Below are 71,641 nucleotides of genomic sequence, written 5' to 3' on the forward strand. Positions count from 1 at the left end.
TTTTCTCTCATATTCATTATATAGTTTATTTATTTATTTATTTATTATTTTAATTAGTTGATAACCATACACCACCAAATTCTTCTCCACACTTCTGAATTGCAAAAGATAAAAAAAATTGAAATTGGTGTTGTTATCAGTCCTTCCCTGCGAATGATACTCTTGAAAATACTCGACAACACACTTCTACTTGCAAATCCAACCAAATCTAGCACTTCAGTTCATCACACTTTTACCCTTGCCTGAATATCCTTCTTCAGAATTCTTCCCTGTAAAGTTAGTACATAACAAGGGATGAGCTTATAAAGCTCAGTAAGCATATACGTACGGTTCAACTGAGTTTTATTCACAAAACTTGGTGAACCAAATCAATATTTCATCAGAGTCATCAAAACAGTTTCACACACCAAGATGAGTATGAGTATTCAGACACGTTCAAAAGTTCACACGTTCTACTGTTGGGGATCCCAGCCCGATAAATAATTGGTTTAGCTTTCCTTTCCGAAGGAAGTATCACACTTAACTTCCCAAAGGAAGCATAACACACAGAACAAATGTAAGAATACTCATTTCTCATCAGAAAATCATCAACAAAACGTTCACTAAAACATTATAAAATATCAACAGTGAAGGGTATAGTATACACTTACAGTGCACAATGTTCTCGAGCCTCACAACCTCGTTCCCTAAAATGTTCACACATTTATTTATTATTATAAGTCACACCTATATCAATTCTCTAACTAACACTAACCTAATTAAGATAACTAAACTAACAAAACTAGAAAAATAAATCACAATTAGGAATAAATAAGTTGACGTACCAAATTTAGCAGCTACGCTTCCTAATTTTAGTAAGCCAGCATGTGTTGTGTATATATAAGGAGAGGAGTGACTTTCCTTTTTATTCTTCTCGATGTGGTACAATGAGTATGGTTTTAAAAAAAATACCATTTGGGTGGCGACAGGGGTGACGCCAAGAGGTTGGCGACAGGGCGGCGCCTACGGCTGGCGACAGGGCAACGCCTGCCTCGACTGACGTATTTTTAACTTAATAGCTAAGCTCTTCCTTATATTCCTAAGAATGTATTATCATGTTCTCGATGTGGTACAAAGGTGGTTGTAAGGAAAGAAGTTTTGAATTGGCGACAGGGGTGGTGCTCGCATCCACGCGAGAGGGGCTGCGCCTGCGCCTAAGCGACCGAGGCGGCGCTTGGCTTACATAATTGTTGACTCAATAACTAGACCACTGGTTATATTCATGAGAATATATCATTATATTCTCGATGTGGTATAAAGGTGGTCTAGAGAAAATAAGATTTGAACTGGCGACCGGGGCGGCGCCAGACTCAGCGACGGGGGCGGCGCCAACCTCAAATTACTGACTTATAAACCAAGTCATTACTTATATTCATAACAATATAACGTTATGTAATCGATGTGGTACAAAAATAGGGCAGGGCGCTCTAAGGGCGTTGGCAAGGCGCTCCAAGGCGCTGCTGTCTTATGGGCGCTAGCAAGGCGCTACAAGGGCGCTCCAAGGCGCTGGTGGCTTACGGGCGCTAGCAAGGCGCTACAAGGGCGCTCCAAGGCGCTGGTGGCTTACGGGCGCTAGCAAGGCGCTCCAAGGAGAAGAAATTCCAGGGAGCTAGCAAGGCGCCAGCTGGGCGCTACCAAGGCGTCTGGGGATTCACAAGAGATGCATGGCAAAAATCAACAAATTTTTGTTAGACATTGTCTCGACTCTTGATATATATTCTTATCCTTGCTCTTTTCTTTTATCGATGTGGGTTGGGAGTTATTCTATTCAATATAGATGTTGTGCTACACCACATTAAAATACACATTATGTATTATTCAACTAAAATGGATTCAGGATATTACAAATTGTTGAAGTCTTGGAACTAACATATCTCTATAGAATATATCTCTTCAAACAAAATCAATCATTTCTTGAAATCGGCTTTACAAACTCTTACGACAATTTTTGATGAAATTAATCTCTGTCAAACGCTGATCCCTGATAAAATTTGAGCTTCCTTTTGTGAGATTAAACTACGATAGCATCAAATATATCTAACATCGTCACCTAAAATTATATATGTTATCGGGCAAAAAATTAAAAATAAAATTATAAAAATAATCTTCAAATAATCTATCCGCCTTTGACATCTACTTCATCTACATCAACTTCTAGTATTTTCATTCTTTTCAGAGGAACAAATTCTTCAAAGAACTATCCGTCATCAATATAAAAATAAATTGAAGCTATACAAATAATGTAGTGAAATCTGACCAAAATTATGAACACAATATGCGAGTTTGCTTTGTAAATCACTCTTGCACTTCTTTTTTTTTTCATCACTACTCCTTTTTTTTGCTTTGGATCAACTAAAAATATCTCCCTCCAAACTTTTACTTATTCATCGACACTTAGGGGTAGATAAGTCATTGGGCCATCATATCTTTCCTCGTTTAATTAGTATGAAATGCCTTACATTTTGCGGGAGAAAAACGCGGATAAGCTTATCTTTCGTAGAAAACTTTCTATGACTCCATCCAACGGTTGGGAAGCCTGTTGCGTAAAATACTAATGTGCAAGTGTACACAATCGCAAACAAGTAATATAGTAATAAATACCAGATATCGTTCCTCAAGGACTATTTAAACGTATCAATCACAAATAATATCTAACAGTCTAGTTATCGAACACAATAAATTGTTGATGGTTTTTTTTATATTAAACTAAATTAACCAACTAAAATTATACTAAAGAGCTTAACGAGTTTCAAATATGAGAAAATAAGTCAGGATAATTACTTCCCCCTAACACAAGAATATCGGTAAAAGAGTCGCGAAATATTGCAGCAAATCAAAATTTACTAGCTAGAATTCAATGATCATAGGCTTCTCTCGAAATCACTATGGTATAATTCCTATAAATAAACTAACATATGTCTATGCCAATTTAATATTCGGAATCCAATTAAGCATCAATTCACAAAGCTATGCATGGTCACAATATATGTCTATACCGTAACTAATTATAATCAAAAGATATAATCATGCACCATTCAAGTCTTGTGTCAATTAATCATAACCCTCTCAGTATTATGATTAACTCGATAACCCACTAAAGCTGATCAGACAATAGCAAGTATTAACATGAAAAACACTTGAATAAGTAAACCACAAAATCGCATACAATACTCTTTAACAAAACACCAAAATCCTCATGCTAGGGTTCCATAAAAATCCCAACTTTATACAATTAGTTCATACTCAAAATATCAAAATCAACCAAGAATAAGAAAAACATGTTCATGATAACAAGAGTTAAGGAGAGAATTCTAAACAAAGAGATGAAGAAACAAATCCACTGAATGTCTTCAATGGCTGAAATCTCTTCCGCCTTGCTTCTACTTTTTCTCTTTGCTCGAGCCTCCACTCTCTATCTCGGCCGATGTCTCTCTCTAATTCCTTCTGAATACTCTACCCTAATAGCTATATTAAAAGTATTTTTAATGAATTAATGAAAATACAAGGAGATTTCCTAATCAGAATAGAATTCCAAAAGTGGAAATTCGCAGTTGACTTTTTGACTCTGATTCTGGGCTGATTAGACTGGGATAAAAATGCAAGTCCACCTCTGAATTAAAGGCCTTGTTCTAAGCTTCGCGTGGGCTCTTGAATCGCCTGATTTGGACATCTAGAACTCCAGATATGGCCCAAACAGTGAATGCTGCGCAGCTAGCTTCAAAATCCGAATTTTATTCGAATTAAACTCCAATTCTTGCTATTTAAACTCCAATCCATATTTGATTAGAATTCCTTGCATCCTACAATAAAACATTAATATTTATTAAATAAAAATCCAATTAAATACAAAATAACTAAAATACAGGGACAATATTAGGATAAAATGCACGCTTATCACATCCCCACACTTAGTATTTTGCACGTCCTCGGGCAAAGAAAAAACAAAAAACTATGTCTAAACTAACTAGTACCACTTCCGTAGGTGATCACGGTTGCATTTGGCATATGCAACAAGCCCTTTAAACCCCTAGACAGCTCTAGTGGACGAGTAAGGTCTCGTGAGGGTTTATAGTGAATATACCCACAAAATCCATTTTTTTGTGTGGCAAGTCTCAAATATGCACATACATGGATGCAAACTAAATGAATATATCACAACTCTAATCATGCAAGTATCAACCTTGTTAACATATAATCCTCAAAAAATACAACAGTCAAGGTATTCATCTATCTCACATATTAGTCATGCTACTCTTTCATTGCAAATGCGGAGTGCATCGTGTGTGTTCAAAATGCTCTCTAGTGAAACAAAATAGAGACCAACAAACTTCAACAGAGTCTTAACCATGAGTCATTAATCAGAATAATGCTTAAACACTCCGTTACATTAGAGTCAACTCTCGCTTAGGGTCACCAAGGAACTTCCATGCCTCTCCTATTTTTTTTTTTCACTACCTATTATTTGGTGTGTAAATGCTCAGTCTAAGGTCGGGACGCTTCTCAGGGTAAGTGAGTTACGACCACCATAAGACTTCACCAACCAAATTGTTCACACATGCAATTTAGGTGGCTTATTTGACCGTGCAATGGTTGAGATCCCTAAAGATTTATGCACTAATACCCATTTAGCGAGTGTTGGGTCAGCAATCCCAAACCATAAAAGGCTTTAGGTTACTAGGCACAAAGTCCCCTCAGACTTAATTACTCGAGTATTAATGAGCCCAACCTAGTCAATTATACCACCGTTTTTTTTTGTGAACTTTATTGCTACTATTTTCTTTTTTTTCAATTTTTTTTCTTTCTTTTTTTTCTATTTTTTTTCTAGAAAGGCATGTATATCCTAAAGTGCCCCCTTACTTAAGAATCATAGACTCTAAGCTCAAAAGGGAATAGTCAAAATTCTACGCCCGGCTCATAGCTAAAACTCAAGAAATAAGCTAGTCTAAAATCTTGTCTCTAGAGCATTATATAGTGTAATTAAAATTTCCGCACAAACAACTTCTAAGCATGCACAACATCACATATAATCAAGATTACTAACCGAGACATTATGCAAAATTAAATCATCATAGGATGTCAACATGGCATAACAAACATTCATGGAATTATGAAAATGCACCTAAAAATAAAATAAAATAAATGCTCTATAAAAAAAAATATGCATCTATATGCTTTGCAATTAATGCAACTAATATGAATTTTCTAAAAATGAGACAAGGCAATATATAATTAATTAATAATTTTTTTTTAAAAAAAATCTAACTAAAAAAATATTTTTTTTTTATGTTAAAAACCCCTCCCCACACTTAAGTGGCTCATTGTCCTCAATGAATTAACAATAATATAAATATATATAACATAACGTAATATAATATAATTATAATATTAATAGTAAATAATAATATTATAAAAGAAATTAAGAAGAAAACTCCCCCGAAAGATGCTTGAATAAAGTTGTGGCAGACTCAGTTTTGTCACATTGGATGAGTTGACACAGTGGTGGTGATGTTGATGAATAACCCATGGCGCATTTCTGGCAGTGGAGAGATGCAAATGCAGCGCTAAGTTTCATCCAAAAAAATTACATGCTAATGGGCTGGATTAAAGACTTGGGCTCGGGCCCAGAATATGGGCTAGTGAAATGGATGGGCTGGACATATGAATGAGCCCAACAAACTTAACATGCGAAAAGGAGCTGATGTGAGGCAGTTGATTTCGCACGCGCGGCATTAAATAGCACGCCCAGCAGCAGGGAATTCAACAGACCTCCTGACTCCAGTAGATATTGCACGGCCAACAGATGATGGTGCCGACCGTGCCAAACCCACTGTTCCACTTTTTTAAAATTCTGTCTTTTCTGAATGAAAGCCCCACACCCTGCTTATGAATTTCCAGCACTTCTTTCATAAATTAATAAAACACTAAGTGTCTTAAATAATTACTCACGTATCTTTAAAAATTACCTGAAACACTTCACAAAAATTCATCAAAGCATCTTATGGGAGAAAAAAATTATATATATATATATATATATATAATATCGAACTTCCTAAAATAATAATAATAATAATAATATTAATAATATTAATAATATTACCAAAAAATAATATATATTATCTAATATATTAACTTACAAAAACATTGGGTTGTCTCCCAAGAAGCGCTTTTCTTTAACGTCTTTGGCTAGACGTACCTTCTTCTCAAGACTCTACCAAATCAACAGAGGTCTTGTCACGAGCAACTCGACCTCCCTAGTAATGTTTCAACCTTTGTCCGTTCACTTTAAATTCACCCCCTTGATTATCACGCAATTCCACAGCTCCATAAGGATACACCTTGATGATAGTGAAGGGTCCAAACCACCTAGATTTCAACTTACCAGGAAATAATTTTAGCCTTGAATTGAATAATAAGACTTGTTGCCCCACCTCAAACACTCGAGATTGAATGTTTTCATCATGCCATTTCTTTGTCTTTTCCTTGTAGAGCTTAGCATTCTCGTAAGAAAAAAATCTGAGTTCCTCTAACTCATCAAGCTGTAACATTCTCTTTTCACCGGCCAGTTGCATGTCAAAATTTAAATTTTTCAGAGCCCAATAAGCTTTATGTTCAAGCTCAACTGGTAAATGACACGCCTTCCCAAAAACTAAGCGGTACGGGGACATAACCAACGGAGTTTTATAAGCAGTGCGATAAGCCCAAAGAGCCTCATCCAATCTTGTAGACCAGTCCTTACGGTTCGGATTCACAACCTTTTGAAGAATACCCTTGATTTCTCTATTGGACAACTCAGCTTGCCCATTAGTTTGAGGATGATAGGCTGTGGCCACTTTGTGTCTCACATTATACTTAGCCAATGTATTGGACAACAATTTATTCACAAAGTGCGTACCTTCATCACTGATGATTGCTCGTGGAGTTCCAAAGCGAGTGAAGATATGTTTGTCCAAGAACTTGACGACAACCTTGGCATCATTAGTAGGATAGGCAGCAGCTTCCACCCATTTAGAGACATAATCAACTGCCACTAAGATGTATTCATTTTTATAAGAAGGAGGAAACGGGCCCATGAAATCAATTCCCCACACATCAAACAACTCTACCTCAAGAATATTTGTCAACGGCATCTCATTCCTTCTTGATATATTTCCAACCCTTGACAACGATCACATCTAACAACATAGGCATGAGCATCCTTAAATAAAGAAGGCCAAAAGAAACCAGATTGTAGTACCTTCGCAGCTGTGCGTTGTCCACCAAAATGTCCACCAGAAGGAGATGAATGGCAGTGGAAAATAATATCTTCTACCTCATAGTCGGGAACACATCTTCTTATCATCTGATCAGCACCTTGTTTGAACAAATAAGGCTCATCCCAAAAATAAGATTTCATGTCGTGTAAGAATTTCTTCCTTTGTTGGCTAGATAGATCTGGTGGCATCAATCCAGTAGCTAAATAATTAGCAAAATCAGCATACCATGGTGTAAAATCAGAGAGTTGTACCTTAAACATTTGCTTATCCGGAAATGTCTCTTTGATAGGAATCATTGAGGAAGATTCATCAATGTACTCCATTCTCGATAAATGGTCAGCCACTTGATTTTCTACACCTTTTCTATCTTGTATCTCGATATCAAACTCTTGAAGTAGAAGCACCCACCGAATCAATCGAGGCTTTGCGTCTTTCTTTGCAATTAAATACTTAATTGCCGAATGGTCAGTGAAGACAATCACTTTCGTGCCAACCAGATAAGAGCGAAACTTGTCAAAGGCAAATACTACGGCAAGAAGCTCCTTTTCAGTCACCGTGTAATTCAATTGATCTCCAGTCAAAGTACGACTTGCATAATAGATAGGATGAAATACCTTGTTCTTTCTTTGACCCATGACTGCTCAGCATCACACATTAATTCAAATGGCAAGCTCCAATCTGGTGCAATGATAATAGGTGCAGAAATCAACCTTCGCTTTAGCTCCTCGAAAGCCTTTAAACATGCTTCGTCAAAAAGAAAAGGAGTATCATTCTCCAATAACTTGCAAAGAGGCTTAGAAATTTTGGAGAAGTCTTTAATGAACCGTCTGTAGAAACCTGCATGCCCAAGAAAACTTCGAATGCTCTTAACAGAGGAAGGAGGAGGTAACTTCTCGATGACTTCAATCTTCGCCTTATCAACTTCAATTCCCTTCCTTGAAACTTTATGCCCCAAAACGATTCCTTCCTTCACCATAAAGTCACATTTTTCCCAATTGAGTACAAGATTGGTGTATTCACATCGCTCCAAAACCTTCCCCAAGTTATAAAGACAATCATCAAAAGAATCCCCAAATACTGAGAAATCATCCATGAATACCTCTAGAAAGTCACCAACCATGTCTGAGAAGATAGCCATCATACATCTTTGAAAAGTTGGAGGGGCATTACATAGCCCGAATGACACCCTTCTGAAGGCAAAAGTACCATAAGGACAAGTGAAAGTAGTCTTGTGTTGATCTTCGGGAGCAATTGTTATCTGATTATAGCCAGAGTACCCATCAAGAAAACAATAATACTCTCGTCCAGCCAGTCTATCCAACATCTGATCAACAAAGGGCAATGGAAAGTGATCTTTTCTAGTGGCTTTGTTCAGCTTCCGATAATCAATGCAAATTCTCCAACCGGTGACTGTTCTCGTAGGGATCAACTCGTTATTTTCATTTTTTTATCACCGTGATTCCACCTTTCTTTGGCACACACTGAACTGGGCTCACCCATGCACTATCCGAGATCGGATAAATAATTCCAGCATCTAGCCACTTAATTACCTCTTTCTTCACCACTTCCTTCATAATAGGATTTAGTCTGCGCTGGCCTTCAATTGAACTTTTGGCACCATCTTCCAACAAGATTTTATGCATGCAAATAGAAGGGCTAATACCTTTGATATCTGCAATACTCCACCCGATAGCTTTCTTGTGATTCTTTAGAAGCTCAACTAATTTCTCTTCTTGAGAAAGAGACAATTCAGCAGAAATAATAACAGGCAAAGTGGAAGAAGGTCCCAGATAAGCATATTTCAAATGAGAAGGAAGAGCTTTCAATTCTAACTCTGGTGGTTCATCAATTGATGGCTTAGGAGTCTTGAACACCCTTGACGACAGATCCAAGGACTCAAAGCGCCCCCTATTTCTTGTAACATGTGAATTAGCTTCTGGCCAAGCCAAGAGTTCAACACTATCATCTTCCTCTTGGGAAACATTCAATATTAATTGTTCCAAAGGATCATGAGAAGAATTAGAGTCTAATTTATCAGAAATTAGCTTATCAAATATGGTGATAGCTGAGCAATCTTCTACATCATCAGAATATTTCATTGCTTTAAAGACATTGAAAGTCACCTTTTCATCTTGAACCCTCATAGTTAGCTCTCCGTTTTGCACATCGATTAGAGTTCTTCCTGTAGCAAGAAATGGTCTTCCCAAGATAATGGGAACCTCTCGATCAGCCTCATAGTCCAACACGATGAAATCAGCAGGAAATATGAACTTGTCTACCTTAACCAGAACATCTTCAATCTTTCCCTCTGGATGAGCAAGAGATCTATCAGCTAGTTGAAGAATGACAGTAGTAGGCCGAACTTCTCCAATCCCCAATTTTCTGAACACCGACATAGGCATCAAGTTTATGCTAGCCCCCAAATCACATAATGCCATCCCACAATAAGAGTCACCAATAGTGCAAGGAATAGTGAAACTCCCTGGATCTTTCATCTTCATAGGCAATTTATGTTGCAAGAATGAGCTACACTCCTTTGTTAAAGCTACAGTTTCAAACTCCCCCAACCTTCTCTTCTTCGTAAGAATGTCCTTCATGAATTTCACGTAATTAGGCATCTGCTCAAGAGCCTCTACAAGTGGAATATTAATGTGAAGCTGCTTCAAAACATCAAGAAATTTCTTGAACTGAACATCCTGTTTTTGCTTTTGAAAACGTTGAGGAAATGGAGGTTGTAGCTGAATATTTGATTTCTCAGAAGAAGACTTTGGTGGAGATACCTTGTCATTCTCGATTTCCTTACCTGCAGAATTTTCCTCATCGCCACTCGGTTCAACAGAATCATCTTGTTTCGTATCAGTAGCAGTGTTCCCCAAAACCTTTCCGCTTTTCAATGCCATGGCTTTACAATGCTCATTTCCAACACACTTAGGCTTTTCGGTATCACTAGGGAGAGTGCCATGTGGTCGATTCCTTAGCTCATTAGCTAGTTGCCCAACTTGATTCTCCAAGTTTCTTAAGGATGCCGCTTGACTTTGGACCAGAGCTTCAGTTTGAGATCTACTAGCTTCATTCTTGATGATGTACTCCTTCAACATATTTTCAAGTGAATTAGACTGAGGTGCTTGTTGAGAAAATCCGGGTGGATAATTGGACTTTACGTTGCCATTTGAAGTTCCAGAATTTGCCCCTTGATTGCTCCAAGAAAAATTAGGATGTTGCCTCCATGACTGATTGTAAGTATTTGAATAAGGGCCACCCTTATTTTGATTTCCCATGTAAAAGACAGATTCTGGATTTGAAGGACAACTATCATAAGTATGAGCCTCACCGCAATATACACAAGAAACATTCTTGGTTTGATTAATCTGTGAACTGAGGGATTGCTCCTTCGATTGATTATTGCCCATGCTCAGATTCTTGAGCATATGCTCCATAGATGCTAGTTGAGCCTTCATCGAAGTTATAGAGTCCACGTCATAGATTCCAGCTACCTTTTTACCTGTTTGAGCTCTAGAAGATGACCACTGATAGTTGTTGGTAGCAATTGTCTCAAGAATTTCATAAGCCTGATTATAGAACTTAGAGAGAAGAGCCCCATTTGCTGATGCATCCACCACCATCTTTGTTTGAGCATTGAGACCATTATAAAAAGTCTCCATCTGAATGCAATGAAGAATACCATGATGAGGACATTTTCTGAGTAATTCTTTAAATCTCTCCCATGCATCATACAAAGATTCATCATCCTGCTGTTGAAAAGAATTGATCTCATTCCGAAGCTTTGCATTCATAGTGGGAGGAAAATACTTGCTCAAGAACTTTTCTGTCAAATCATTCCATGTTGTGACTGATCCTGCCGGTAAAGAATTTAGCCAGGTTCTAGCTCTGTCTCGCACAGAATAAGGGAATAATTTCAAGCGCAAAGCATCTTCAGGTACTCCTTGAAATTTGAAAGAATCACTGATCTCCATGAATAGACGAAGATGAAGGTGAGGATCCTCGGTAGGCATCCCACTGAATTGACCAATAGTCTGAAGCATTTGGAACATGACCGGCTTCAACTCAAACTGTGTTGCTTGAATATTGGGTCTTATGATCCCCGAATTTAAATCTTCGAAACGGGGTGCCGCATATTGCCGAATAGCACGATCTTTATCATCCACAATAAATGCACCCGCTGGAATGTCTCCATTATTAACGTTGTCATCCATAGCTACTAGTGTTTGCTTGATCTTGCGTTGTGCTTTTCTTCTTTTATTGAATGTTCACTCAATTTCAGGATCAAAATCAAATACCACTGGGTGTCTTTCGCTCATGCACAAAGAGACCTGATGAACACAAAAAAATTTACCCCCGTTAGAACAGAAGTAACAAAAACCAAACTGTGAGAATATCAAATTCGCAATTAATAACTAAAATAGTCCCCGGCAGCGGCGCCAAAAACTTGTTGCGTAAAATACTAATGTGCAAGTGTACACAATCGCAAACAAATAATATAGTAATAAATACCAGATATCGTTCCTCAAGGACTATTTAAACGTATCAATCACAAATAATATCTAACAGTCTAGTTATCGAACACAATAAATTGTTGATGGTTTTTTTATATTAAACTAAATTAACCAACTAAAATTATACTAAAGAGCTTAACGAGTTTCAAATATGAGAAAATAAGTCAGGATAATTACTTCCCCCTAACACAAGAATATCGGTAAAAGAGTCGCGAAATATTGCAGCAAATCACAATTTACTAGCTAGAATTCAATGGTCATAGGCTTCTCTCGAAATCACTATGGTATAATTCCTATAAATAAACTAACATATGTCTATGCCAATTTAATATTCGGAATCCAATTAAGCATCAATTCACAAAGCTATGCATGGTCACAATATATGTCTATACCGTAACTAATTATAATCAAAAGATATAATCATGCACCATTCAAGTCTTGTGTCAATTAATCATAACCCTCTCAGTATTATGATTAACTCGATAACCCACTAAAGCTGATCAGACAATAGCAAGTATTAACATGAAAAACACTTGAATAAGTAAACCACAAAATCGCATACAATACTCTTTAACAAAACACCAAAATCCTCATGCTAGGGTTCCATAAAAATCCCAACTTTATACAATTAGTTCATACTCAAAATATCAAAATCAACCAAGAATAAGAAAAACATGTTCATGATAACAAGAGTTAAGGAGAGAATTCTAAACAAAGAGATGAAGAAACAAATCCACTGAATGTCTTCAATGGCTGAAATCTCTTCCGTCTTTGCTTCTACTTTTTCTCTTTGCTCGAGCCTCCACTCTCTATCTCGGCCGATGTCTCTCTCTAATTCCTTCTGAATACTCTACCCTAATAGCTATATTAAAAGTATTTTTAATGAATTAATGAAAATACAAGGAGATTTCCGAATCAGAATAGAATTCCAAAAGTGGAAATTCGCAGTTGACTTTTCGACTCTGATTCTGGGCTGATTAGACTGGGATAAAAATGCAAGTCCACCTCTGAATTAAAGGCCTTGTTCTAAGCTTCGCGTGGGCTCTTGAATCGCCTGATTTGGACGTCTAGAACTCCAGATATGGCCCAAACATTGAATGCTGCGCAGCTAGCTTCAAAATCCGAATTTTATTCGAATTAAACTCCAATTCTTGCTATTTAAACTCCAATCCATATTTGATTAGAATTCCTTGCATCCTACAATAAAACATTAATATTTATTAAATAAAAATCCAATTAAATACAAAATAACTAAAATACAGGGACAATATTAGGATAAAATGCACGCTTATCAAAGCCATTTGTCAGATAAACAATCTCTGAAAAGTGATTATCATGGACCAGAACCCTAAGTACTTTCAAATTTCCTCGATAAAATTCTGAGTACAGCTAACTAATTGAATAGTAATAATATTAAATACATTTCTATTATTTAACTGTAACGTACAATATAAATTGTTTTTTTGAAACAAAATTTCAGTTATACATTTTTATCAAAAATTGTAAATTTTCAGTTATAATCAACCAACTCGATCAAATGCTTCCTCTGTCATAGGGCACGCCTTGAGCACAGGCTTTACACAAACTTCGACTCGACCCTACCTTCTCGGATACCTCATTCTATAAGCGGTTTAGAGCATCTCTAAGAGATTCCGAAATGAATTCTTAAATCAGTAAATAAAGAGTATGATCATAAATAGTACTCCAAAAGACTCTTAGTGACACAAGGAGTATAAGAGCATCTCCAATAGCCTCTCTATAGGGGCTCTTAAATTGATATTTGAAGAAGATGGTAGTTTTTGTTGCTCCAATAGGCTCTCTTTTTTTTCTTTTTTTTTTGTAAGGTCTACATACTCGTAGATGAATTGTATCGAAATACAATAAACCGCATCCTAGATTTTTTTCTTTCAAGAAAGTTTACCATCTAACCGAAAGTCATGTAAACATAACTCCGGACGCTAAGACGATAAAGCTTAAATGAATAAGAAAAGAAAATCCAAAAGGATTGTCACGAACTGCTTGCTTCCAAAATAACCTGAAAAAAGAGACACATCAAACAAGACATGATTAATATACAAGAAAATTAAAAATATATGTATATATATTGTATTTTATATATATAGAAAAATAATAAAAAATGTAAATAAGATATTAAATCCTAAAAGAGCAGAAATAGTGAATATATCAAAATACAAAGAAGATAAGAATTAGAAATAATTATTAGATCTAAAAAAGAAAACTAACCAAAGGTTTCCCTTTGGTTAGACATCTAAAAATTTAATGAATCAAACTTAATAATAATATAATAGACTTTTAACTTAATAATATTATTATATCTAAAAATCCTTTGGTTAGACACATAAAAGTTTAAAAATTTAACTGAGGAAAAAATAGAGTTTACAAAAACAATTAAATATATTACCATCAAAATGGTATCACAAGCCATAAAAATGGCACTGAAAGCCATTAACGACACAATAAAGTCATCAATAATGACCCCCCATAAATGGTACTAAATATTCATAAAGAATATTTATTTAATTACAATCACAATTTAAAACGTCACTATTATAATTAAAACTAATAAAGAAAGTAATTGATTAAAAGCATATATTACTCAAAAATAATTGACCAACTTTCAACACATTTAAAGAGCATATTAACGAAAAATTAAAGACATATAAATTAAAAAATTCTTGCCTGAAATATAATTATTAGCACACAAAAATTAATCTTGTAATGAACACACAAACATTCTAATTAAAACATTTAGTGAAAATTCAAATTTCAAAGTTAAACAAATTAAGAGAGTCAACTCGCCATTCATAAAACTAAAAGTATGATCAACAAATACTACTATTAAAAACAAACAATATCCAAAATTACAAAGTTAAGACTAAAATCATGCAAAAATGTCAATCCGAAATAAGTTAAATTCAACAACGCGCACTAATTACGTCACCACCACCACCATCCATCCAAGAACGGCAAACAATCATTTGACACACTAGCGAAAAAATTGAGACTCGAAAAAATATGATACATAACACGTAAAATGAAACTAATCATATAATATAAGATTGAATACACATATCCAATCTCCTCAATTTTGGACAAAAAAGACTAAAAAATAAAATATATCGAAATAAGATACGTTGTTATTCGAACAAAAAAGATTCAAGAGCACAATTTTACCTAATCATGAAAAAATGAAATATGAACCACACCACAATAATATATATATATATATATATATATATATATATATATATATATATATATATATATATATTGTAAATTGTAAATCACTCAATGATCACTTAATCATTTTGTGTTTTGAAAAGATCACACTTTTTTTTCCGATCCGAGTCATGAACGAATCTGAAAAGAAGGAGACCCCACGATGATTAACAAATCGATCAGAACGGTGTTAAACATACATCTTAAAGAGTGAAAATACACGTCAGGAGCGATTTCTTGAGACATAGATCGGAAGAAGATTTATTCCTTGTCGGAGATGACTTGATGATGACCAGCTTTCCTCATCGCTCTTAAATTTACCGGCATGATCGTGGAGAAATTCATCTTCACGTGTTGAGAATCGATCGAAACACAGATCTCCAAACTATTTTCCGGTTCTGTTGCGATCGGCTCCTTTCTAAGCATGAGTCATAATTGCTCCAATAGGCTCTTAGTCACTCTTAAATTTCCTAAATTTCTCTTCTCTCTCCTCACTTGTAAGAGCTACTAGTCACTCTTAACTAATATTTTATAATAAATGTGTAAGGAAGCATTCTCTCTCCATCCACTTTCTTTTGTACTTTTATGCACATGACTTGCTTTTAATAATAAAAAACAATTTGAGGAGTGAATATAAGAAGTGTTGTTGGAGTTGAACCCACATTAAATCACTAAGAGCTAATATTTTATATTATATTTAGGAGTGAGTTAAGAGACTATTGGAGATGCTCTAAGTTATCAAATATAACTTATACTCTCTGTATAAAATAGAAAAGGGATAAAGAAAATATAAAATGAGGACTAGAATATCGGAACACAAGGAGTATAAGTTATCAAATACTCCCTCTGTCCCATTTAATTCTATACGTTTCTTTTTAACTGCTCGACACGCATTTCAATGCTCTTATAAAATATAGTTCCGTAACTTCTTTTTGAGATTTTCTTTTTCTGTATAAAAATATAACATCCAAACTTTAATACAGAAAAGAAAAATTTTAAAAACAAATTGCATAACTACACTTTGCAGGAGCATTAAAGTCCGTGCCGCGTCCCCGTCCCCCAATGTATACAACTCAGGGGGACGGAGGGAGTATAAAATAATATAAATAAATTTGATGAAATATTTATTTAATCGAAATTAACACGAAAATAAAAAATTCGTTCAAAAAATAATTTATGCTGAATTTGTATTTTTTTTAAAATTTTATATTAAGTTTTGGTTCGTTATACACTTCTTTTTATAACTTCTGATTACAGACTTCATATCCGGCCAAACTATGTATAATTTCAAATTTCCATAGCTCAGCATGTTGGCATGTAGTATTTGAAAATGGGAGTAGGCCAGGTGGAGCGTAGCCCATTGACAACAACGCGGACATAAAAGTGAATTGTGATACTGTATCTTTAAATTTTAAATCTTGATGTTATATTTTCCGAAAGAACGTATGTTTATGTGACAAATTAGAAAATGATTTGAATTTTGAAGTAGAAAACCTATTAAAGTAAGAAATTTTGATGAAGTATTATAAATTATTGTTTCAAAGATAATTTTTTATTATATAAAGTTTTTTTTAAGTAAACTATAATTCTTAATGAGTTAAAATATTAGAGGTGTATTCAATTGAGATTTTAAATGAGTTTTTTTATTTATGAACTCCGAGAATATTCAACTCGAATTTTAGAAGACGTATCAGAGTCTTAGAATATTTAATTAGAATTTTAAATTATATTATAAAATCTAATGGTATTCAGGATTTTAAATTATGTTTTACAGTTTGATGTTATTCATTTGAGATTATTTTTATTTAAAATTTGATGGTATTCAATTATTAATGAGTTTTTTTGGATTTCATAGAATGATAAATTTCGAGGGATTGCTGAATGTATGTTAAAATATTTCAAACTTCATCAGAATTCATGAAAATTTGAAATATTAAATTTAAGAACTTTCGCACCCACATTTCATCGCATAAAAATAAAATCAAATACAACAATTAAAACCCATCGATTATATAAAATTCACTAAAATCAATTTTAAATTAGAAGGGGTCTGCAGATAAAACTAAAACAGAAACATGTCCTCCCTCTGTTAGTTCCGTCCCCATTTTTGTTCTTGTGTTGTTGTCAACGTGATACAGCGATTACTTGTAGCATCACCCACCCTGCTCCCTCCACATAAATCAAGATTTCATCTTCAATCCTTAGCAAAACCCAATTCAGGTACTCTCTCTCCCTCTCTCTCTCTCTCTCTCTTGTTTCTTATCTTCATCATCTATTATTAATATATCTGTTTTAGTTTACAGATTTCAAATTAATATGATTATACCCTGATGTGAAAGTGTTGAACTAATTCGTGGGGTGTTCTTTCTAGTCATGTCAAGAATAGAGGCTAGGAAGAGAATGGGGGAGGATGGTGGCAAGGGGAAATTGTTAAATGATATTCAATCTTTAAGTAAAGCTTTAAACATTGATAAAACCCAACCAAACACTTCTTTGAAGAACCCCTCTAAATCAAATTTCAAGGACACTAGTAGTAATCAGGAGCCTTCTTCCAAGGACAAGAAGTCCATGTGGAGTTGGAAGGGATTTAAGGCTTTGACCGGGGCTCTCAACAAACGATTCAATTGTTCTTTCTCCCTTCATGTTCATTTGGTTCAAGGCTTGCCGCCTGAGTGTGATGGTCTTAGTCTTCGTGTTCATTGGAAAAGACGGGATACGGAATTCACTACTCGTCCAGCCAGGGTTTTGGATGGAGTTTCTGAGTTTGAACAACAATTGACACATGTGTGTTCGGTTTATGGTAGTAGAAACGGGTCTCGCAGTTCGGCAAAGTATGAGGCCAGACATTTCTTGTTATATGTATCTGTGGTGGGGCGTCCTGAACTCGATTTGGGAAAGCATCGGCTTGACCTTACTAGGCTGCTACCTCTTAATTTGGAAGAATTGGAAGAGGAGGATAGCTCTGGGAAGTGGACTACCAGTTTTAAATTGTCGGGTATTGCTAAAGGTGCAACCTTGAATGTCAGTTTTGGGTATACGGTCGTTGAAAATAATGCTGTTAGGCCTGCTACCCACAGTGATCTCCCTAGGGGATTGAGTTTGAGGGAGAATAGGGATGATGATAGTGCACTAAGGCGAGGTAAAACCCTTCCTAGTAGGTCTCATGTGTTGTCTCATTCGGTAAGAGAAGTAAAGGATCTGCATGAGGTTTTGCCAGCAGCAAGGTCAACACTCTCTGATTCAGTGAATATATTGTATCAAAAATTTGATGAAGAGAAACTAAGTATATCAGTTGAAAAACCTAAGCTTCAGTATATGAAACCAAAATCATACACAGATGACACCGAGGAAGACAATGTTAAAACCCAGTGTGAAGTTAGCGCCCAAAGTGAAATACCTGACCTCGAGTATATGAATACAAAATCATACACAGATGACGCTGATGAAGACAATGTTAAAACCCAGTGTGAAGTTAGCGCCCAAAGTGAAACACCTGACCTCGAGTATATGGAACCAAAATCACACACAGATGACGCTGATGAAGACAAAGTTCAAACCCACTGTGAAGTAACTGCTCAAAGTTTGGAGGAGCATAATACAGTATTGTTGACTGAGGAAAAGGTAAAGCTGGGGTTGGATATTGTGAAGTCTACTGTTGGTTCCCTGCAACATAATCTTGATATTAATGTTGGCAGCCCTGATAGAGTAGCTTCCGAGGAGGACACCAAGATACAAGAATCTCAGGGTCACATTGACGACTTTGTGGAGACTGACTTTAATTTTAAGGAAGATGACTTCTGCAACACAGATTCTCTCATGAAAGAACTTGAATCGGCGTTGAGCAGTGTCTCAAATTTACTGAAAGAAAGCTCTGATTCTCAAGAAGACGAATGTCAAATTTTAAGCGAAGAGAAATATTTAGGGGCTGAATCAATTGACAAAGTGAGTGGCGTGGAGAAGTCTATCAGCATGGATGATGTCACAGATTCTGCTGCTTGTGAATTCTTAGACATGCTGGGAATAGAACATAGTCCTTTTGGCCTGAGTTCTGAGAGTGAGCCCGAGTCCCCTAGAGAGCGTCTGCTGAGACAATTTGAGAAGGATTCTCTGGCCAACGGCTGTTCGCTATTTAACTTTGATGATGAATTGGATATGACAGAATTTGGTGATGATATTCTCTCTGGATCTGGTTTGGGGTCCATCTCTGAAGACGTCCATCATTCATCAAAAGGGGAACTGTATGAAAATGCCAATGTAGATACTCAAGCATTAGGGAGAAAAACAAGGGCCTCTGTGTTGGAAAATATGGAGACGGAAGCATTAATGCGGGAGTGGGGTTTGAATGAGAAGGCTTTTCAGTGTCCTCCACCTGATAGCTCTGGGGGATTTGGAAGCCCTATTGATCTCCCTCTGGAACAGCCCATTCCACTGCCATCCCTTGGAGAAGGCTTAGGTTCAATTGTTCAGACTAAGGATGGAGGTTTTTTACGCTCAATGAGCCCCGAGCTTTTTAGGAATGCAAAAGTTGGTGGAAGTTTGGTCATGCAGGTTTCTAGTCCTGTCGTGGTACCTGCTGAAATGGGTTCTGGAATAACGGAGATACTACAGGGTCTGGCTTCAGTTGGAATCGAAAAGCTTTCGATGCAGGCGACTAAATTGATGCCTTTGGAAGATATAAGCGGGAAGATGATGCAACACATCACATGGGAGGCTAACCCCAGTTTAGAGGCCCCCGAAAGGTTTTTTTCTTCTTTTTTTGTAATAGTGTTTTCTGGATTTACTTCTGATTCATATTATGTGTATGTAGTTACTTTTACTTATTTGAAAATGGTATTATATACTTACTCTCTTCTTTTTCAGACAAGTTCCGCTGCAGCAGGATTCTGAGGTTGACCGAAACCTATACTCTGGAGAAGAAAATGCGAAAAGAAGTTCATCTCGTCTCAGGTCAAGTAAGCGTTCATCCAATTCGTTTAATCATCATGTGGACTCTGAATGTGTATCCCTAGAAGATCTTGCTCCTTTGGCGATGGACAAGATTGAAGCCCTCTCAGTGGAAGGATTGAGAATACAATCTGGCTTGTCAAATGACGATGCACCTTCAAGCGTTACCTCACATTTTACTGGTCAATCTTCTGCTCTCAAGGGAGAGATGGTCAATATTGGTGGCTCATTAGGTTTGGAGGGTGCTGGTGGCCTGCAACTGATGGACGTCAAAGACAACAGTGATGATGATGGGGGTTTAATGGGTTTATCTTTAACTCTTGATGAATGGATGAGATTGGATTCGGGTGTAATTGATGATGAAGATCAAATCAGTGAGAGAACCTCGAAGATTCTTGCGGCTCATCATGCTACTCCCGGTGACAGGTTTCATGGGAAGTCTAATGGGGATAAAAAACGAGGTAAAGGCTCCAGAAAGTGTGGTTTGTTAGGGAACAACTTCACAGTGGCATTAATGGTGCAATTACGTGATCCGTTACGGAACTATGAACCTGTTGGTACCCCAATGCTTGCACTCATTCAAGTTGAAAGATTGTTTGTCCCCCCTAAGCCAAAGATATACTGCAATGTTTCAGAGATTAGGCCTTACATTGATGATGAAGATGAGTCTGAGCCTACAGCGAAGGAAGTAATGGGAGAGAAGATGCAAGAGGAGGAAGTGATTCCAGTGTTCAAAATCAATGAAGTTCATGTCGCTGGGTTGATAAGTGAGCCTGGTAAGAAGAAGGCTTGGGGTTCTAAAACTCAACAACAGTCTGGATCTCGTTGGTTGATTGCTAATGGAATGGGAAAGAGCAATAAATTTCCAGTAACGAAATCAAAGGCACCTGCTAAAACTTCTCCAGAAATGACTAGAATACAACCTGTGGAGACTTTATGGAGCATCTCGTCTCGGGTAGGGGCTAAACTGAAGGAATTAGCTTCCCTGAATTCTCCTATTCGCAATCCAGATGTTATCATCCCACAGAATGATACTCTCAAGTTACACTGAGTGAAGCTGCCGTATAAGTGTCCATGTTTCATCTTTTTTTAGTTTTGTGGTCAATGGCTGTTGTGAAACATTGTGAAATATTGCAGAACTGGTTTCAAGAATTAGTTGCAAGTTATATAGAAACACACCAAGCTTGCATAGAACATACTTACTCAGATGTCAATGGGGGATCTGTAGCTTCGGGTATGCAGACAAACCTTTGGACCCCTTTGTTTTATTAAAATGGAAGGCCCTGCTTTCATATTAGTTATTACTCCTTCCGTCCCCCTCAATTGTTTACATTGGAGGGGGACACGGAGACCAAGACAATATATAAAAAATGGGTAAAGTTAGATGAAAAGTGGGTGAAGTGGTGGGACCTATCAATATTTAATAATAGATTTGAGATAGTGGATAAAAGTAGTGGGTGTAATAGTAGTTTTTATTGTTAAATATGAGATAGTAGGGGAAGATAGTGGGTGTAATGATGGGAAAAACTTGCTATTTATGGTAACGTAAAGAAATGAGAGGGATATCCCAAAATAGTAACTGTAAAGAAATGAGAGGGACAGAGGGAGTAAAAACCAAGGTGAGGTTGCATATGATTGTGTAGTACCTTGTACATATCGAAGTGCCAGGCCCTTGTTCTTCAGTGAACATGCTTCAGTTTGTGGAGTTTAGTTTTGGGCCTTTAGGCTATGCAGCCTATGCTTATCCAAGGAAGTTAAGTTTCTTAAAATTCTCTCTCACAAAGGAATGCACTTGGTTTGACTAATGACTATACCCTTGTACAGTAATAGAAAGAAATGTGCTACAAATTTTCAGACTATTATTTTCAAATTAGGAATTTAAATAAAATATATCCTTATACTAATAATATAAAATTTCATAGAAGTCAAAAGCAAAGGTTAACTTAATAATCTTAAATTACAAAATTGGAGTGGCAGCTAACAAAATTTCAACAAACGAGGTCTAATATATATTTTTAAAGTTATTCTAATAATTTGATAAAGTTGTACGCAAAAATCAACTGGCACAGAGTTCAAACAATCACGTTTGTATTCAAAATCTTGAAAAGTTAGTCCCGCTCACTCAATTCAAAATCTGATCATAAACTCTCGTCTGGAAGAAGAAAATTCTTTTATTTATTAAAATTGCTAATTCAATGCATCTTCAAATTTTAGAGAATGATTAGTTCATCTGAAGATAATTCAGAGAATGGTGTCTGCATTCCCAAAAATCTATTTCCAAGAAACCGGCTGAAGACACCAACTTTGAAGAAGAATATGTCGCATTCGACACCGGACTGAAGCTTATAATAATCAAGCCCATTAAGGTAATGGACAAACAATATATTCATCATCTATGTAACATGTATATCCAATAAGAATAAGTAAATTGATGAAGAAAACAATATTGAACTCAAATTAGAACATGCCCTGGTTGCAAAGCTAGTTGGACTAGACTACGGGCAAATGATAAATGAGCATAGAAAGATATCGAAGAACACAGTTTCTTAGTGAAAGAAACCGCGAGAATTTTGTCTAGAGACAAGTTTAGAATTTGTGAACTACTAACAAATTCAGGAAAACAGGTTTAACAATCCAGATAAACCAGGCAGTTGAGAGACCCAACATTTACAACCCACCTCTGTGATACATCATGGCCTAAGTTTCTTGCTACTGCTACAAGATGGGCACTTATATTGCTTGATATGCTCAGCCCTGGCTGGGGTGATCTTCACACACTTCCCATGGAACCACTTCTCACACACATCACAACAAATCCAAAACTCATCTGCAGCATAGTCCCCCCCACATGCTCCACACAAAGTGTCTCCGTGCTCCTCTTCTTCTTCCTGTCCCTCTTCATCAGAGTCTTTTCCTTGCATCTTTGAATATTTTCCTTGTGATTCAGAACCTCGCTGCATTTACATCCAGTCAGAACACTTGGGTGGCGAGTCAGGTTTATTTCAGAATTTATTAAATCTAACTAAAAACAATATCTAGAAGATATAAACAGTAGAAATTGTAGTAAAAAACCCTGATAACTTAAATACTGTAAGGAATAACCTCAAAGCTATCAGTTCTGGTCCCTAATTATAAGTAAAACATTATGATAAGAAAACATTTGACCAGGTAAACATCACTAAGTAATAGGGATAAACCCTTGCAAATGGGTAGACTTGAATTGACCGATTAAAGAAGTTAATAACTTATATGTATTACCCCTCTTGTGTTTGACTTGGCCTTGGTGCTACTTTGATTTGAAACTGCTGACTTCTCCCTCGGATTTTTCTTGCCAATTCCAGCAACAACTTCATAAACTGTTGCCATATCGTTTATCATACCAAAAAGACGATTCCTGCATTTTAGGTACAGCCAGAATTGATGTGTGATTTTATAGAATATATTTATTTAACCTGTGGACTAAGACTAGTGAACTAGCTGTGTACTAGTGAGATTACTATATAACATAACAGATTTACCTAAAAACACATTGCGAGGTAGGCGCGATGCAAGTAAATTCTGTGATTACTATGCATATTACAAGACGCTTTAATATTAGTTACATGCACTCCTTGAGACAATGTACAACATGTTAGGATTTTATAAAATCAAACATATCTGTTGTTCTTACCCATTAATAGTGTCCATTTATGTAGATTCAAACAAATTTGTCTCCAGCTAATTTGTCAAGGTACTGGATTTCATGCTTTTGACATTAGAACTTAACATTAAATAAAATACAACATCATTTAATTTCATAAATTAAGCTTCTGGGGAGTAAGGATGGCAACCGGTCAGGTTTGGATCAGGTTACGTGAAATGGAAATCCAAATATTAATAATTTTAATCCATCGGTTTACGCTTGTGGGGAAGATACGTATGGCAACCGGGCAAGTTTGGATCGAATTACTTGAAATCCAAATATTTCAGATTTTAAAATGAAATCCAGATCCAAAACATTATATTCGAACCCTAACCATTCAGTTTCGGATAAGATCGGTTTTCTGGGTATCCAGAAACTGAAAACAATGTAATTAATTTCAATATTATCGGAATGTGACATATATTCAATATAGGAATTTATAAATGATTAAGTTGAATAAGTACTCTTGTATGATATATTACAAAAGTTGGGATGTTAAGATTTTAAAATATATGATTAAGAACTTAGCGATTATTGACAACTGAATAACAATAAAATAAACGAATATATAATACCTATTTCACATTTAAAATATAATATATGGATACTTATAACTTTAAATATTGTTTTGTTATAATATATGTGGTTTTCCGGTTTTATTTTAAGGACTGGTTCTCTCTTGAGCGCGACCCTACCCTACACACACACACACAAGCACAGATACCGGGTTTCAGGTCTGGATCGAATTAAATCTAATTTCAGCTTTTGGATTGGGTTTCGGACCGGTACACATGAAACCCAAATTCAAACTCCTTTAGGTTTAAAAAGTAAATCCAAATTTACGGTAAAATCCAATCGGACTGAGTATCCGTCAAATCAGATTATTTTGTCATCCCTAACGGAACGGTCATGATTCTTATTAAATGTACATTACTTGGTTCTATTATTATGATGAATTAAGCTTAGTAAACAAGATTGATGATTCTAATACAATACATTACGTGGGCTCTCTTACTATATGAGATTTCAAATACTAACAGGTTGGGTATGATATCATGTTCCAACTGTAGAGAGATTCTCGAAGTTCTTTGTCAACATATTGGATTTCATGCCTTGGCAATGGAACTTAACTTTAAATCAAATACAACATTTAAAAAAAAATTGTTATGAAATACATTACTTGTAAACAATTTTGACGATTCTAATATAATACATTACTTAGGTTCTATAACCAAATTAGATTCCATAAACCAATATGGAGGGTATGATCATGTTCTCACCGCGGGAAGAGGGGAAAGAGTGAGAGTGAGGGAGGGAGATCACTCCCCCCTTCCATCCATCTCTCTCTCTCTCTCTCTCTCCGGCCCCTCTCCCCTCTCTCCTCATGCATCTCTCACTCCTCCCCCCCCCCCCCCAACTGTCTCTCTCCAGAGAGAGATTCTCTCTCCCTCCCTCAGGGGATGGATGGAGAGTGCGCCAGAGGGGGGGAGACAGCCAAAAATGTGTATTTGAGAAGGGAATAAACCTGTCAGCTCTGTCAAAACCAAATCTGCTTCCAAAATAGAAGGCTACGGAAAGTAGCCATGTATCACTGTGGACCGCAACAAGTGCTAACCAGTCCTTTTCTTTCATCCCATCTCTTGCAAAGTTAATACCTAAAGCAGGCTCGGGAAGCTCTGGTGGTACCTCTTCGGCAGGCAAATTGACTTCCCATTGTTTATTAGGATATCCATACAGACAAAGATTCTCTTTCTCTGAAAATTCAAACAAGGGATCTAATATAAATCCATAAAAGGTGCAAAACTATCATTCTCTGGTTAAAGTTGAATAATTATAATATTTAGGTAAATGTTAACACACACACGAAAGACTGATTCTGTTGCATTTAAACCAGTACGAGATTTTGAATTCAATTTATTCTGAAGTGCTCAGAATAATCACGATGTGTTCTGGATGGAATGAAAAGCAAAACAATCCTCATAGTAGTAGTCATATACCTGCAAGATATTCTACATATATAACAAAATTGTTTATCTTAAAATGTCAATCAACAAAAAAATTCCTGTGTAGCAAAAACCATCAAATCACAAAAAATTTGCCGATACCAACTTCATGAACATCGAACACAGAAAGAAGTTTTTAAAAGACAAGTGATTAGTGAAAAGTTCAAATAACCTAAGTGAAGATTCAACGAAGGTTATGTGCTGCAAAAGATTTTTTAAAAAAAAAGAGGAAGGAGAAGAAGAGAGTATATGTTACCTACTAGCACCAAAATAATGTAATATATGTATAGATGTAGATGTATTTTTGTGTGTAAATGACATTAAGTTTATCTTATAAAATAACAATATTGTAAAATAGACAGTGTTCAGTAATATCACAACCAATGAGTATGATAGCCAGAGAAAAAGAGAACTTAGTACAAATAAAAAGCAACAAAATGAGACAATTATAAGTTAATAAGGTAGTAAAGCCTATGTCATTAGATTTCTAGTTCAAATAGTTGGAATGAAATGATTCAAGATGAAAATTATATACATTTTCTCCAATCACCCCCAATTTAGAATACAAAGTTCATGCCATTTCATCAAGTATACGCAGCCTTAGGTGAGATATTTCTGGGTGTTTTGTTTAGAGTAAATATGGTTACTCAAGTGAATTTGTTTTATGTACAGCATATATAGAGCCCACAGATGCAATCTATTTAATGGATCATAAAAATATAATTTGATGTTACCTTTGTTTTACATTTATTTATCATTTGTTTTCTTATAAAACGTCAACACCATCAAAAGAAAAAACTATGCCACAAAAAGCAAAACAACCACCGAGTAAAAAACAGATTATACTATATTAGAGGTAACATTGTATTTAAGAGACATATGTATAATGTTACATCTAAACATGTGGTAGAGCGTCGTCGAGCACGGAAGTCCAATTTAAACATCATATAATTACCGAAATAGCGCGAACAGACACAAAAACTTGACATGAAGACCAAATAATTACCGAAAACGTAATTAACCTTTTGCATAAATCGCTAGCAGAATTAGACTAGCATTTGTAGACTACGAGTAAAATCCAAACAGAAGAGATAGTACAAGCTAGAGATAGAGCAAGAGAGAGACGAATTGCAACAAACCAGGATCGCAAAGCTGGTAGAACTCAGCAACGTCTGCAATTGAAAACAACAAACGCTCAACAATAATTACAACATCGATAGAAACAAGCACAAAATCAAGATGCTGTACAGTATAATAAGTAACAAAACTCTAGGCTGTTGGTAATTTGTGGGAAAGAGTAACAAATAAGTAAATAGAATGATGAGAGAAATGAGAGTGAGAGAAAGGTGTGGTTGTAAGTATATGTGTGTACCGGTGGTGAGGGCTTTGATTAAGGCGGTGCGGCGAGCTTTGAAGTCTGTGAACACCTCTTCCACGGTTCGAGGAACGTTGCTTTCCATTGCTTCCTCCCTCTCTCTCTGGAACTTCTAGCCTTCTTTTACAAACCCCCACTCTGCTTGTTATTTTATGCGGAGACACTTTTTTGTTTTATTCCCAAAATATGAGGAGAATGTTTTTTAATTAGTTGCTTTTTTTGAAACTGCTTTTATAGGAATAATACTTTTTTTTCTAATAGATATTAAAATAATTATTATTATTATTACGGTTCTTGTTGTGTGTGGATACACTAAAAAAAAAGTTTTAATTAAGTAGAATACTCTTATTTAAATTTAATTTTATTATTAATAATAATATCCTGTTATATATAAAAATCTGATATGTAAATAAAAAGGGGGGTAATTACTAATTATCATTGTTCTGAGAAGGAAACACACTACACTGGGGTCAAGATTAAGATTTTAATCTTTGCTCTCAGTAATAATTGTATATATCGGGTACCGTGGTCTTAAGTGATTGGTTGACCAGCTTGACCGGCTTGGTCGTATGCAGAAATAGGACTGTACCATCAGCTGCCACACTCACGAATAGCATAGATGGGTGCTCGGTTTAGGAAAAAACCCTGCATTTAGTTTCGTTTCATTTATAAACGTGTTGATCTTCAAGTTAATATATCTTAATTAATTAATAGGTGATCTTCAAGTTAATATATTTTAATTTTAATTAAGTAATAGTTGATCTTCATCTTTTATGTTGTTGTATTTCTTTCCGAATAACTATGATCTGTATGCCAGTATGTTGTTTTGTTTGTATCACTTCAATGCCGGTGCGAATGCGATTTTTTTAAGTTCTGTTTGTCACCTGTGAATGCAGTCTCGATTCGATGTGTATATTTCCTTTATCACCATATTTAATTGAAGAATCATGTGTTCAATTTTGAGTTTATTTCTTCACCAGCGGCAGCAGGACATCGAAAGGGTGATATTTGTCTTACTAGTCTACAAAAGGTAAGGAGTTTTGTCCTGGCAAACTCTACGAGACCTTGGAAGGAGAACTATAAGGTATATCAAGAGGAAAACAAAATCGTAAAAAAAAAAAGAAAGAATATGTGGGATCAAATGAGTTCTTTGATTCAGTAAATTGAAGTCAGATTACAAAGCTGAAAGTTGTGAACAAACCTTTTAGAAAATGGAGATAAAATTAATTTTTTTTTCAAAACGGAGATACAAATACCAAGCACAAGAGCTAGCCATAAAAATTGATCCCTAGATGCTATGTACATTTTCCATTATGTTCGGAATATTTGTAGCAGTACGCCAGTACATATTTAAAAGTAAAACTTATTATGTTTTGTAGCCCATATAGTAGAGAGGTGTTCAACAAAAGCCTCAAACAAAAATAGGCACCATCAATTGTGGTTACTAACTTTTCACAATGCTGATGCGGATTCAATTCAACCCAATCTGTAGGATTTAATTGGTTAGTTAACTACCAATAAAATGATACCAATCCAGTAAAAAAATCTACTACACTGTCTTAAAACTTAAAAGAACAAATTCATATGTAATTTGATACAAATTATATATCACAGTAAGCATTCAACTATTGGCATCCTCCGAATTTTGAATGCAAAAATGGCTTTCTGCCCCCATCGACATGGATAAACACAGCAGCAATGTTCGGCAATAAGATACACTCTTAGACACTGCAAGACCAAAAACTAAAGATGAATTAATACTTCAAATTACTTTAAGAAATTAAAACCTTCATGTTTACCTGAAATATACTAGGCTCTGTGTAAAATGAGGTAAAAGTTTCATAATTTTAGCTAAAAGTTTCATAAATGACGATGATGCTTTCTAACAAATTTCTATGTAACGCAAGACAGGAGAAGAAAAAAGAGCATATAATACTTAGGCAAGCAAACTTGAGCATGTAAAAGGAACTGCTATAATATCTTATATACAATATACAATTAGCAGAAGAGAGATGTGATAAGGAATATGGTATGGTCGTGGTCATAGTGGATCCCACAAAACTTATGAAGATATATTAAAGAGGAGTATAAAGAAAGATTACGCATACAGCACTAGTATTTAATATAAGTTGAAACAAAATTAAAAGTAACCAAGCATGTACTTTGAAACAGAAACATGAGTAACAATTAATCTGATTAACAATTATACTATTTATATATATAATATTAAATCAAACATAAAATTATTATTTGTTAGGATGAAACAAATATAAGTTAAAAACAAAACAAAAAATTTAAATACAATTAATAAATATTGTAGGAAACTCATCCAGTGCACGGTATGCAAGCTAGTAAATTGTATATTATTAATCCTTACTTCCACAAATATTCAATGTCGCTTCAGAATGAAATTGTTGTATATAAATTATAGAACAAAATTGTAAATTGTAATATACTAAATACAAAGTAGAATCGGCAAAACAACCCGATCTGACTGGTAAACCACCCGATCCAATTGAATTATACCGAACATAGAATTTTGGATTTGGACCTCGGGGTCCGTCCTCGAGGCCCACAAACCTCGGGGTCCGTCCTCGAGGCCCACAAACCTCCTCTTCATACTTTTAAAAGCATTGGTTTGTATTTAGTAGTTTGTACAAGAGGAAGACTCTCTCTATATATATTACAATAACATAATACTTCAAATTGTAAGTATTACATATCATATTTTATATGAAATATATAATACATATTCATATATTTCATTATTGCTTGGTAGATCACTATGTTTTTAATCATATATTAATATAAACTTAACATCCCCACGTCGGACTTATCCAATTATATTCTATGACCAAATGAACTATATTATTTATAAATTCATATATTGAATATATATATATATATATATATATAACTACGAATTTTCTATGGTGTGCCCATAGGCACACAATAGTCACTAACTCTCATGAGAATACTAGCTTTTGATTGGTGGATGGATAATAAATGTTGATGGCCCCCCTGCATTTGCACCAATTCCACCAATCAAAAGAAATCATTTTCATGAGAGTTGGTGCTTATTGTGTGCCCTTGGGCACACATTAGAAAAACCGATATAACTAATATTATTTGTTCATACCAATAATATTGAACTTAACTACATTGTTTACAATTTTTGGATACTCGGAAAAAAACCCGATCCAATTCGAAATCCGGTGGATTTGGATTTGGATGTTAAAAAGAATTTATTCAATTGAGAATTCTAAGAATGCTTTTCATTCTTGAAATCCAGGTGTATTTAGTTCGGATTTTGAAAATGTATTAGTACCTCGAAGTATTCAATTAAGAATTCAGATTTGTCAAACAAATCTGATGGTAATCAACCAGGATTTTAAATTATATTTGAAAATTTGGTGATATTCAATTGGGATTATTTGAAATTCATTAAAATATGATGGTACTCAAAAGCTGATAGATTTTCTTTAACTTCATAAAATGATGGATTTGTGGTATCGTTAAGTGTATTTTATGTTTATTATAATCCCACCATAATCCATGAGATTTTCAAAGATTGTGCTTAAATCCTAAGGATTCTGCATCAACTCTACAACATTTTAGCTTAAATCCGCTACAGACCACATAGAATCAAAATAACGTATAATCCATTAAAATCAATAGATTATTATCAATGCATTAAAATCCAGATTGAATACACCCCTCTAAGTTTCGGATTTAAATTTAGATTTGATTTATAACCCTAAAGTATTTGGATTTGAATTCGGCGACACCTAATCCAAACCCGACCCCATTTCTAATACAAAGTAAACAATGATATAATTATTCAAACTACAGCCTGGTGAATAATAAAATTAGATCAGCACTTCCACATAGTCAAGAGTCTATATCTAGTGCAGGAAGATTATGAGTAGAAGCAACTTTGTTGTAGAATGTACTAGGGAAGTGCAAAGTTTCCATGAATTTGCAGGACATATAATGTTGTGTTTGGTTGGGGTGAATGATTCCGGAAGGAATGGAATGAAAAATGAACTATCTTATGGACAATTTTTAAGAAATTTCATTCTTTACTCCATTCCATTCCTCACATCATATGCTAGATATCACACCTACAATTTAAGATGGAATGCTCCATTCTCTCCTATCCTCAATTTCTTCTCAAATCTCATCATAGCAATTTTGCACTTCCTCAAATTTTTTTCAAAACTTTCTTCCTATCTCTATTAGTTTCAAGTATTTTTACTCATTTCATTCCATTCCATTCCATTCTCCCCAACCAAACACAACATAAGTGTCTAAAACTTCCACTAATTTGGTGCAACTGCTATATAAACTTTATATTTGAGAAAAAGGAGTAATAGTATGCAAGCATAAATTGTAGAACCTTAGATTAGAGACTACTTACAAGTGCCCTTGAAGGCATTAGGCATCTCATCATTCATCTTTCTCTGGCACATTTTCTTCCAAAAACGATTGAATAGTTCTCCAATAGTGATCACCTCCAGAGATCCATGTGTCCATATGCATGCCATTAGGAAAATCCACAAATTGGCAACTTCTGTTATGTGCAGCTGCTTTAGCATATAGCATCTGCATGTGTGTTGGAGGAACCATTTCATCTCTTAACCCGGAAAGAAAAAGAATCGGCTGCTTGATCTGTAACCAACACTTAACAATAAGATAATACACTGAATTGACAAGCACATGAGAGGACAATAAGCAAATAAATCTAAGCAAACATGTTGTTCATTATTGAGAACGCTTATGATGTGAATACAAGGGTACTACGTCCTTGGCAGCACAACATACAATGAACACATATTTTTTGGTTCTCACTACAAGAAGCATTTAAATCTTGCAAGAGTTAACAGTTCAATCATATATTGCAAATTATAGATCCATCCAGATTTTATTGTAGGTTTTATAATTTACAGAAACGTAGCTAAATATTATTTTTACTTGCATAAATGTGTTAGAATTTCTAGAAAGCTTTCAAAAAGTATATTCCCAGCAAAACTAACCTGCCCAACAACATCAATTGTACTCCAAGGAGAACGAACAAAACGATTTAGAACTTTAGGACCCTTCGAACTACTTCCACCAATAAAATATCTCAGAAAAGGCAACAGAACTCCAGCCATGTCTAGGATGGAAGTGAAAGTGTTCTCCAGTATCAGTGCACCAATCTGTCAAACAATGCCAACTTGAGAGGTTGGTTAAAGATGACATGTAATGAGAACCCACAGGGCATGATTCAAGATATGTGGACACACCAAAGATATGAAATCATAGAACAAACAATCGATCTTCATTAACAAAATTACGAGGTAAAGAACCGGAAATTTCAAATCATTTAAACAGAAAGGAAAAAACTTATAAATGTAAAATAGCATAACATCAAGATAGAATCACTTGAAAACATGACTACATTCATTAAGATACATAAAACTGTATTTTAAAGACCCTGCTGATGCAGGAGAATTGTGCACTGGGCACGTCATTTTTGTGAAAATATCATGTGCCGTGTCTTTCAGCATTTTTGGTACTTGTAACCGTAATAATCTGCCTGGAGAGGCTAACAGACCCCAGTTGACAAGTTTAGTTGTCTAGAGTCTTCACAGAAAAATAAGAGTTGCAAAGAAAAGATATGAGTACTCTGGAGTTCGAAGGTATGGAAGAATATTGATATACAAATCAGAATATAATGTACATATGAGTAACTCTGGAGTGCGCAGGTATAAAAGAATATTGATAGACAAATCAGAATATAAGCAAATTTATGCTATAAGAACTGTAACTATTTAATTCACGCTATAATGAACTTCTCCAAAACTGGCAGAAGTTTATTCTTCAGGAGAAGGAATGCAAGAAGGCCAAAAGCTAAACATCACCGCACCGACGCGACTATTTAGTATTGACGTGTGAGCTGGACAAAGATTAACAGCTCTAGCAAACCGGGTGATGAAAAAATGGCTCCAACAGTATAAATTATGTTATCGAAATAACAGACCCTGTAGAAGAATGCAAGTTTTTGCAAGATTTGCCTCAGTTGAATCACTTAGTCACCAAGAATAAGAATAACATAAGGAAAGGATAAGAAAACACAGTTGTCCGTTAACAAATCAAAATGCACAACTTTTATGATAACCTGTGCATCACTAAAATTCCAAGTATAAAAAATCAAAATTTGAATTGTAATGACAGCGACAAAAGAGTATTGGGCAGTATAAAATTTGCTTAAATATCAACACTGAAAAGCAATAAGCCTTGACTTGCACTTTTAATTTTAAAAAAAACCCAGTCACACCCTTTCAAGTATTATAACTTGCTCACTATTTGCTGAAATGATATACAAGATTACCAATCATGGACCAGGTTCTAAATCATCACATCTTCAAGAAGTTATCCTATAATCAAAATAAAATGCTCCAGACAAATGCTTTTTCTTTAATAACATATATGAGAAGGAATTAGTACAGAGCTCTACCTTGTCAGGATTGTTTTTACACAGTACAGCTCCTACTGCACCTCCTAGTGACCTTCCGAATACTACTAATCTAGATTTGTCAATGTCTGTCCTCTGAATCAGATGATCCAGTGCAGCCTAGCCAACAGGAAAACGACGACCTTGAATATTCAACAGCATATTATAAGCTACATTAATTAAAATTGAACTTATAAGAATTTACATAGTGACCTGGGAATCATTGATAATGCCTTCTTGAGATGGGAAGCCATCACTAGCACCATACCTATCCATTTTGAAGAACCAATACTTTCTAAGTAAATCATATTGCACAATATTACCAATTTAGAAGCTAGTAATCTGGTAAGGCTCCCAAGCTAGATGGATAACCTTTATCTAAGCCCAAGATAGACATACCCTCTATAAGAAAGCATAAAAACATTGCACTGTAGTCTCTGTAACATTATGCGAACCATTTCAAGCCGGTGGGCGATATCTGTAGTTATCTAGTAAAGGACTCCCAACAAAAAGTGAACACTGTACATAAAAAGAACAGAGCAGAATAAGAGTAATACTCTTCCATTCATGTCAGGGGAATTTCAATTTTGATTAAATGCCACTTTATGCCATTAAATTTTAGTAAAAATTAGGACATTATGAAAAAATTAAATAACATTGTTATTATCAGTTATAATGTTCATAGTTAACTTTGTAAACATCTTTTAAATGCTAAAGACAATCAAATAAATACTAGCTAGCAGAAGATAGAGTAAAGCCACTCTTCCAAGACAAGGATACTTCCAGCATTTTCTTGAAAAAACACAATAGTCGGCCCTGCAAAACCAAGAGCACCAAAACTTCATCTTTAAGAAATCAAAGTAAACTCCAAATTAATAATCTAAGCAAATTAAGGAAGAACAGATTGTACTACATATAGCTAAAAAAACCAACTAATTGAATCATTGCCTTCATATTACAACCTCTCACGTTTTATAGTTGCAACAATCTTATGGTAAGAGATAGAGAAGCCTTACTATGACCAGGAAAGTTAATATAACACCTTTGATTATGGGTAATGGCAATTATTAAGTACGAAAAAACTGTAAATTAGCATGTCCATTTCTTCCAACCAAAATTTAGAGGGCAATTTCATAATCGATATTGCAGTCCTATAGAGGCACTAAAATATGTACGGCCCTGAGTAGTCTGTCAATTTAGGTAAATAGAGATTAATGCTGCATAAAATCCAACAAATGATCACTAGGTTTACAAACTATGGCAAATAATTACTAACAGAATTACGACACACATTATAACAGACTCAAATAATCATTTAATCATTCCTCTTACTTGGATAATAACCTCAACACAGATCAAAACTCAGTACTCTCCAAAAACAACCAAAAAGGCAAACACATATCCAATCCAATAATATCAAAGCAGTACCAAATTATCGAACTAACAATTCCAGGTCTTCCTACACTTTGACATAATTCTCCAGCAAAAACAAAATTACATTTCAAACCCTAATTGAACAAAGAAGCCCTAATTCAACAATAAAAAAATTAACAAAAAATAGGAAAAAAGCAGATCCTGAGGAGAAAGGTGAGTAAGATATGCAAACCACGGGAATCAGGAGCGAGCTTAATGAACCAGGCGTGAAGCTTAACACCGTCAGAAGATCTGAGCCAGACATCTTCGTAAAGAAGACGAAGACGAGCGGGAGTAATTGGATAAGACTTGGTTAGACCTGGAACCACCGGCACGTATATCAGTTTCTCCTGAAACGCTACTAATAATCCCACACTTGTCGCCAATATTCCTCCGATTCCATACAGTATTAGACTCCAGTAACCCTCCATCATCCTCTCTCTCGCTCGCTCTCTCCGGAGTAAAACTGTGTGTCGAGAGAGGGAAAGGTCGATGATTTTGACCGTGGCCAGTCAGTGAAGTTTTAAGTCGCAGCGTTTGCACTAAATTTTATATTCCAGGTAATTAATACAAGTAGTTAAGATTAAAGTTTTAAGAAAAAAAAGTGAACACAAATTAAAGTTTAAAATTTCGATTTTCCGGATGTGTGTATCACTGACTTATGACTCGTTAATGACTTGTGAGTTAAAAAAAATATAATAATAAAAATAATTTATAGGTAATTTTTACCAAAACAAATTTAAAGAAATTAAGTCACAGAAAAGAGTACCTCAAACTAATTTCAAATTATAAGTTAGTTTCTGACTTATTCGGATTTTAAATTGATTTCTAACTTATTACACAAATATGACATTTTTCGGCTCAAGTCAGAAATGACTTAAAATCCGGACTTTAAATCCAGGTAAACAGACTTTTAATTTTAATAATTTTCTTATGCCTCCGCTTATATTTAAATGTTATATATGTGGGGTCGCGTTCAAAATAGAACCAATGCTTAATATAGAACCACATAACCACAATTGTTTTGCTAGAAAACCCTATTTTTTGCATAGATTTTCAGGATCTGAATCTAAATACATGTTTTTTTCATCATTGTGTGTGTTCAAAATTAATTTCAAAATATAACGCATAAATAAGACATTTTTTTATGTGCAGTTTTGGTGTAGAACACTAACTAATACTAGAAGTAAGCTAATGGTTCTAAGGTATCTATGGCTAATGGTTCCATAAAGGCCTCTATAAAGGCCTCGTTTGGTACGCTTCAACCCAACACAGTAACCTACACTTCCATGGAACTCATCTAGATGACAGTGTTTGGTTATACAACTTTAAATTTAAACTATGTAATCCACACTTCCTAGGTACTTCAAGTTCGGTCTTTCTATTGTGTGTCCGAGTGCACACAATAATCACTAAATTCTATAAAATTCGCCTATTCTGATTGGTGGAGTTGATGTGAATGCAGAGGGACCGTTATCATTTATTATTCATCCACCAATCAAAAGAAGCTATATTTATTAGAGTTAGGCACTATTGTGTGCCCTTGGGCACACCATAAAAATCCCTTTCAAGTTGCAACAAAACGACGTAACCTAATTACATTGTTCAAACGTGGTTTTTCTGAGTTACCGCGTGAATGTACAATATTTGTAATATATTTTTCAAACTTTCCCTATTTATAATATAATTATTATATATAAATTATTGTTTTGATATAATATTACATGTTTATATACATTGATCTCTTCTTTTTTTTTTTTTGAAATTTTATATACATTGATCTTAGTTTACTTTTAATTTAATATTTTATATATGTTGCAATTACTTCCAATACTAATTGTTGTAATAATTTTATTTCACAATATTTTTGTATGTCAATATTTAATAAAATCAGTTTATATAATTTTAATTCGTACTTCTTTTCATATAATTATAACTAATTATATTTAATAAGTTGTTTATAATGATATACATAAATACAATTTTAATTTTATAATATTACTAATATAATTATATTTATTTATATTTTTATATAATTAATTTATCTAATCATAAAATTTAAAATTTTATTTATATATTTAATATATTAGCTTATTTGAATAATTTTTTATTTATTTATAGATATCAATACATACTTTTTTCTTTTAATGTTATATTAAAATTTATATAACTTTATTTAATATTATATATCAAATAATTTTTATTTTATATGTTTGTGCAAATTTATTAATTTAATATTACATAAATAATCATAATTTACATAGTTACGTACATATATAAATCAAACATACCAAACACAGTTTTTAAAGTTACACGTTAACTGCACGTTGTAACCTAGTTCCAGGTAAGTTGTGATTACTGTGTAACTCTGAGTCCTGCTTACAAAACGAGGCCAAAGTGCTGAAGATAAACACAAAATCATATATATCTTGTTCTAAAATAATCCGTTCCGACGAATATCCTATCTGAAATCCGAATATTTAAATTTGGATATGGATTTAAATTGTAAATCCAAAAAATTTTGGATTTGAATATTAAGCATACCGATCTGAAACCAAAACCCAAAAAAAAAACACTAATATATATATATACATATATATGTAACATTATATGTATAATTATATATAAATTTATATTACACTTTATAATAAATTATATATAATATACTTATTATATATATTACACATTTTATTAAATTATATTAAATTCATATTTTTTCTTGAATTATAATTTTGTCCTAAGTTGATAACCCAATTAAAAAATTAACATATAGTTTAGCAATAAGTTAAGATAAGGATATTAATTTCTCATATCAAGGAACATCGTTCTTGAATCCTTTCTTTTTCAACAGTCAAACAAGCGAATTTTTAAAGAGATGGGTATATTTTGTAATGCTGTTTTGAGTTATGGACTATAAATACATCAACTTTTATCACTAAATCAACATCATTAAAATTTCACAAATCTGTAATCACATACATGATAAACAACAAAAATCAAACTCTCACTAGAAAAGACCAAATATAACTCAAATAAATTGAGAATTTATTGAAGAATGACAATATATTAACTAAGAATAATAAAAAAAAGACAAGATTAAGATTTTTTATCGGTAAAACTCGATGAAACCTACTCAAATAATAAATGCGGCAACTTCAAGGAAGTCAATATTAGGATTTTTAATTTGACTCTGTCATAGTTGTAGATTTGTACTTTTGCAGCGAGTTCTCAGCATTCCTATGTGAAATTAATCCGAGATTATGTGAAATTAGTGGGAAGATGCATTAGTTTGGGAGTAGCAGGGGCAGAAAAGTATGATGGTTTATGGTTATATTCAGCAATCCCGATGGCCCAATCACAGGGAGTCCAAACAGAATGTCCTGGGCTGTATGAACCGTGAAATGTAAAAGGATAAAGATGAAAACAAAAAGAAACAGCAGAAAGCAAAGTTGATCGCCCAACTTCACTTTATTTATCTATCCAACTTTTTCCCTTTTTATCCCTCTATATTTAAGATCTAGAAACGCTTAACAGCACATTCTCAATTTTAAAATTTTAAAATTTAAATTTAATTAAAATTTTAAAATTTAAATTTAATCATATGATTCATAACGATGTAAAAAACATGTATTTAAATTTAGATCATTAAAATTTATTTAAAGTTTTGGGTCTTGTACTAACTTTAGCGGTTTTGCGGTTTCTAAGGTTCTATTTTAAGGATGAGTTCTCCATTAAACGCAACCATATATATATTTATATATATAATATATGAAATATATGTTAATATGATATAAATGATTAAAATTTTATCGTATGGGATTTGATAAATATAACTAAAATGTTTTAGCCAAGATTTCTTTACTATATTATCCTTATTTATGATAAATTTAAACTAGTTCTGGTGAGGATTTTGTATTACATAATTTAAAGGTCAAATAAGCGAGAACTAAAGTTAGAAGGTACTAGGGACTGGTTAGTATAAATATTAGGTTAATGATTTTTTTGGGCAAAAAGAAATAGGGTTTTACTAAATTAATGAGAAAGCAAAGAAAAAGAATCTCCCGAGTGGGGCGTAAAATCTGCTAAACCATTAAAGGCAACATCCCCTCTCCTCGTTTTCTTCTCCTCCTCCCCTGTTTCAAATTTCATATGCTGTACAAACAAGTTGCTAATAAAGCTCAGCTGAACTGCAGCAGTGATCAAATAAAATGTTGCCGTGCATGCCTCGTTCAAAGCAACCCACCACCACTCCTCATGATGAAGGTGAACACTCTCCCGATGATCACCACATTAAATTCTCCGACAGAATTCCGCCTCTTCACCCTAACACTAAACTACAACAATCTACCAGAACCATCACTTCTCAGGTACTGCGTCTGTGTATTATTCACTACTCTACTTCGTCGCTCTTATATATATGCAGTGACGGAACCAGAAAGGGGCTATGTCTGTTAAATTGGTCTTATATATATGCAGTGACGGAACCAGAAAAGGGCTATGTTTGTTAAATTATCTTTTAATCTTAACTAGTATTGGAGACTATCATATTTATTTTTTCGAATTATAGCTGAATATATACATGAAATGACACTAGTGAAATATTTATTATGTTAAAATTATGCAAGTACATATGTCTGTTCCTCTGTTTGTGAATTACTGCTAATTGAAAATTGTTACATGTTTATAAATGTGATTTGAAATATTGTTAGATCAAGGACATGGCGTTGAAAGCATCAGGTGCTTATCGGAACTGCGCTCCATGTACGGGTCCAATGACTCAGCCTCAACGTCAGAAAAGTTTTAGTGAGTCGGATTCAGGATCAGACAAGTTCCGATGGTCTTATCGTCGCACAGGCAGCTCAAATTCAGGAAAGGTTTGGGGGAAGGAAATGGAGGCGAGATTGAAGGGGATTTCGAGTGGCGAGGCAACTCCAGCATCGACTCTGTTCTCCGCCAGTGGACGCCGAGTTGAACCCGTGGTGTTGGTAGAGGAAAATGAGCCTAAAGAGTGGGTTGCTCAAGTGGAGCCTGGTGTTCTCATTACTTTTGTCTCCCTGCCACCTGCCGGTAATCACCTTAAACGTATTCGCTTCAGGTATACTCCCTAATTAAGCACTCTAATCTTTTCATTTTAATTTTGATCCCAAGTTAATTATGTTTCGTTTATCTATATTATTTAGTACGCATTATCAACTGCTGAGAATCATGAAATGTCGAATGATACAGTACTCTTTAAGTTCTAATAAAGGTCATGAAAAGGGTTGGAGATTTGTCATTGTATAATACTAATTGCCACTTGGATACAAAGATAATTGTTTCATCTTTTAATCAACTAATTTGTAGGCCTGCTTCTTCTACTTTGTGTTTACATTGTCTTGGATTCCTTCTTTGCTCTTCGGATCAATAACTTTTTTGACCTTTGTAATGTTCTTGTTGCCAGCCCATACAGTAGTAGTTATTTACTAGAATTGGTGTCACAATTTGTACATTGGTGGCTTCTCTTTTGTAAATTGATTCTAAATACAAACGGGTAGTTTTCTCATTAGTTAGAACTGAAGGAATAAACCACATTGAGGAAATACGTTGAAAAAGAGATTCATCCACAACTTCAAGAGTCAACATCCTCTTGATCTCAAATGCAACTTCGTGAGGTTCCCCGTGCCTATGTAAAATCCGAGAAATTTGACACTAGTTATATAGAGTGAAATATGTCCAATGTCATCCAAAATTGCTATTAAAAGTTACACGGTGCCAAGAATGCAGAGATTGTTGTGTTATATACGATATTTGTGGAACAGGCAAGGCCTCGGAAAACAATTGGAATTGAATACTCACTTTAAGATGTCGGAATCAATTTACCCTACAAATTGATGCTACGTATCTGCGTTTCACACATTAACATATGTGATGAGATATTGCATATTGCTATTTTAACAGTTGTGTAGGGGTTTCTCTGGATGAGTGGCAGTAATGTATAAGATAAAGGCATTGCTATTAGTTGGTAGGGTACTTGATTGTCCAACATAATGGAACATCATTGGTTTCTCTAGTGCTTAACATAAGAGTGAAGACTTTCACATCTGTGTGGTAATTTTTGACCTTGCACAGGAAATCATCCCAAAATATTGAGTAGCCCATGCAAAAAGTCTAATACAATTATTACATAAAGCAAGCAAAAGTAAAATTAGCTCCAGATAGTCCTCTAATTGATTTGAAAAATGTAACAGGCCTGACAGTAATTATACAGCATATCATGGACTAACCACCAACAATAACAACGATCTATTAAACTTGTGGTGGGCCTGGTTTGATTGTGTTGGGGTTGGCTTTTACAGAGTGTTGTTGTCTTGTCGGACTGCCTCTTGCTTTCTCTTTCAATCTATTCCACGCTTTGTCTTAGGTTTGTCATTTGTGACTATTCTCAGTCATTTCATATTGCAGAGACTACTAAGTACTTTTGTTCTCTGGTTAGAGGTTTAAGTTTGAGAAAGTCTTTAACATGTTGCTTATTTTAGTTATCGCATTAACCGCTGATCATTAACTTATATTACTCGCTAAGAATGTTATTAATTCAATACCTGGTTCGTGTTATAATTTATGGATGGACAGTGACCTGAATGCCTCTTCCATGAAATGATTTGAATAATGTTATGAGAGGCTTGAGTATGATGTTTTCACCAACCTCCCTTCCCCACATAATTAAACAAAAGAACAGGATTCCTTCTACGCAATGTCAGTCTACATTTTCGTATGCCCTGAGGGCATTTTTGGCTCTCTCGAACTCTACCATGGTGGAGAGTGTGGCCCTCTGGTTATTTAGTTGGTTCTATATTTGCACAACAAACTATTCTTCTAATGTTTCATTTGTATGATCTTAAATGATGGAATTTAACAACGCATGATAGAGTTATATGGGTGTCACTTTCTGATTCAGACCGTATACTTTTTTTACTGTATCCTGTTCCCATGATAATATGTAGTATATGTTATTCCAGACTTCGTAAACTAGTCCAAGTCCAGACTTCTGGATTGCCACTTCTAAACCCCTTCTGTGTAATATCAGCTCTTATGGCTGATTTACCGCATCCATATGTGTAATTTGTTTGGGCTAAACCAGAAAAGGATTTTCCTTCTATCTATTGCTTTATAAAATTTTATAATCTATCATTTTTTACTTCGTGTAGTTCTCACTTCCTTTACAAGTTGTAACATTCTTCCTACAAATATTATGATTTCAATCGGGATGTGCAATAATTTATTATCGCTTTTACCAGTCGAGAGATCTTTAACAAATGGCAAGCTCAGAAGTGGTGGGTTGAGAATTATGATAAAGTAATGGAGCTTTACAATGTCCAGAGGTTAAACAAGCAAGCATTCCCCCTTCCATCCCCTCCAAGATCTGAAGATGATCAGGTGAGCTTTAAATTCATCTAATACAAAGATTAGGCCTCAATCGTAATTACTTGATGTCTTTAAATATTGTTCTGCTTCCAGGCTTTTATGGTTGTTTGCACAATACTCTAGGCCATATTTGTTTGAGGGGATTATAATCCCTGAACAACAATATTATCCTCTCTGAGTTTAAGGGATAATAATCCTATGGGATTGTATTGCAATCACTTTTAGATTCATTTCTATGGATTATAATACCTTCTCTCACAAGGTTTTATAATCCCATGAAAATGAACTAAAACAATGATTAATATATAAATTTATGGGGTTATAATCTTTTACATTTGAGATAAATAAGATAATAATCTTACTTTAGGTTCCTATGTATGTGCATTTAGTACAAGTACAAATCCAGCATTATAGTTTATTTTCAGTAATGCCATCTTCTTTATTATAACAGAGCTTGAAAATTGAATCTCTTCAAGGCAGCCCCGTTACACCACCATTGAATAAAGAACGGCTACCTCGTACCTTATATCGGCCAATGGGAATGGGGTACTCATCCTCGGACTCCTTTGAACAACATCCTATGCACTCACGCCATAACAATGATTCGTGTGGGCTTACTGCAACTCCCAAACTCTCTAGCATTAGTGGCACAAAAACAGATACATCATCAATGGATGCATCTATAAGGACTAGCTCATCAAGAGATGCAGATTGCTCAGGAGATTTATCAATCAGCAACGCCAGTGATCTCGAGACTGAATGGGTTGAGCAGGATGAGCCAGGTGTTTATATTACAATTAGAGCCTTGGCAGGTGGTGCAAGGGAGCTCAGACGTGTAAGATTCAGGTTAGCGCTCTTAACAACTTGATGGCAAGATACTCTCATTTGTTTATGTACTTCAACATGTAGATAGCAAAAAGCTTATTTTTTTTTATCTGAACTGTATGAATGCGATTTTTAAAAACAAACTCAGTTGAATCAAACAATATAACTTTTATTTTGTTTCGTCTAATATCATGGACTTTAACTAACGGAACTTGAATTTGGGCTGTCATGTGTAATCAGCCGAGAAAAGTTTGGGGAGATGCATGCAAGACTTTGGTGGGAGGAAAACCGATCCAGGATACACAAGCAGTATTTATGATCACCTTTAATTCTGGTTTTGAGCAAGTGAAGCTTGGTGCCTTTGTAAAGCTGTTTTTTCTGGGCTACACAACTCTAGTTTCTTATTCAGAAAGTTGTGAAGATGAATTTAGGATCCTCTACAGTCTATGGATATATATGGGGTTGAGTGGTATACCATATTTAAGTATCTTGGATCTTTACATGAGAGAAGATCTAAGATTTGTTACTGTTTCAAAGTATTTGAAGAAGAAAGGTCTCCTTTCTTTCCCTTCTTTTTGCCAGTTGATATGTATTCACCTTGAATATATTTATTTCCGTCAATGATTTTCATTTGAGCAAATGAATATACAAACAGCCGGCATTAAGAAGAGTTTTAACAAGAAAAGTATGAATTTAATTAACAAGTCAGTAGCTTCTTTCTAACACAATAACACATAACTCAAAGTAATATAAATCCCAGATATAATGTGTAAACTAGATAGAAGTGTTTGGTCGTGTTGTTAACTTCTGTATCAAGGTTACAAGAACGGTTTGAGATTATTTGTGTATGGTTGCCGGCATGTTCGTGCTTCGGTCTTGATTTCATGCTTCTTGATTGCTATGGATTTAGGAGGTTGTCTTGAGTGTACTCCGGTGGAGGTTTGCCCGCAAGTAAAGCAACATGGAAGAATGATCAAGACTTGTGATCAGGGGCGGACCCAAGAATTTTTTTCTGCCCGGGCTGGAGTAAAAAAAAAATTCCCACAAAAAAATGCAGGAGCTAACAAAAAAAATCACCTAGAAAATCACTTGTAATTATCCATATATACTTGATACATGCTAGTGAACACTCCAAAAAAGTCCTAAAAATACCCATGAATTTGGCCAGACCCATGCCCGTTTACCCGTTAACCCATTTACCCATCTTTCTACAATTCAAATTATAATTATGTAATTATACTTATTGTTAGGGATAATTACTCAGTAATTTATTTGACATATTCTCTTGCCTTATCCTACATCTTTGATTTCAAAAGTTTGAATCCGAGATATGTTAGAAACTCATTCCAGTTTGCCGTGAGTTGCCGGAGCAGTGTTCAATCAATCTCCAAGAAGGCTGGTGATGAAGAGTGATGGATCAGGGGGTAGTATCCCTCCAAACTCATATGTTGCAGGTTCATCCCGTATGCCTTGCACAGAATACATGTCACGTTTTCAATATTGTAAGTGTCCGCGTATTCACTATTCTAAATTTGCAGGTAGGAAACGTCGTGGAAGTGGTTCAGCACTTGATGATTTTTTGCATGATAGATTGGCAAAAATGCAGCAGCGCGGCGATACTACTTCAGGTGTGAATCAGAAAGCCGGACATGGTATGGTTTCAATCTTGATCGAGTGGTATTTGTTTGTTTCAATAGTTGTTGTTTCTGTCTCTGCATTCATGTGTTTGATGTTAGATTTGCAAGAAAAGACAGGGACTCCACTATTAAGCCTTCACAATAACAGTTTCATCAAAACACCAAGTGATCGTAATGGTACCTGTTTGTCTTATTAAAGATTAAACTATGTCTGTTGTTTTTGTCTTATAATTACAATCATGTGTTTGATGTTAGATTTGCAAAAAACAACAAGGCCTCCACTATCCAGCTTAGGTTCGAACAGTCTCTTCAACAAAGCAAGTGATTATAATGGTATGCCTCAATCTCGATTAAGTGAGTTATTGGTGTATGTGTTTTTGTTTTTTGAGTTAGAATCATGTGTTTTTGTAGACACGAACAAAACCTTCAAAAGACCATTTCATCATAACGCCGTACCAAGTCAGAATCACGTTGAATCAACTGCCGATGGTAATGTCATCAGTAAGATGCATGTCATATTCTATCCAGCAGATGTTTTTTTTTTGTCACGATTTCTGCACTTAATCTGTAAACAGTGGATTTCCAAGATCTTAATGATAAAGAGAATACTCCGGTTTCTACGGCACAGCAAAAACCAGGTCATAAATCCACTCATTAGCACTCATTGTTTGCTCGAATGTGCTTTCGTCGATTTGTGTTTGCTATGATTTTACCTGTGTTGCCAGGTTCCAGTCGTAAATGTAGAGGACCAAGCATCCAAACGATACTTGATGGGAAAAGTTGTGGTCTCTCGGCATCGACCAACCTCCAAAGTGGTATGTGCAAAGTAATGTATATTTTTTACGAAATTTATAACTTGCTATGATGTCAAGTGTGCATTTACATTTTTGACGTAACATGCCATGATGCCTTATATGCACTTTTCTTTTATATCTAACTTGCTATTTTGTATAATTCAAAGAGTACTGTTTATATGATACCATGTAGATGTCAAGAAACGAGGTCGTGGACCGGGAGTCAACAAACTGTTTAATAGTCTGCATGAGGAGATTGGATCTTCTGGAGTGATTAAACAGGGTATGTGTCGGGCATGCCAGAACATGTGTTTATGAACGTTTTTCCTCATCTTGATGTAACGACTCCCGATTTGTCTTTGCAGAAACAAAGAAGAGAGTCAGGGGACTCGGAGCCAAAACACTCGCAAGGCGGAAGCTTGCTCAAGATGCTCAGAATGCCACTATGGAGTCAGCCCCAATTAAACATTGTAACTAACACATACAACCTTCCATTTAAAAGTGTTAATCATTCTGCACTCAAAAAATAATTAATCATTCTGCACCTTTGCATTCATGTGTTAATTGCATGTGAGGTTTTGGATTTTTAGTTGGCTCACCGCATTTATTAATATGCTGTTTGCAGGTCATGAAGTGTCTGCTAATGTGCCCGGTTTGTGTAAATCTGTTTCCCAATTAAATCCATTGCATGTATAGTATTTCTGGTGGTTAATCAGCATGTTTGCATTAACAATATAGGATCAGCAACTCCGAAAAGTGCGCTCACATTCCAAGGATGTGCAAGTGATGGTCCAAAGTCAACACCCGAGCTTTACAGGTCACACACATTCCAGAATACAGTTGGACATGCTCAGACAAGTACCATATCTTCGTGTGTCGTCGAAAAGATCGACAGAGATGGTATGTTTATAGGTGCAAATCATGTTGGTCTTGAGCTATATTAAACCAGGAATCAGAAAGAACTCTGCTATCACGATTAACCTTATATTTAGACCACTGTAAACATTTTTTATATTGGTCTTATGTTTATTTTTAATTCATGGAGACTCTGTTAACAATATATCACTTAAATTAAAGCAGATTGTCGCAGAGATTTCCGTCCACATTCTGGTGCGTCTACTTCTGGTGCGAAAGATCTCCTGGGAGAATTTGACGATGCGCTTGAGCAATCTGATTTCATTGAAGATGTATATATGCAAGGTACTGTTGTGCAGCCATGTATAAGCGTTTAAGTGCAGCCTTCACTTTTGAGCTTCAATGTCTAACCAATGCAAAATATTCAGGTCAAGATGACACTGCCAATGATCCTGACATGTGGAAGGGTTACTGCAACATTGGACCTCCTAATGCTACATGTGCCATATGCCGTGCTGTAATGTGGGATATGGAACGCAACAACAAATCTAATCGGAATGCTCCCCCGTCCTTCTCATTGTGCTGCAAAAGTGGCCAGGTTATACTCCCTTTAGAGGATCACCCTCCAGAACCTTTAGCATCTCTGCTTAATGGTGGTCCGAAAACACCTCATTTCCGACAGAATATAAGGGTTTATAACTGCATGTTTGCAATGTGTTCGAGCGACGGCAAAGTGGATCATAAGATAAACAGGGGCGGAGCACCATTTTGCTTTAAAATAAGGGGTCAAAATATGCATTTTATTGGTAGCCTTATCCCTGAAGAAGGCTTCAAACCAAAATTCTGTCAGCTATATATATATGACACCGATAATGAAAATAGTAATCGAATTGGAGCAGTCGGTTCAAAGCCAGACGACGTGGACATGAGATAGTTGAAGGTTTAACCATGATGCTTGATGAAAAGAATAAGCTGGTACGATACTTCCGATCTGCACGTGAGAAACACAGGAATGGTGATCAGACGGAGTTCAAGTTGATCCTTATCTCTTCACAGGCCCAGAATGGTCGTCCAAATATAATTGGCCCGTCTAACGAGGTTGCTGGACTGATAGTCAATGCCAGTGCAGACACGGCTGGTTGTAGAGATACTGTCTGTCATACCAAACAAGGTCATCTCAAAAGAGTGTTTGAGACGGATCCCTTTTTTATGCAACTCCAATTTCCACTGTTGTTTCCACTTAGTGAGGATGGGTACCACACTAAAATTCCCCTGAGAAATGTTAAGAAGAGGAGATTACAAATAGAGGATCCTGATGACCATGAAGGTGAAAGAAAAATCAGGGATCATGTCTCCATGAAAGAATATTATTCATCTAAGCTCATGATACGTCTTAATGAAGGTTGTTATACATCTCAAAGAATAATGTCAACTAATATCATGTTCATATTTAGTGTGATTGAGTTCTACACATCTCATGATTGTGACTTTCATTTATATTTCAAGTTGACATGTTTGTTTTCCATTTCAGGTTTGACGCCGCACCTTGGTGGGAGGTTGTGGCAGCAATATGTTATTGATGCTTTCACGGCAATGGAACAGTACAGACTTGATTGGATTTCGAGAAATCAGACTACCATCCGTTCTGATCTTTATACATCTGTCCGCGATGCTGTACGTCGTGGAGACAATGATCCATCACACGTTGGTAAATGTGTTATACTTCCTGCTTCCTTCACAGGTTCCAAACGATACATGTCGCAGTAATTCAAGGATTCACTGGCTTTGTGTCGCAGTATTGGCCATCCATCTTTATTCTTAACAATGACTACGAATTCAAAATGGCCTGAGATACAAGAGATGATGAAACATCTGCCTGGTGTGAATGTGGCCGATGCTCCAGATGTGGTTGCACGTGTGTTTAAATTGAAGCTTGACTAGCTAATAGATTTCATTAAAAAAAAAACATTTCTTCGGACGCTGTATTGGGTGTTAAGTAATTCATACCCTTTTCCACTATACATGAAATGCATAGCTGTTTGTCTTTGTGCTAATGATTGCTTACTGACCTTAATTTTCTTCATATTTGCAGTGATGCACGTCATTGAATTTCAAAAACGTGGCCTGCCACATGCTCATATGTTGATCTGGCTCGACGACAGGGATAAGCCTAAGACTGCGGAGCAAATTGACAAGTTAGTGAGTGCAGAAATACCAGATGAGCACGAGGATAGCATTGGATACAATGCGGTGAAAAATTATATGATCCATGGTCCATGCGGTAAAGATGCAACTTATTCCGCTTGCATGGTCAATGGCAGATGTGGACGTCATTTTCCCAAGAGGTATATATTTTACGTTTGCATATATAGATAAATTGCCAGTGCACCATCACATTGTATTATATAAATGTTTGTTACGTCATGGTCCAGGTATAATGGAGTTACATGTTTTGATGAATCTGGGTTTCCCATATACCGGCGTCGCAACACTGGAAGGACTGTGTTGAGAAAAGGTGTGATACTTGATAATAAATTTGTTGTTCCTTACAACAGGGAATTGTTGCTTCGTTTTCAGTGTCACATCAACCTAGAAATATGCAATAATTCACGATCTTTGAAGTACTTATTTAAGTATTGCCTAAAAGGCCATGACACTGCTACAATGCTTCTAAAGCGGAAGAATGATAATTCTGCGAACATTGCATCAGCAGCCTCCAAGTCCAAGATATTTGATGAAGTTAAACATTACTTGGATGGTCGATACGTGTGTGCATCTGAAGCTGCGTGGAGGATATTGGGTTTTGATATTCATTCAAGATGGCCATCTGTTGATCGTCTACCAATTCATCTACTAGAGAGCAAATACGTGAGCTTCAAGACAGGAGATTCCCTTCAAAATGTTTGCAAACGTGCAGATGCGAAAATGAGCAAACTTGAGGCTTGGTTCGTAGCAAATCAAAAGCTTCCAGAGGCTAGGAATTACACATATGCTGAGTTTCCTACATATTTTACATGGCTCCCCAAAGAGTGCAAGTGGAAATATAGGCAGAGAGGTGAGGTTGTTGGCAGGCTATCGGAAGTTCATCCAACTGCTGGTGACCTGCTCTATCTTCGAATGTTGTTGTTACGGAAAAAGGGATGTACTAAATTTGAGGATCTTCGCACTATCGATGGAGTGTTGCACGATACATATAAAGAGGCATGTGGTGCCTTGGGATTGTTGCAGAATGATAAACAGTGGCATGATGCTTTGTCTGAGAATGCACAATCATCATTTCCTCATCAACTTAGGGAGATGTTTGTGAACATCCTATCTTACAGTTCTGTTGCCGATCCTCATTTCCTATGGAAGTGTCACTGGAGGTGCATGTCCGAAGACATTTTAGTCAAGCGCCGTAATGTGACTGGTAATTTTGAACTAGAACTTACAGAGACCGACTTACAGAATTATGCACTTTCAGGTAATATTCTTTGTTAATAGCATGTATATAATCTGAAACGCACTTAGTTTTAAATAGCTATTTTGGTTCATTTGTGTCGGCGTTCATTATGCCTCTTAGCTGTTCCTTATTTATTTAACACTATATGACCTCTATCGGTTAGTTTAAATATACAGTTTATATGTGGCAGTTTAAAACATGAATCTGTTGGAGGATCAGCAAAATAGAGTACAAACCACCAACTTTAGTCTCGCTGAGACCTCCCAGTTATCATCATTATGAGTATTTGAGATATTAATTAATTGTAGCCAGTATCTTTTGTAGATTAACCACACGACACAACATCCACATTTGAAATCAACGTTGTTGTCTGAGGATTCATGTTGTAAACTACAATGACTAATGTATAGAGGATAAGTACTGGTAGTTATGAATGTTTATAAGATAGGATGAGCGTAGATAAAGTAATTTGTGGTTTTTTTTATGTGCTGAGTTGTTGGTGACTCAGTACACTTTGATTATATTTACTCACGATTCTTCCTGTTTATACAGAAATTGAGAAGCTCTTTAGCGATATTGGAAAAAGTTTGAGAGACTTCCCTGATATGCCATTCCCACCAGAAATTTACATTTCATCTGATTCCAACCGACTCATCGCTGAAGAAACTTCCTATGATGTTCAAGAAATGAAGGAAAAACACGACACTAATCATAAAAAACTTAATGCAGAGCAGAAGATTGTTCACGACTCAGTCATAAAGTCTGTTAATACGAAGGAAGGTGGTCTTTTCTTTGTACACGGTTCTGGCGGTTGTGGTAAGACTTTCCTATGGCAGACGATAATTGCTGCACTTCGTGCCAACCGCCAGATAGTTCTCCCTGTGGCATCTTCTGGGATTGCTGCCACGCTTCTCCCTGGTGGGAGGACCGCTCACTCTCGCTTCCACATACCTCTCAAGCTTGATTAGTACTCTTCAGCTGGAATAAAGCACGGCACCGAAATTGCAGAACTTCTTCAAAGCACTGATTTAATCATTTGGGACGAGGCTCCGATGCAGCATCGTTACGCGTTTGAGTGTGTGGACCGCAGCATACGGGATATAATGTCTGCTGTCAACCCGGAAAAAGCTCAAAAACCTTTTGGAGGCATAACCGTTGTGTTTGGCGGCGATTTTCGTCAAATCTTACCTGTTATCCCCAAGGCAGGGAGACCCGATATTGTTGGTGCTTCTCTGAATAATTCTCGACTGTGGGAACACTGCAAGGTCTTCCTCCTTTTTCGGAATATGCGTTTGCATGCTGGCAACACAGATGAGCAAAACAGACTTATAAAAGAGTTTAGTGACTGGCAGTTAAAAGTTGGAGATGGGAAGGTCGATCCAATTAGCTTCAAGGAGCATGTTTCTGAGGTATTATTTAGATTACCACAGCAGCATGTTATTCACTCCGAGGACAAACCAATACAGGATCTGATTGATGTTGTCTATCCAGATTTTGCAAACCGATGTTCATCTTCTGAGTATTTTAGTTCCCGTGCCATTCTCACGCCAACAAATGCAGTTGTTGATGACATAAATTACGCTATTCTTGACAAACTTCCCGGAGAGACGTATACATACCTGAGTCAGGACTCATTAGAAGACCAGGGTGTAGAAGAGAATGATTTTGACGAGTCGTTCCCAATCGAATATCTAAATTCTTTGAACCTGCCTTGCATTCCTAAACATGAATTGAGGGTAAAAGTTGGTACTCCAGTTATGCTGATGAGGAACTTAAACCAGATAAACGGTCTTTGCAACGGAACTCGGATGATAGTGACTGGATGCAAGAAGAACACTATTGAATGTGAAATAATGTCCGGTTCCCATGCTGGTAAAAAGCATCTGATACCGCGCATAGAAATGATACCGCGCATAAAATTAAAAAACAATAAAGATACAAAGAGAAAAAAAAAGCATTTGTGACATTGTATAGTATTATATATAAAAAATTACAAAGTTTGTATATGTAAATCAAGCAAGAATACCTTTAAAACTTATCATTCTACATAGCACAACGTCAATAATTTCAACACCAAAGCATATAATAGTTACTTCATATTACTAACAATGAATTACGTAGAGATAACAGAGCAGGTCTTGATCTTCTAATTAGATAAAATACCAGGACATATTAAAGACATGACAGATGAAATATAAGACTAGACACACTAGAGAGACGACATATGACTCCTCTGCATCAGCACACTATCTTCAATCGATCACTTTTGAAGAGATCCCTCGGCCTCAGACCTTGAGAGTTGTATTAGTTTTGGAGAGAGCAAGCGCCTTTGTTTTTCAATAATTTCTGCCCTTTCTCTCATCCCAGTCATGTTTTGTTCTAGCATCCCTTTGTACTGCTTGAATAGTTTCTCCTGCTCCTGTAATTCAATCTCTCTCTATACCCTGTGATCCCTCAAAGATTCGTCGGATTCCCTGGCTAGCTTTCTTATATCTGTGTTGCCTGACGTCCGTGCTCTTTCCTCATCCCCAGTAGAAGTAACTCCCACAACGTCTTCTCCACGATTGAGTAACTCAATTACTCTCCTACATAAAAAAAAACAAAGAATCATGTATTACCTGTATTAATGATAAGCATAGAAGTATTGATCTACCTATGCTGTTCTTCCAGGAACAATCCGCGTGTTAGAATCTCTGCCTGTCTATCTGTCATGCTTTTGTACATCATTGCAAAGTCTTCATTGGCTGCTTTCATGTCGCTGTTTAGATTGGCAGAATCATTGTTTAGTTTTGTTAGCTCTACGACTAGGCCGTCCTGCACACTCTCGGAATGCTTCCTCTTCGTTCCCCTGGGATCCATTGTATCAGGTTTTGCCAATGTTTATGTGTTTGTAGGGTGAATTACTAAATTATTTTGCTTATCCACACATATAGAGGCTCATTACCGTGATGGGGATACACACGATCGTCCACAACGTGGTAATAATGGGCCAGTAACTGCATTGATTTAGTTAATCTGTACGTGATAAATGTACGTGAAAAATTGGACAATATCATTAGAAATTATAGAGTTATATGCATGTTATATATTCCAACATACTAAGCATAATTAAACAAGTTGAGTGAAATTAGAGCACGCAGATAACTTACATGAAATGGTAAGTTGCATTACCTTTTTTTAACATAACTAACGTTCATAATATGACCAGCTCTTTCAGTACATAACAAACATGGAGGTATAAAATAAAATAAACTCTTACACTTAAATATTTTATATTCTGGATAAAATAATAATTTCAATTTTAACTGATCTGTGCAAATTTTATAATAAAAATGTCATACTACTAAAAATTTATTTACATGGAGAAATTAAAATCCGACGTGAAGTGTAAATAATTTTAAAATTTTTCTGACACGAGAGAATGGTTTCATGGTAACATATGTATTATTATCCAATGCATTATAACACATCTTTCTTCGCACAACTATAAAGCTTTGTAAATTGTAAATTTTTTTCATAATTTTTCGTGGTTCAAAGAATTTTCAGTTTCCCTTCGAAAAATATGTCAAGACTTCAGCTTCTGTCCCTTTTTATTTTTGTAACCGCCATCATTTTAATGTGTACGAAAAGACATAAAATTAGTTTTACAGTGATAAACATAGAATTTTCTTCTACGTCGATAGGCATTAAGTTATGATTACACGATAGATTATGAAGAAGCTTTCAGTTGTTAAATATTGAGAAGAGGAAAAAACCATTCATATGTTGCAACAATTAGTAATTCATTGTTGGTTTTTTTAATTTTATAGGTGAATATTTCTTTACAAGGAATATTTTATTATTTTATAATAAAATAATAAAATAAGAAAATTATTTTAAAAAGCCACTAGCGTTCCTATACTTATTACTCAGTATCAAAATAAATTTATAAGATTTAAAAGAGGTATAGATTTAAATTGGTTGTACTATAAACCTTACCTCTTAAACAGGAATCATTAACACTTAATGATAAAATAAATTTAGTTAATAGATCAAATCATTAGCCATTACCAATTGACAATTAATTTATACATCTACAAAAATAGATCACAAAGTAAAAATTGTTTGGATGACAACGAAAAATCATAGTGCAAATACAGTCATGAACTTAAAAATCAATATTGTTAGTTCATATCAATAAATTTAAAAAGCGCATTGTTTACGTATTATACGTGTCATTCTTTTTTCAGCACTAAAAAATTGGTTGTAATGTACAAACTTTCAATGATATATATTTACTGTGTTCTATGTGCTGTACAAAATTCGAACACAAAATAACAAAGGGAGAAATATATCCAAAAAATCATAAATTATATACAATCATGGACTGAAAAAAAAAAAGGTTGTTAGCCCTAATTTTTTGGATGCATATCACACAATTTATTTTTTTTATGATGATTTCCTTAAATAAGGAGAATCACACATGTAGTATATAGCAGCTGCATTTTGTAACGTATGTGTAGCGACGCGATTATCGGCCTTGGTCGTAGCTGTAAGGTATTCTCTCAATCAATAAAATCAAGTCATTGATCATATCTCTTCCTTATTTGTAGATAATAAGCAAATGATAACACATTTCTACTGGCCATATCAGGCACTGCATCTATCACTCCTAAATTGGCGCAACAGCCTTTGTGCTAAGATATATCAACCTATTTACATCCTGTAGGAGTTGTCTATTTAAGCCACTCTTTTCCTTGATAGTTCAGAAAAAGTTCAGCATTTGAAATATACAGAAGTTGTGTTACATATTCATTTGTCAGTAAAAATGCAGGGGTGAATGTTTGATCACATCCAGGACCTTGAGAAGTCGAGAACTAATTGGAGAATCAAGGCACGGCTTACCCGTTTCTGGCCTACGTTCTCTCCTGAAACGTCAACAATCAAGGGGTACAACTTGATCCTCCTCGATGATGATGTGAGTTAATATTATTATTTCATGTCGTACTTTATGGTTTTTCTGTTGCGTCCAGATTCTGATTATTAGTATATGTGTTGCTTGCTGCAGAATACCCACGTACATGCTTACGTTTATCCAGATAACTGGCGTGCTATTGGTAAGGAGGTCGCTGAAGGGAAAGTTTACACTTTCGAGAACTTTCAGGTCAGAGACACTATTGGGAAACTGAGACCTGTTTCAACAAGGCTTTGCATTAGACTGCTCAGTAGTACTATTATTGAGTGTGTTGAGGAGGATGCTATGATTCCAAATCATAAGTTTGAGTTTATGGACATGGGAGATTTGCTTGAAGAATGTAATCGTCTGACAGAGAATCAGAATCCAGAATTTGCTTACGGTGCGTTAATTACAAATTGTAACATTTGCACTACATTCTTTCATATAAAATACAATGCCATGTAATCGTATATATATTTAATTTACTGTTACATTCACTTTGTTTTGTTAGACGTAATTGGCGTCATTGAACATTTCAAGCGTGTCAAACGTGTGCCAACTAAATATGGAGAGAGAGATCAGACACGTTTTATGTTTACCGATGGCAGGTATGCATTTAGTTTCATATACAACGTTTGTTTACTTTGCTGTCATACTACTATAGTCTTTAACTTATACGACGCTTGATGAATTTAAAATTTTGGATAAACCATTTCTGCGTCTTCTCAGACTTAAATTCAGTGTTACACTTTGGGGTGACTTTGCTAGCTCTGTTAGTCAGAGCTATACTGACGAGCTGCAGAAACCTGTTGTTGGGATACTTACAAGCGCCAAGCTATCGACTTTCAGGCGTATGTTTCTAAACTTATGTATTTGTATATGGCTCAGCATTTACTGGACTTTAATATTTTACCCTGTACTTTCTCAGAGGAGAATCAGATTGGTGCGCTGCCTTCTACAAAGATTTACTTTAATCTGGATATTGACCCAGTGACTGAGTTCCGTGAGAGGTTATGTAGTTCCAATTTAGCATAGATATTCACTATAAGCTTTAATTTCACGTAACTTAGGCTTACAATTACTGAATGTGCTTAATGTGATAACATATGTCCATGCATTGCTTCAAGGTTGCTTGAGGAAGGCTACAAGTCACCTCCAGACACTGCTGATTCCAGTTCTGAACCTGCTCCTAGAGCTGTGATTGAGAGGACATCATTCAAGGATCTTATTGAGAATTCTTTGTCCTTTGTGCTTAAGGTATAGCTGGAAGACCGCTGCATTCGTTTTAATTATTATTGATTATTGATATTGATTATTGAACTCGACACTGCCTGGATGGTATTAGTACAGACTGTATGTGATGTTTGGTTTTCTTTCAACTTATTTCATATATTAACAATCAATTTCAGAGGACTGTTGTCGTCAAGTTTGTCATAACCAAAGTCGAGGAGGAAGACAGTTGGTGGTTCAATAGCTGTGTGTCCTGTCATGCTGAGGTTGAAAAGGTTGATAAAAAGTTCAAGTGTGCTGAGTGTAAACGCAATTTTGGATACTGTGAGAAAAGGTACATCCACTGCCATTTCATTTTGCATCATAACATTATTATGCAAACTCACAATGTATTTTATTCCCAAATTAGGTTTCGCATCGTGGTACTTGCAGATGACACCACGTTAGTGACCAACGTCATACTCCTTGACCGAGTTGTGAAGCGGATGGGAGCTACTACTGTTGCTAACATTCTAAATCTCATGAAGAAGGTATCAAATTTTTAGTACTGAATCTACTGGAACATAGTTCATAAATATCTTTCTTATGCTAAAATCCACACTGTGATTTTCAGGATAGTTCTGTCACTGCTGAGTCTGCTGTGTTCAAAACCATTGTTGGAAAAGAAGTGACTGCTATTTTACAGTTGACAGATGCTAATGTCAGTGGAGACAGCAATCTCTACAATGTTGCTGATTTATGTGATTCATCAATGTTTGAGACTGCCATTATCCAGTCTACCCCTTCTCAGGCCAGCACCTCATTTTCAATGGATGGTGTTTCTGTATGTTCAACATAAGTGTTTTTAGGTTATTCAGGATGATAGATTGTGTGCATACTACTTTGGTTTACGCTAACAGTTCTCTAAATTATGTTCATGACAGCCTATTGTTGGCATTGAGCTCTTTCAAACCCCAGGTTCTTCTGAGTCTGTGGCAAAGAAAATCAAGATGGTACGCTCCCGTTTGGATTCCTTTTTTTGTTTCCGTCTTCTTATTTTTTCAGCTTGATATATATGCTGAGATATATATACATTTATGCAGGAAGATTCTCCACCATGAAGCCAATGCATATTGTGCTTGGTAGGAATTCAGTTTGCTTAATGCATTCCATCAGACTTTGCTTATCATGCTTGATAATATCTTATAATTATTTTCTTTTGTCCATCTTGCAACTGATTTGTGCATTTTAATGTGATATGCTATACCACATAAAATAGATTATGTGGCTTCAATAAACAATTTCCAGTTTTTTAAGTTATGACTGGAAAAAATTATAATATTACAGTGTATTATTATCCAATGCATTATAACACAAATCTCTCTGCACTATTGTAAATCTTGGTTAATGTTAGATTTAGTTTTGCAATATTATAATGTCATAAATTAATCCTAATATGACTAATTTATAAATTTATGAGGTTAAGTTATATAATTGTCCATAAATGATAATAAGAAAGAACAAAATAAATCGGGGGAAACAACCTTTATCGGGAGAAGAGCTCATTCTATTGCTGCTTCAAAATAAGGTTTCAGTTATTAAATAGCGTAAGAGGAAAAAAATATTCATATGTTGCATCAATTAGTAATTCATTCTTCGGTTTTTTAATTTTTTTTGTGAATAGTCCTGCACAGGGAATAAAAAATAAATATTTGAATATTCCTGTACAAGAAAATTTTATATGTGAATATTCCTGTACAAGATAAAAATTATATATGTGAATATTCCTGTACAAAATATAAAATAATTTTATATGTGAATATTCCTGTACAAGAAAATTAATTTAAAAACCCACTCCCATTCATATAAGTATAATTCAACGTCGAAGTAAAACATGCAACTCATAACATGAATTATTACTCGATTTTTGTCAAAAAGTTATTTAATTTTTATGTTAATAATCATCGTAATTTATTTAGTCATCAAGATATGTTACATCACTGGCATTCGTCTACAGATTACTCAATATCAGAATAAATTTAGTGTATGTCGAATAAGTAATAATCTAAGTTCTTTCTACTCAAAATTTTGAAAAAAAATTGATATTGCAGCGCAGAACCAAAAAAATTTACACACCGAAAAATTTAATTTTAAAAACCCACTGGCGTTCCTGCATCTAATGCTCATTATCAAAAAAAAAATTAAGAGGATGTCGAAGATGTAGATATTAAAATTGGTTGTACTTTTTTAAATATCGTAAGAGGAAAAAAATATTCATCTGTTGCATCAATTAGTGATTCATTCTTCGGTTTTTTAATTTTATATGTGAATATTCCTGTACAGGGAATAAAAAATAAATATGTGAATATTCCTGTACAAGAAAATTTTATATGTGAATATTCCTGTACAAGATAAAAATTTTATATGTGAATATTCCTGTACAAAATAAAAAATAATTTTATATGTGAATATTCCTGTACAAGAAAATAAATTTAAAAACACACTCCCATTCATATAAGTATTAATCATGGTCGAAGTAAAACATGCAACTCATAACATGAATTATTACTCGATTTTTGTCAGGAAGTTATTTAATTTTTATGTTAATAATCATCGTAATTTATTTAGTCATCAAGATATGTTACATCACTGGCATTCGTCTACAGATTACTCAATATCAGAATAAATTTAGTGTATGTCGAATAAGTAATAATCTAAGTTCTTTCTACTCAAAATTTTGAAAAACAATTGATATTGCAGCGCAGAACCAAAAAAATTTTCACACCGAAAAATTGCGTTTAAAAACCCACTGGCGTTCCTGCATCTAATGCTCATTATCAAAAAAATAAATGAAGAGGATGTCGAAGAAGTAGATATTAAAATTGGTTGTACTATAAAACTTACCAATTAATTTTCAAAATCACAACTGATATTAAAGCACAAAACAAAAATAGTATAGGAACTAGGCTTTTCATTTTTCTTGGATCCAAATATTTCTCGAATTGCACAGTTGACCTTGACTGTGTCAATTTTATTTGAACTTTAAAGCTCTTATTGACTACATTTGTGTAGTTTGGTATAAATTACTATAAAGTTGGTATTGGTCAACTTCACCTGTTCATTCCTTTTTAAAATTAAACAGGTATAATTTGTTACCTTATTTTTTATTGATATATAATTAAATCATTGAATTGGAACACACAGGACAGTCATTTTTACAGGAATCATTAACAATTAACAATTATAAATTGGTTTATAGATCAAATCATTAACAATTAACAATTGACAAATAGCTTATATATCTCCATAAATCGATCACAAAATAACGATTGTTTGTACGTTTCCAAAAAATCATATTTTTGATACAATCATGAACTGGAAAATAAATTTTTTTATTTCATATCACTGAATTTAAAAAGCGCAGTTTATACGTATTATAAGTGTCATTATTTTTACAGAACTATAAAATTTTTGTAATGTACAAATATACAATAATATATTTACTATGGTCTATGTGATGTACATGATTCGAACACAAATTAACAAAGGTAGAAATATCTCCAACAAAACATAAATTAGATGCTGTCATGGACTGAAAAAAAAATTAGTTTGTTGAGACTAATTTATTTACAGAAAATTATGTTTCCTCAAGTAGAAATCACAATTTTCTACTGATACTGTTAGGAATCAATAAGTTTTGATGATAACATAAACATTTTGTAACATGTCTTACTTAGAATCTTTATCAAATTTCAGTTGTAATTGTTACATTTCTTGTCTTTGGGAATTATCAACGGATGGGTAGAATAGGATGGCTAATTGTAAATATCCAATGCCATGTAATTTTATCTAAGTGAAGGATATTCAACTGATGAGATGTAACTATTCAACTGATGAAGACTGGATGATGTTTCAACTGATGAAAATCAAGCATTCAACTGAAGACAAAGTGTTCAACGGATGATGCTGAGGAATTCAACTGATGAGACTGGAACAGCATTCAACTGATAGAGTTTGTAATTCATTCAACTGATGAGCCGGGCATTCAACTGATAAAGTCAAGAGCAGTTGAAAGCAACCAGAACTTTCAACTGATGAAGCAAAGAGCAGTTGAAAGTGACTAGAGCTTAAGTCTGACAAATCACATGGATCGAATTACACTAAAATAGACATGGAAGCCTAATTAGGAAAATAAAGAAGAAGCAGAAACATACTTATCTCATGCAGTGCAATCTGGATCAAATCAAGATGATGGTCAAAGATGAAGACATCTCAGAAAGCATGCATAAGACAAAGTTGTGCAGCATTGTTTTTAGATTAGAGTGCATTTTGTAATCTAGCTAAAAGCTTTGTAAAACTTGGAGTATATAACCAAGTTAGAAGCATCAGTTGAACTTGTTCAAATTACTTGAGAGAAAAACCTGAGAGTTAGAACTTGCTTTGAGTGATGAACCAGCAGCTGTGCGAATTGTAAAACAATCCACAGATTCTTCTATATAAAATCTCACGGGTGGATCATTCAATCCACCCGTATTTTTAATACTTGGTGTTTTTCTGTTTATTGTGTTCTTAGTGTATTATTCTTGAATCTGTTAAATTTGTAAAAGATTGTATTCAACCCCCCCCCCCTTCTACAATCTTTCTCATAGTTGGTGTAAAATAACAATTGGTATCAGAGCCAGGTTCCCAACAAACAGGGAAAAAGATCAACACTGCTAGAGAAAGATGGGAAAGAAGGATGCTGGAGTGAAGATTCCTGTTCTTGACAAAGACAACTATTTTCACTGGAAAGTGAGAATGCATCTGCATCTGTTGTCCATTGATGAAAGCTATGTGAACTGCATTGAAAAAGGACCTCATGTCCCCATGAAGGTCTGCACAAGTATTGGAGCTGATGGTGAAGACATGGTAGGTAAGATGATTCCAAAACCTATCCATGAATATTCTCAAGAAGATACTGAAGAAGTGCACAAGGACAAGAAAACCATGAACCTTCTGTTCAATGGTTTGGATCAAGAAATGATTGATAGTGTTATTAGCTGCACAAGTGCCAAAGAAGTCTGGGACACCATCAGGACCATCTGTGAAGGGAATGAGCAAGTAAGAGAGAACAAAATGCAGCTTCTTATTCAACAATATGAGTCATTCCATTTCAAGGCTGGTGAAAGTTTGAGTGATACATTTAACAGATTTCAAAAACTGTTAAATGGTCTAAAGCTCTTTGGAAGAGTATATCAAGTTAAGGATTCAAACTTGAAATTCTTAAGAGCTCTTCCCAAAGAATGGAAGCCCATGACAGTCTCTCTCAGAAATACACAAGAGTTTAAAGACTATACTCTAGAGAGACTGTATGGAACCTTAAAGACTTATGAGCTTGAAATGGAACAAGATGAAGAGATTGAGAAAAGCCAAAAGAAAGGGCATTCATCTGTGGCTCTAGTTGCATCTCTGGAGGATACTGTCAAGGACAAGGGAAAGTCTCAAGTTGAAGAAACTGAGAAGTTGGTCAAAGAGGAGAGCTCAGAGTCAAGCAAAGGAAGAAGAAAGGAGAAAGAAGTAGCTGATTCTGGTGAAGAAAGTGATGGAATTGATGAACATCTAGCCTTCCTGTCAAGAAGATTCTCCAAACTGAAATTCAAAAAGAATTTTAATTCTGCAAAATCTTTTAAAGGCAATCCCAAGTCTGATAGAAGCATGGTAGACAGATCAAAATTCAAGTGCTTCAACTGTGGGAATGCAGGTCACTTTGCAAATGAGTGCAGAAAGCCTGAAGTTGAGAAGAAGTCAAGTGAAAACATTGACTACAAAAAGAAATATTATGAACTTCTCAAACAAAAAGAAAGAGCATTCATCACAAAGGATGATTGGGCAGCTGGAGATGATTCTGATGAAGAGGAGGAGTTTGTCAATCTAGCTCTAATGGCCAACTCCACAGATCAAGAAGAAAACACTGGAAGCAGTAGTCAGGTATTCACTACAAACCTAGTTGAGTTAACTAAAGATGAATGCAATGCTACTATTAATGAAATGTCTACAGAATTGTATCACTTGCATGTTTCTTTAAAATCTCTCACTAAGGAAAATAGTAGGATTAAGGAAGCTAACACCTTTCTTAGTGATAGAAACAGTGTTTTAGAAGCTCAATTTATTGAGTTTGAGAAGCTGAAAATTGAGTGTCAGACAGCCAAGGATGATCTCTTGGTTGTTCTGAAAAGAGAAGAGATCATAAGAAAGCAGCTTGATAAGGAACAAGAGATTATTGCCAAATGGAAATCTGGTAGGGATGTTTCCACCAATATTATCAACATGCAAGGTAGAGAGACCTTTGTAGAGAATGAGTGGAAGAGGAATAAGAAAGTGCTTAAGATATCTGAGAACAGTTCAGGTGATGAGAATACTGATGATGATCATCAGTTGAAGAGCAAAGTCTCAACTGATGAGAGTCATCAGTTGAACAAAAACTCATCAGTTGACAAGAATGTTCTCAAGAAGCTTAACAAGAAATATGGTCCTGTTAAAAAGAATTTTGTTAAAGGTGAGAATAGTTCTTCTGAGACCAGTGATAGTGTTAATAACACTCTTCATTCCAGTAACAAGAACAAGAAGAATTTGGATACTAATGAGCATAAATCTGAGGAGACTAAAAAGAAGAAAGGAAATAGAAATGGCAAAATAGGAGTTAACAAGCACACCAATTACACTCCCAATGCTAGTGCTCTTAGGAAAACCTGCAGCAAGTGTGGTAGTGTAAATCATTTATCTGCTAATTGTAAAACTGTGGTTGCTCCTAATTTATCCTTGCCTATTCCTATGACATCTGTTCCTCACATGAATTTATCTGCTATGAACATGATGCCTGGTTTATTGCCTCACAATCCTTATTCTCAGCCTAACATGCCATATATGTTCAATCCTTATTTCAATGCCTTTAACATGCCTCAGTTTCATTCAAACTTGCATGGAATGAACAATTTATGCATGTCTCAAAGACCTGTGTTTGAAAACAGAGTTGATGTTCCAATTTCTCAACCAAAACCAAAGATTGAACCAATTCAATCCAAGGAAAAGGTTGAGAAAGTGGAAAAGGCTGCTAAGACTAACAAATCTGGACCCAAAGCAATTTGGGTACCAAAATCAACTTGATCTGTTTGTAAAATGTGTGCAGGGAAACCACAAGAAGAATTTGTGGTACTTGGATAGTGGATGCTCCAGGCACATGACTGGTGATTCCTCCCTGCTCACAAAGTTTGTGGAGAAAGCTGGCCCTAGCATTACCTTTGGAGATGACAGCAAAGGATATACTATGGGATATGGCTTGATTGCAAAAGAGAATGTCATCATTGATGAAGTTGCATTGGTGTCTGGTCTTAAGCACAACTTGCTTAGCATCAGTCAGCTCTGTGACAAAGGTTACAAAGTCAATTTCAATCCTGCAGCCTGTGTTGTCACCAAAGGAGATGACAACAATGTGGTTCTGATTGGACAAAGGAAAGGAAATGTGTATGTAGCTGACTTCAATTCTGTCAAGTCTGAATCTATCACTTGCCTTCTCAGCAAAGCAAGCTCAGATGACAGTTGGCTATGGCATAAGAGATTGTCACATCTAAATTTCAAAACCTTGAATGAGTTAGTAAAGAAGGACTTGGTAAGAGGTCTACCAAAGCTGGAATTCTCAAAAGATGGACTCTGTGGAGCCTGTCAGCTAGGAAAGCAAAAGAGAAGCTCTTTCAAAAGCAAGACTCTTTCATCAATTGTGAAGCCCCTTCAGCTCTTGCATATGGATTTATTTGGACCAGTCAACATAATGTCCATTTCAAAGAAGAAATATTGCTTAGTGATTGTTGATGATTTTTCAAAATTTACTTGGACTTTCTTCCTACATTCTAAGGATGAAGCTGGGAAAATCATCATCAATCATATCAAGGCATTAAACAACAATCCAGATGTCAAAGTTGGTAGGATAAGAAGTGACAATGGAACAGAATTCAAGAACTCTGTGATGAAAGAATTTTGTGAAGAAGAGGGAATTATTCATGAGTTCTCTGCACCAAGAACTCCACAACAAAATGGTGTTGTTGAAAGAAAGAATAGAACTCTTATTGAGGCTGCAAGAACCATGATTAATGAAGCTCAACTTCCAACCTATTTTTGGGCTGAAGCTGTGAACACTGCTTGTTTCACTCAAAACATCTCACTAATTACCAAACCTCATAATCTAACTCCCTTTCAACTCTTCAAAGGAAAGAAGCCAACAATTAGCTTTCTTCATGTTTTTGGATGCAAGTGTTATGTTCTAAGAAATCAAGGTGAAAATCTTGGAAAATTTGAGGCCAAGGCAGATGAAGCTATTTTTGTTGGATACTCTGATGGAAAATCATTTAGAGTATATAATCTGAGAACCAACATTGTTATGGAATCAATCCATGTAGTTTTTGATGATAAGAAGATTCAAGGATTCTCAGATGAAGGATTTCATGATAATCTCAGATTTGAGAATGAAGGTGAAGGTGATCTGTATGACAGTGATGATGATGATGACATTATTCAAAATGTTGGAATCAATCCTGGAATTAATATTCCAACTGATGACTCTCTGGTGCAAGAAACAACTGCTATTGGAAACTCAACTGAAGCATCAGTTGAAACTACATTGGAAGGATCAGTTGAAACACCTCAAGGATCATCAGTTGAAAGAATGTCTCAAAGTTTCAATCAGTCTAGAAATAATGAGATGTCAAATTTAGGGGGAGCTTTCCAACATGGAAACCTGAACTTCAATAATGAAGCCACATCATCAAGACAATCACTTCCACCACAAAGAAAGTGGACAAGGGATCATCCTTTTGAGCTAATTATTGGAGATGCAAATGCATCTGTACAAACAAGAAGAGCAACTCAAGATGAGTGTCTGTATAGTGCATTCCTTTCACAGGATGAACCTAAAGTCATAGAAGATGCTCTCAAAGATGCTGATTGGGTTCTTGCTATGCAAGAAGAATTAAATCAATTTGAGAGAAACAATGTATGGAAGCTGGTACCCAAACCTAAAAACAGAACAATTGTAGGAACAAGGTGGGTATTCAGAAACAAGGTGGATGAGAATGGAGTTGTCACCAGAAACAAGGCAAGGCTTGTTGCTAAAGGATACTCTCAATCTGAAGGAATTGATTTTGATGAGACCTTTGCACCAGTTGCAAGACTGGAAGCAATAAGAATCTTCCTGGCCTATGCTGCTCATGCAAACTTTAAAGTTTATCAAATGGATGTCAAGAGTGCTTTTCTAAATGGTGAACTGGAAGAGGAGGTATATGTCAGTCAGCCTCCTGGTTTTGAAGATCCAGAATTTCCAGAGTATGTTTACTTTTTATTAAAAGCTCTCTATGGACTAAAGCAAGCACCTAGGGCATGGTATGACACTCTGTCTCAATTCTTGTTAGATAATCATTTTTCCAGAGGAACTGTGGATAAAACACTATTTTACAGAAATGTAAATGGTGCCTTTATTCTGGTTCAAATTTATGTAGATGATATAATCTTTGGTTCTACAGATGAGAAACTTTGCAAGAAGTTTGCTAATCTAATGAAAAGTCAGTATGAGATGAGCATGATGGGAGAGCTCACCTACTTTCTTGGTTTACAAGTTAAACAAGTAAAGGAAGGTATATTCATAAATCAAACTAAGTACATTTATGATCTACTTAAAAAGTTTGATTTATTGGATTGCAAAGAAGCTAAGACTCCCATGCCAACAGCCACTAAATTAGAATTAAGTCCTAATGAGAAATCTGTGGACATCTCTAATTATAGAGGCATGGTTGGTTCTCTTTTATATTTGACAGCTAGTAGACCAGATATTATGTTTTCTACATGTCTCTGTGCTAGATTTCAATCTGATCCTAAAGAATCACATCTTATTGCTATAAAAAGAATATTCAGATATCTTAAGGGAACACCAAATCTTGGTATTTGGTACCCTAAAGACTCTGGATTTGATCTAATTGGATATTCAGATGCTGATTTTGCAGGATGTAAAATTGATAGAAAAAGTACAACAGGCACCTGTCAATTTCTTGGTGACAGATTGATTTCTTGGTTTAGCAAAAAGCAAAATTCTGTATCAACCTCTACAGCTGAGGCTGAGTACATTGCAGCTGGAAGCTGTTGTGCACAACTATTGTGGATGAGAAATCAATTACTTGATTATGGATTAAATCTCTCAAAAATCCCAATATTTTGTGACAACACCAGTGCTATTGCTATAACTGAAAATCCAGTACAACACTCAAGAACCAAGCACATTGACATCAAATACCACTTCATAAGAGAACATGTGATGGCTGGTACTGTTGAAATGCATTTTGTTCCAAGTGAAGAACAGATTGCAGATATTTTCACAAAGCCTCTTGATGAATCCACATTCACAAGGTTGGTAAGTAAATTAGGTATGTTAAATTTCTCCTAATTTAGAGTGAATTTGTCTGTAATTTGGCAGCCAGAATTTGATTAATTTTGATTTATCAAAATTAAATTAATCATAACTCTGGATAAAGTCTATAATATTTCAACTGATGAACTAGTGAAATTGCTTCAACTGATGCTTGAAACAATATCCTCTTGCGCTGTTTTTCATTCAACTGATGACACCAGTTGAAGACGCCTTCAACTGATCTTCATCAGTTGAACAGGAAGTTCAAAGAGGCGCTTATTTCATCCGTTGAAAGTATTATCAGATCTGAGCCGTTGAAATTTCTTTTGTCTCTCACTTACTTTATACACACGATCGTGTGTGTAATTTTTGTAGAGATAAATAAGAGTAATTTCTTCTCAACGGTAATTTCTCAGCCAATCACAGCAATTTTCTGAGAAAGTATTTAAGTGTTTTGATTTATTTTTACTTCCTTTCATCTCACTCTTTCGAATTCTTCAAGTTCTCTTCTCTCTCTGTGCAAAAGCAAACTCTAATTTTTCCTCAAGCTCTCTCTGTAACTACAATGGCACCAATGAAGAAGTATACTGCTCCAAGTGGGTTTATTTATGAGAAGAACAACTTCGCGTCATTTGTGGATACCAAGGCTGTGGAGGAGAAGGAGTATCACAGGATGATGGAGTTCATCAAGTCAAGCCAGCTCTCTTATGCTATGCTTGAAGCTCCTATCATCTACCATGAAATAGTAGAAGAGATGTGGACTTCTGCAGAGTTTAATAGTGAGCATGAAACTCTAACTTTCTCTGTTAATAATAAAATTCATTCTGTCAATGCTGATGTTATGAAAGCATGCTTTAAGATTCCTGAAGATACTGTTTTATCTTTGCCTAGTGATAATCAGTTGGTTAATTTACTTTATGCCATGAATTATGTTTTGCCAACTGATGCCTTAGGTAAAATAGAAAGAAGGGGTCTTAGGAGAGAATGGAGTTATTTATGTGATGCTTTTATTAAGGCATTTTCTGGTAAGATTAGTAATTTCAATGCTCTCACTTCCCAGATTTTACAAATGCTTTACATGTACCTGACTAATGAATATTTCAACTTTGGTGGTTTGATGATCCAAGAAATTGGGGAGAAACTAGGTGATAAAACTGGTAGACCTAGGAATATTTATTATGTCAGATTTCTCATGATGCTAGCTAATCATCTCAACAAAAAGCTAGTTATTACTAACAAGGAAGCCAAGCTTCCCAGTTTTGTGCAGGAAAAGAGAGTCTTTAAAGACCTCTTTAGGATGAATTTATATCCCTCCTTAGAGGTGGTGTACCTGCCAACAATGGAGGCTGGAAAGCACAAAGAGGTACATGGCTTTCCTACTACTCTTTCTCAACCCTCACCTTCTTTGCTTTCTGCCATCAGGGCTGTTGAAGAGGCCCATCAACAGTCCACACAAGTGGCAAAACCTTCTAAAAACAAGTCTTCTAAACCAACCTCAGATGCCTCCCAAAAGACATCTGTTGTAAAATCCAAGAAACACAAACCTGAGGGGAGTGTGATTGGAGGATGTGAGGGGGAGGGAAAGGGTGAACATAAAAGAAGCCCTAAGAATAAGGATGGAAAGGTGTGTGCTGACCAGCCTGGCCACTCTGCAGTCTCCCAAAAGACTGTAGAGGTTAATATGGAATTAAACTCATCCCTAGCAGCATCCTCCCAAAAGGATGTTGCTATTGAAAATAGTCCTCAACCAGGGACACAGTTAAAGAGGGGGAGGGACAACACTTCTTCACCAATAAAAGCTTATGGGAGAAAGAAGCTAAGAAGTGAAAAACTGAAGCACTCTGCACACACACAGGCATCCATTCTGGATTTTATGCCTTTAACTTCTCAAAGTCAGATTGATGTGACTCCAATAAATGTGGAGTCACAGTCCCCTTCTTCATCTCAACCAATCACCCATATTTATGATCTTACCATCTCTACTACTCAAACACAATCCCCAACCTCTTCTGTGGATGTGGAATTAATTCACACCACACTTGTAAATTCTCCATCTTTAGATTTCATGGAGAAGCCCCCATCTGAGATTGATCATCATCATTTTGATGATTTGTTGGATCCTTCTCTTCCATTTCCTTCCTCTGTGACAGTGTGTTCTGTGGATTTTCCTTTAAAATCAATCACTACAGACTCAACTGTCACAGCCTCTAAACCTATTTCTTCATCTTCTTCAACTGATCTCCCTCATCAGTTGACAAGTGTTTGTCCTTCAACTGATATGCTTAACAGCTCTCATCAGTTGAATGCATCCTCTACTCATGTTTCAACTGATGTCCCTCATCAGTTGACAACTGCTGCTACTTCAATTAATTTACCTTTTTCTACAGCAGTTGATCACATGGTAGAACAAACACTTCTAGGATTGAGTGGAGTGAGCTATGGAGTGGAGAGGCAGCCTAGTGAGCTGGCAAAAGGAGAGGGTGTGGAGAGTCTGGCATTTTCTTCTAGCCAGGAAAAAGGAGAGGATAAGAGTGACCCTTTAGTAAGGGTAAGTGAGGGAGAGGTGAGTGGTGTGGTGAGCCAAGGGGAGCCCTTGATGCAAGAACAGAGAGAAATTGAGAGAAATGCAGGTGTCAATGAAGGGTTTAGTGAACAAGAGTTTCAAGCTGAATACAGATCCATATTGGATGGTGTTTCACTAGACCCTGAGACTTTTACTCATGGGATGTCTTCCATTCAAGATTTTGCCAGATTGGACAATCAAGCAGCTGAGAGGCACCTCAATCTGATTCACACTACATCTTCCATGCTTAGAGCAAAGGAGGCATTCACAGCTCTGCCTGCCAATGCTGGAGATGATTTTCATTATGATGATAGTGATGAAGACCTCAATGATGCTCTTGAGGAATCTCTTGTTGAACAACCTACAACTTCTCTACCTTCATGGCTCTCCATGCAGTCTGCCAATGCAACTGTTGTTAGCATGGAGCTGGAAAGGCAAGCCTCCACCATTCTTCAATCACAACCTGGAAGCTCATCCTCTTCTCCAGTCATCTCTGCCACCATTGCCAGTCAAGCACTAGACAATCTCAAGCTTCACAAGTTTCAATCTCTCCATTTTCAGCATGAGATAGAGCATCTCAATTCTCTTATTGCCTCTGTTAAGACTGATCTGACCAAGCAAATTGATGAAAAGCTTCCAGCTCAGGTCAAATCAGCTCTTTCTGCATCTGAGCAAAAACAACTACAATTGGAGAAGCAAGTGGAAGCTCTGGAAGGTAATGTCTACACCTTATACTCTAGAATGGATGAGATGTTGCAGCATCAAAGAATTCAGACTGGACTGCTTCAACATCTTCTTCTTGCCTCTGGTGTTTCACTTCCCAGTTCATCCCCTACACTTGCTGCTAACAAAAAGGGGGAGAAAGAATTACCAACTCCTGCAGAATTGATCAGTCAAATTCCTCCCCCTTTCCACACTGAAAGGGAAAAGCAGAAGATTGCCAGGATGAAAGAATTGGACTCCATTGCAAAGAGAGTGGCTCAACTGGGCAAGAAATCTTCCACATCTTCTACAGCCACTACAGCTCAAATCTCTTTTCCAACCACAACCACAATTCTCAGGGTGATTACACCTGAGATTGTCATCCCTTCCAAGTCAGAAAAGGGTGAGCCATCAATTGTGAGTGAATTCAAGCCCATTCTGTTTCCAAACAATTGTGGTTACTCCAAGCCTGGGAAAGACTCAAGCTCAATCTACTTTCCACTAGCCAGGCCTGACAAAAATGAGTACAAGCTTTTGGGCCAAGAAATCAAAAGCTATAAAGACTGTGCAGATGTGGCCTTAAAGGCTCATTTTGCCATCATCTACAGAGAAGGCCAGAAGCTGTTTATTGGAACTGGCCATCCTCACTACTCATTTGCAAAAGCTGAAGAGGTGGCCAGAGAATGTGAAAAAGAGGAGTTTGAATCCCAACTCTCTTTGAACCAAATAGAGGTGGATGAAAGGTATGCTATTGAGCTGGAAGAGGAGTTGGCAGCTGAGCTTTTAAATGAGAAAGGATTGCCTCTTGAATCTTCTCCAAAGAAAAAGAGAGTCAAATCTAAAACTAAGATGCCTGAGGCAGCCAAGAGAAGAGAAGAAGTGCCAGAAAAGCCTATCTCAAAGCCTTCTTCTCCAATCAAGGATACCACAGTAGTACATCCAGATGTCAACTTCCATGATGAGCCAATAATGCCAAAGGAGGAGCCAATTGACTTGGAAGATATTCCAATTCCAGCTTTTCTTGTCCAAGAATCTTCCAAGCCAAAGAAGAAAGTCAAGTCTGTGGCTAAAAGGATGGCTAACCCTCCTAAACCTCCAAAAGAACCTGAGAACCCTGATGACTATCTCATCATTGCTAACATTGAAGAAATTTCTGAGTTGGATCTGGAGCTGGATGATCTTCAAGAAGTAAGAGGAATAGAAGCAACTTCAAAGTTACCTGAAAGATTGGTATTCTCTTACAAAAACAAGGGTGATGTCATCTGGCCTCTTCACAGAGTTCTGAATTCTGAGGGATTCAGTTCTCTAACAAAAATATATGGATCTATGAAGAGGACTGGAGGATTTACACCACCTGCAAAGCAAATGGTACTAAAGAGAATCCTTGAGATCAGGAAGGAATGGAATTCAGATGCTAGTCTACAAAGAAGGCTGAAAATTCCCTACACTGGAAAGAAAATTCATCATGAACCTACTCCAGTCATGGAATTTAGGGACAATCAAGGTGTTAGGAGATTTTTCAGACCTAAAGATCAACTCAAGGTTGCTAGCTTGAATACTCTGAAGACTCTCCAATCCAAGCTCAACAGACAAGATAGTGATGAAGAATGGTTCTACAGGATCTTTCAGAAGCAGATTAATATTCTTGAAGAAAAACTTAAGTCCAGAAGAAGAAGATCTTCTAGGAACAAGTAACTGCTCAGTCTAGAGGAGCATAATCATCTGTAAACTTTTCTAACTCTTGTATTTAAATTCTGCATTTTATTTTATTAATGTTTTGTTATCATCAAGTGTAGAATTTATGTCTGCATCTTCTCCAGTCATAAATTGGGGGAGATTGTTAGGAATCAATAAGTTTTGATGATAACATAAACATTTTGTAACATGTC

The 71,641-nt window shown here is 35.5% G+C and overlaps 6 protein-coding genes, 1 long non-coding RNA gene and 1 other non-coding gene across 11 annotated transcripts; 6 read left to right on the forward strand and 2 right to left on the reverse strand.

The window, feature by feature from the left end:
- The first annotated feature begins 10,970 nt into the window (after positions 1-10,970).
- On the forward strand, positions 10,971-11,077 carry LOC135148154 (small nucleolar RNA R71). The gene has a single exon (XR_010286046.1). It is a non-coding gene; the product is annotated as a small nucleolar RNA R71 (small nucleolar RNA).
- Positions 11,078-17,088: 6,011 nt separating this feature from the next.
- On the forward strand, positions 17,089-21,296 carry LOC108196168 (protein PLASTID MOVEMENT IMPAIRED 1-RELATED 1). Of its 3 annotated transcripts, none has more exons than XM_017363321.2 (3): positions 17,089-17,266; positions 17,343-19,785; positions 19,907-21,296. In XM_017363321.2, the coding sequence occupies exons 2-3, from the start codon at positions 17,420-17,422 to the stop codon at positions 21,039-21,041; spliced, it is 3,501 nt and encodes a 1,166-aa protein (XP_017218810.1). In that variant the 5' UTR covers positions 17,089-17,266; positions 17,343-17,419; the 3' UTR covers positions 21,042-21,296. The 3 variants fall into 3 exon arrangements, with proteins under 3 accessions (XP_017218810.1, XP_017218808.1, XP_017218809.1); XM_017363319.2 differs by having other exon boundaries at positions 17,350-19,785; XM_017363320.2 differs by having other exon boundaries at positions 17,418-19,785.
- A 1,061-nt stretch (positions 21,297-22,357) lies between these two features.
- LOC108196157 (PHD finger protein ALFIN-LIKE 4) lies at positions 22,358-27,211 on the reverse strand. The gene is made up of 5 exons (XM_017363308.2): positions 27,048-27,211; positions 26,815-26,847; positions 25,198-25,426; positions 23,249-23,384; positions 22,358-22,944 (listed from the first exon to the last, which is right to left on the reverse strand). The coding sequence occupies exons 1-5, from the start codon at positions 27,133-27,135 to the stop codon at positions 22,681-22,683; spliced, it is 750 nt and encodes a 249-aa protein (XP_017218797.1). The 5' UTR covers positions 27,136-27,211; the 3' UTR covers positions 22,358-22,680.
- A 1,250-nt stretch (positions 27,212-28,461) lies between these two features.
- Positions 28,462-35,504, reverse strand: LOC108196156 (alpha/beta hydrolase domain-containing protein WAV2). Of its 2 annotated transcripts, none has more exons than XM_017363306.2 (8): positions 35,156-35,504; positions 34,330-34,365; positions 33,949-34,027; positions 33,763-33,817; positions 33,553-33,669; positions 32,087-32,251; positions 31,471-31,721; positions 28,462-28,778 (listed from the first exon to the last, which is right to left on the reverse strand). In XM_017363306.2, the coding sequence occupies exons 1-7, from the start codon at positions 35,394-35,396 to the stop codon at positions 31,500-31,502; spliced, it is 915 nt and encodes a 304-aa protein (XP_017218795.1). In that variant the 5' UTR covers positions 35,397-35,504; the 3' UTR covers positions 28,462-28,778; positions 31,471-31,499. The 2 variants fall into 2 exon arrangements, with proteins under 2 accessions (XP_017218795.1, XP_017218796.1); XM_017363307.2 differs by having other exon boundaries at positions 28,588-28,793; positions 35,156-35,498.
- Positions 30,904-31,592, forward strand: LOC135147832 (uncharacterized). Its single transcript, XR_010285682.1, has 2 exons — positions 30,904-31,045; positions 31,358-31,592. It is a non-coding gene; the product is annotated as an uncharacterized LOC135147832 (long non-coding RNA).
- Positions 35,505-39,020: 3,516 nt separating the features above from the next.
- Positions 39,021-43,793, forward strand: LOC108194199 (protein Brevis radix-like 4). The gene is made up of 5 exons (XM_017361120.2): positions 39,021-39,329; positions 39,672-40,057; positions 42,237-42,375; positions 42,815-43,209; positions 43,429-43,793. The coding sequence occupies exons 1-5, from the start codon at positions 39,171-39,173 to the stop codon at positions 43,505-43,507; spliced, it is 1,158 nt and encodes a 385-aa protein (XP_017216609.1). The 5' UTR covers positions 39,021-39,170; the 3' UTR covers positions 43,508-43,793.
- Positions 43,794-48,298: 4,505 nt separating this feature from the next.
- LOC108194748 (uncharacterized) lies at positions 48,299-50,884 on the forward strand. Its single transcript, XM_017361687.2, has 4 exons — positions 48,299-48,389; positions 48,567-48,819; positions 48,907-49,937; positions 50,469-50,884. Exons 1-4 carry the CDS (start codon positions 48,299-48,301, stop codon positions 50,882-50,884), a joined length of 1,791 nt encoding a protein of 596 aa, XP_017217176.2.
- An 84-nt stretch (positions 50,885-50,968) lies between these two features.
- On the forward strand, positions 50,969-51,880 carry LOC108194749 (uncharacterized). Its single transcript, XM_017361688.2, has one exon. The coding sequence runs from the start codon at positions 50,969-50,971 to the stop codon at positions 51,878-51,880; it is 912 nt and encodes a 303-aa protein (XP_017217177.1).
- The last annotated feature ends 19,761 nt before the right edge of the window (positions 51,881-71,641 follow it).

Source organism: Daucus carota, chromosome 7, assembly GCF_001625215.2.
Source record: "Daucus carota subsp. sativus chromosome 7, DH1 v3.0, whole genome shotgun sequence".
Lineage (NCBI taxonomy): Eukaryota > Viridiplantae > Streptophyta > Magnoliopsida > Apiales > Apiaceae > Daucus > Daucus carota.

What these genes read in the sequence shown, in the direction of transcription:
- LOC108196168 (XM_017363321.2), top strand. Translation starts at nt 17,420, where the DNA reads ATGTCAAGAATAGAGGCTAGGAAGAGAATGGGGGAGGATGGTGGCAAG. An exon ending in AGTTTAGAGGCCCCCGAAAG is followed by an intron (nt 19,786 to 19,906) that starts GTTTTTTTCTTC and finishes CTTCTTTTTCAG; the next exon opens with ACAAGTTCCGCTGCAGCAGG.
- LOC108196157 (XM_017363308.2), bottom strand. Translation starts at nt 27,135, where the DNA reads ATGGAAAGCAACGTTCCTCGAACCGTGGAAGAGGTGTTCACAGACTTC. An exon ending in GGTTTTGACAGAGCTGACAG is followed by an intron (nt 23,385 to 25,197) that starts GTTTATTCCCTT and finishes CCTAAAATGCAG; the next exon opens with GAATCGTCTTTTTGGTATGA. An exon ending in CCAAGTCAAACACAAGAGGG is followed by an intron (nt 22,945 to 23,248) that starts GTAATACATATA and finishes ATGTAAATGCAG; the next exon opens with CGAGGTTCTGAATCACAAGG.
- LOC108196156 (XM_017363306.2), bottom strand. Translation starts at nt 35,396, where the DNA reads ATGATGGAGGGTTACTGGAGTCTAATACTGTATGGAATCGGAGGAATA. An exon ending in GCATTATCAATGATTCCCAG is followed by an intron (nt 33,670 to 33,762) that starts GTCACTATGTAA and finishes CCTGTTGGCTAG; the next exon opens with GCTGCACTGGATCATCTGAT. An exon ending in GTAAAAACAATCCTGACAAG is followed by an intron (nt 32,252 to 33,552) that starts GTAGAGCTCTGT and finishes ATTGTTTGACAG; the next exon opens with ATTGGTGCACTGATACTGGA.
- LOC108194199 (XM_017361120.2), top strand. Translation starts at nt 39,171, where the DNA reads ATGTTGCCGTGCATGCCTCGTTCAAAGCAACCCACCACCACTCCTCAT. An exon ending in CTTAAACGTATTCGCTTCAG is followed by an intron (nt 40,058 to 42,236) that starts GTATACTCCCTA and finishes CGCTTTTACCAG; the next exon opens with TCGAGAGATCTTTAACAAAT. An exon ending in CAAGATCTGAAGATGATCAG is followed by an intron (nt 42,376 to 42,814) that starts GTGAGCTTTAAA and finishes TTATTATAACAG; the next exon opens with AGCTTGAAAATTGAATCTCT.
- LOC108194748 (XM_017361687.2), top strand. Translation starts at nt 48,299, where the DNA reads ATGACTACGAATTCAAAATGGCCTGAGATACAAGAGATGATGAAACAT. An exon ending in TGCTCCAGATGTGGTTGCAC is followed by an intron (nt 48,390 to 48,566) that starts GTGTGTTTAAAT and finishes TCATATTTGCAG; the next exon opens with TGATGCACGTCATTGAATTT. An exon ending in ACAGAATTATGCACTTTCAG is followed by an intron (nt 49,938 to 50,468) that starts GTAATATTCTTT and finishes CTGTTTATACAG; the next exon opens with AAATTGAGAAGCTCTTTAGC.
- LOC108194749 (XM_017361688.2), top strand. Translation starts at nt 50,969, where the DNA reads ATGCAGCATCGTTACGCGTTTGAGTGTGTGGACCGCAGCATACGGGAT.